General features: G+C 40.3%; 2 protein-coding genes and 2 pseudogenes across 5 annotated transcripts; all 4 read right to left on the bottom strand.

The window, feature by feature from the left end:
- Positions 1 to 9,015: 9,015 nt before the first annotated feature.
- On the bottom strand, positions 9,016 to 12,001 carry TCHHL1 (trichohyalin like 1). Its single transcript, XM_066364101.1, is given in 3 exon segments — positions 9,016 to 9,113; positions 9,116 to 11,408; positions 11,864 to 12,001. Coding segments are annotated over 3 exon segments (2,529 nt in total).
- A 24,583-nt stretch (positions 12,002 to 36,584) lies between these two features.
- TCHH (trichohyalin) lies at positions 36,585 to 45,330 on the bottom strand. Of its 4 annotated transcripts, none has more exons than XM_066362483.1 (5): positions 45,282 to 45,330; positions 43,805 to 43,970; positions 40,278 to 42,838; positions 39,040 to 40,241; positions 36,585 to 38,964 (listed from the first exon to the last, which is right to left on the bottom strand). In XM_066362483.1, exons 2-5 carry the CDS (start codon positions 43,940 to 43,942, stop codon positions 37,631 to 37,633), a joined length of 5,235 nt encoding a protein of 1,744 aa, XP_066218580.1. In that variant the 5' UTR covers positions 43,943 to 43,970; positions 45,282 to 45,330; the 3' UTR covers positions 36,585 to 37,630. The 4 variants fall into 4 exon arrangements, with proteins under 4 accessions (XP_066218580.1, XP_066218581.1, XP_066218579.1 ...); XM_066362484.1 differs by having other exon boundaries at positions 39,040 to 39,796; positions 40,835 to 42,838; XM_066362482.1 differs by having other exon boundaries at positions 39,040 to 40,852; positions 40,889 to 42,838.
- Positions 45,331 to 52,692: 7,362 nt separating this feature from the next.
- On the bottom strand, positions 52,693 to 56,270 carry LOC136392098 (charged multivesicular body protein 6 pseudogene; annotated as a pseudogene).
- Positions 56,271 to 68,291: 12,021 nt separating this feature from the next.
- LOC136392097 (Y-box-binding protein 1 pseudogene) lies at positions 68,292 to 69,157 on the bottom strand (annotated as a pseudogene).
- Positions 69,158 to 72,089: the final 2,932 nt, after the last annotated feature.

Here is a 72,089-nt window from a genome sequence, read left to right as displayed (position 1 = left end):
TGAATGCAGCGTGCACTTTCATGTGGATCATGGATATATAGATTTAAGTATGAAGTTATTCTGACTGGCTTTGGGAAACTGGCCTCTGCCTGCCCTATTTGAAGGCTTTGATCAGGGGCCACTATTTAGTACATTGGCATCTTCAATGGGTGTGCAACAATCCCTGGCAATACCCAGGGGCAGTCACTGACTCAGCATGGTGTCTGCTTGGGGAGTGGAGGAGGGTGGCGGGAAGCTGTGCTGGAAGGAAAAGGTGGCTTTTTTTTTTTTTTTTTTTGTATTTTTCCAAAGCTGGAAACGGGGAGGCAGTCAGACAGACTCCCGCATGCACCCAACTGGGATCCACCCGGCATGCCCACCAGGGGGCGATGCTCTGTCCATCTGGGGCGTCGCTCTGTTGGGACCAGAGCCAGTCTAGCACCTGAGGCAGAGGCCATGGAGCCATCCCCAGCGCCCGGGGCCACCCCTGCTCCAATGGAGCCTTGGCTGCTGGAGGGGAAGAGAGAGACAGAGAGGAAAGAGAGGGGGAGGGGTGGAGAAGCAGATGGGCGCTTCTCCTGTGTGCCCTGGCTGGGAATCGAACCCGGGACTTCTTCAGGCCAGGCCGACGCTCTACCACTGAGCCAAGTGGCCAGGGCGGAAAAGGTGGCTTTTGTGAAGCTGTTTTCTTTAGGCTACTCCATCTTTAGTTTGTATCCCATTTAGATTTATGGACCTCAATACTGAAAGTTCTCCTGGGGATCTCACAATGAAATAAACTAATGTATTTTATACCCAGAGGACCAACATTAGAGATCTGGAAGGAGCCAAGGTTGACACGAGGCCAGTGGCCTAGCCCTAGATCTTGCAGCTGACATAAGGTCATTGGCTTGCATGTACCTCTCTTGTGCCACAAAATGAAGGACCCTGTCCCTTCCCCACATAACACAGAATAGCAGTGGGCCAAGTATCATATGATGTATATGCTTAAGCAGAACAATGGAGTCCACACTGAATCTGAAACAGAGAAAGATATTCCCACACAAGCTGATAAGCCTGGCACAGACTGTGTGAGCTCTTTAACTCTTAGTAATAAAGTTTTTCTAGGCCCAAGGTCCATTCTATGTGGCTGATTATGTGTCAAAGACTATAGGCATTAAGTTGCCTTTCCCAACAAGCGCTAAGTGACCCTGGGCAAGTCACTTGCCTTTTCTGGATCTCACTCATCCTTTCTTCAGACTATGAGTTGGCATTCTCTTCTGAAGTGGTTTCTAACCTGTGTTCAGTACTAGTTGGTGAACTTTCTGAGATTTTTATACAACATTTCTTAGCAGATACACAAACTGAAGCACAGAGAGGTTAAGTAACTTGTCCAAGGATGCACTGTAAGTGAGTGGCAGACTTAGGATTGATTATAACCTGGGCCCAGTCTGACTTCTGGGTAACTACCACTCTATTCTGCCTTTATTCCTGGTTTCCTCACTTTTAAAATACTTTAATTCTGGCGTTTTGAGAACCAATCATGAAATTTTATTCATTATTGTTAAAATAACTGGTATGAGTGATGATTCTAGAATGATACAGACACGTGTTCAAGTGCTTTGCGGAGATTTGATCTCCAAGGGTTGATATCTCCCAACCTTGTTATCCTATTCAGGGATCAATCATGAAAACACACGACTTTCTCAGAGAGGTCTACAGCCCCTCAGTTTCACTTAGGTCTCCCTTTTGGTTTTCTCTCATAGCACTAATCATAGTTTGTTTGGGGGTTTTTTTGAGAAAGAAAGACAGACAACAGGAAGGGAGATGAGAAGCATCAATTCATAGTTGCGGCACTTTAGTTGTTCATTGATTGCTTCTCATTTGTGCCTTGATGAGGAGGCTCAAACTGAGCCAGTGACCCCTTGCTCAAGCCAGTGACCTTTACAATCAAGCCAGCAACCTTGAGATCATGTTGATGATCTCACGCTCAAGCTGGCGACCCTACGTTCACATTGGTGTGCCTGTGCTAAAGCCCGATTAGCCTGCACTCAAGTAGGTGACCTCAGGGTTTTGAACCTGAGACCTCAGCATCCCAGGTCAATGCTCTGTCTACTGCACCACCACTGGTCAAGCAATCATAGTTTTAATTATGTATTGTTTTTGTGTTAATTTTTTAAATGACTGTCTTCTTTCATCAGACTGTATGAAATCAAGAATTATGTCTGTTTTGTTCACCATTATATACTCTGTATACATAGTTCAGTAGCTGGTCAATTGTTGAATTAATAGATACACAAAGTGTCTCCAATGGATTTGGTATGACTTTAGGCCCAATAGCAAATAGTACATACATATGTATCGAGCACTTACTAACGCCAGGTTGTTTGTGGGCACTTTCATGTATATTATTCCATTTATTCTTATTTAAACAAACTTTCTTATTGAAGTATAATCTCCAAATCATAAGTGTACAATTTGATGAATGATCACATAAAACCACTACCTGAATTGAGAAATAAGACAATAATTTGTGTCCCAGAGTCCTCTCTTGCCCATACTCTCCCTCTTCTCTAGTGGTACCATTATTCTGATTCCTAATAACATAGATTAATTTTTGTTATCTGTTTGAATTTTATGTAAGTGCAATCATTCAGTATGAATTCTGTTGTGTATGGCTTTATTTTGCTCAACATCATGCTTATCAAGTTCTTCTATGTTGCTCTGTGCAACTGTAGTTCTCATTGCTATATATCAATAGTAGTCCATTATGTGACTATAATAAAAATTATTGGTTTATGTACCTACGGGTTATTTACCTTTGGATGCTTCTATGACTATTTTTTACCATGCCTTTTGGTGCATTTCTGTTGCATTATATACCTGAGGTGGAAACACTTGGTCATAGGGTTTGTATATGTTCAGCTTTGTAGATATTACCCTACAATTCTCCAAAATGATTAGTATATCAATTAATGCTCCTGCAATCAGTGTAAGAGTTCTACTTGCTCTCTCACTTTGCACACTTGATATTATCACCTTTTAAGTTCAGATATGTGGTAGGTTGAGTACCTTTTCATTGACTTTTTTGATGTCCTCTTTTCTGGAGTGCCTGTTCATGTCTTTCATTTTTTGAACAAATTTTAGAAAGTAGTTTTTTCTTTTACTCACTGACTTATAGGTATTCTTTGTATATTCTGGATACTAGTTCTATTTGTTTTTGATTCTTCATAATAGTCCTGTGTGTTATTGTAATGACATTTTACACAGACAAATGTTGAAGTCAGAGAGCTTAAATTGGAAAAATACCACTCAAAGAACAATTAGTGAGTTTTACCAGCCAGTAACCATAAATGTGTTAGTCTGGGTGGTGCAGGCTATGAATGTTATAGTAGTTAAAAGATCAGTGAGCTTCTGGGAAGAGGTAGGACTTAGTCTAAGACTTTAAGGACAAGTATGACTGAGGAAGTAGAAAGGGAATTGAAACATATTTCAGGAAAGGTGAATGAATCATACGTGCAGAGGCAGGGAAATGGAAACAATAATATAATGAACACCTTGCCCTTGAATAGTTCTTTGTAGTACTTTACAAGTGGTCTTATTTAAAACTGTATCCTTCATGAAGGTGGAGACATGCCTATTCCATACACCAGGACATGTGTAGTGTCCATCAGTGTCTGGCACAACAAGTGCTTAATAAATATGTTTAAATAAAATGATAGAATGAAATCGATTCCAACAATGGTCCTGTCAACTTAATAAGAATTTAAATGATCAAAGTGAGGGTTTAAAGACAATTAGATGGCCAATTCCATGTCATTAGTAAGAGCTCTACATTTCTAAATTTTAATTAAAGGAATATTATAAAGTGTTTGATCAGTTTAGACTCAATGTGGTATGTAAGAAAGTGGCAAGTGTCACCAAGAGGTCTTAAAAAGAGAGATAAAACAATGATTTGCAAAATTCTTGAGGGATTAAATGAGGAATGAACTGGAAGCAGGGGCACCAGCTAAGAGACCGTTATAATAATATTGGTATTTATTTACTTATTCAACAAATATTTATTGAAATTATTGTATACATCTGGTGCTAAACTCTATGCTTATGCAGAATGACAAGACGTGGAAGTGGTGAACCTTGCTATCAAGGAGTTTACAGTCTGATAAAAGAACTAAGACAAGCACTCAAATATCTGTAATTCAGGGAAGGAAATTATTTTAAAAAGAGGCATAAGTAAAAACTATGAAGGTAAGGGAGGGAAACATCTGTTTTGCTGGGGGCATTACAAAAGGTTAAAGTAGTATTCTATAGCAGCACTTCTGCCTGCCTCTGCCTTCCCGCTCCCTTGGCCTTCACTGTCATACTGGAATTATCTTGTTTATTGTTTGTTTCTTATTTATCTCTCTCTCCTTATTTACATAACAAACTTCAAAATAAAAAGTATTTGTTTTTTCACTGTTGCATCTCATGCTTTACCCAATATTTGGAACAAACATGGATTTTTTTTCAATAAAATCTTGGAATGAATGAATGAATGGAGTGTAATTGGAAGCCAGAAAGAAGTAGAAAATAAATTAAATGATTGCTAGAATTTGAAGAGATTGTTTATAGATAGATAGTTGATCCTTGAACAAAGCAGGGGTTAGGGAAAGGTGACCACCTCTACAGTCAAATATCCATGTATAACTTTTGGCTCCCCCAGAATTTAACTACTAATAATCTATTGTTGATTAGAAACCTTATCAAAAGCATAAACAGTCAGTTAACACATATTTTGTATGTTATATCTATTATGTTATATTATTATAATAAAGTAAAATAGAGAAAATAAAATATAATTGAGAAAATACATTTATGATACTATATGTGGTTATTAAAAAAAAGGATATTGGAAGGATGCTTGACTTGGGATGGGAACCCATAATATACAGATGATGTATTTTGGAATTGTGCATCTGAAACATATAATTTTTTTAAAACCTATATAATTTTATTTACCAATGTCACCCCAATAAATTCAATAATTTTTTTTTTTAAAAAAGAGAAAAAGTATGTGTATAAGTGAACCCATGCAATTCAAATCCAACTTATTCAAGGGCATATATATATATATATATATATATATATATACACATATATATATATATATATGGTTGATATCATGTTGTAAGCACAGAATGATAACATGCTTTTCCACATAAAGAGTTTCCATATAAATGCAGATTTTTCATAACTGCATATTTTTGAGACTGTATAATAACCATCAATGGGATAGTTGATAATTTTCATAACCTACTCCCCTATTAGAAATTTGATTTTCTGTACATTATATTATTATAAATAATGGTGTTGTGGACATCTTTGTGAAGCTTATCTTTCTATTTTAAATTATTTCTTGAGGCTAGACTTAAAATTAATTACAAGTTTTAAAACAGCATTTATTTTTCTGATTGCAAATCTATCACATTTTTATTATAAAAACTTGGAAAATGGTGCCTGACCTGTGGTGGCACAGTGGATAAAGCATTGACCTGGAATGCTGAGGTTGCCAGTTCAATACCCTGGGATTACCCAGTCAAGGCACGTATGGGAGCTCCTCCCCTCTTCTCTCTCTCTGTCTCTGTCTCTCTCTCTCCACTCCTTCTCTCCTCTCTAAAATGAGTAAAGTCTTTAAAAAAAACTTGGAAAATGAAGAAAATCTGGTGCTGGGAAAACTGGAAAGCCACATGCAAAAGAATGAAACTGGACTACAGTCTCTCCCCCTGTACAAAAATTAACTCAAAATGGATCAAAGATCTAAACATAAGACCTGAAACAATTAAGTATATAGAAGAAGACATAGGTACTCAACTCAGGGACCTGGGTTTTAAAGAGCATTTTATGAATTTGACTCCAATGGCAAGAGAAGTGAAGGCAAAAATTAATGAATGGGACTACATCAGACTAAGAAGTTTTTGCTCAGCAAGAGAAACTGATAACAAAATAAACAGAAAGCCAACTAAATGGGAAATGATTTTTTCAAACAACAGCTCAGATAAGGGCCTAATATCCAAAATATACAAAGAACTCATAAAACTCAACAACAAACAAACAAACAATCCAGTAAAAAAATGGGAAGAGGATATGAATAGACACTTCTCCCAGGAAGAAATACAAATGGCCAACAGATATATGAAAAGATGCTCATCTTCTTTAGCTATTAGAGAAATGCAAATCAAAACGGCAATGAGATACCACCTCACACCTGTTCGATTAGCTGTTATTAGCAAGTCAGGTAATAGCAAATGTTGGAGAGGCTGTGGAGAAAAAGGAACCCTCATACACTGTTGGTGGGAATGTAAAGTAGTACAACCATTATGGAAGAAAGTATGGTGGTTCCTCAAAAAACTGAAAATAGAACTACCTTATGACCCAGCAATCCCTCTACTGGGTATATATCCCCAAAACTCAGAAACATTGATACGTAAAGACACATGCAGCCCCATGTTTATTGCAGCATTGTTCACAGTGGCCAGGACATGGAAACAACCAAAAAGCCCATCAATAGATGACTGGATAAAGAAGATGTGGCACATATACACTATGGAATACTACTCAGCCATAAGAAATGATGACATCGGAACATTTACAGCAAAATGGTGTGATCTTGATAACATGATACGAAGCGAAATAAGTAAATCAGAAAAAAACAGGAACTGTATTATTCCATACGTAGGTGGGACATAATAGTGAAACTAAGAGACATTGATAAGAGTGTGGTGGTTACGGGGGGGAGGGGGGAATGGGAGAGGGATAGGGGGTGGGGAGGGGCACAAAGAAAACAAGATAGAAGGTGACAGAGGACAATCTGACTTTGGGTGGTGGGTATGCAACATAATTGAACGACAAGATAACCTGGACTTGTTATCTTTGAATATATGTATCCTGATTTATTGATGTCACCCCATTAAAAAAATAAAATTATTATAAAAAATAAATAAATAAATAAAATAAAGAAGAACTAAAAAAAAAAAAAGAAAATCTCAAAACAAGAAGTAAATATCATTTATAGTCACTCTACTTAATAACCGTTGTTAAGATTTTGATCTCATATCCCACCTGTTTATCTACCTATTAATCTTTAAATTGAATTATACTTTATCTACCATTTTATGTCACTCATAGCTTAGTATCTCATGAATCCTTTCTCATTAATTAAATGATATCTTTCCTCATAATTTCTAATGATTTTTGGCATTCCTCAGTATCTAGTAACCATAACTTGGATAAACATTTCTGTAATCATGGACAGGTTATTCTGTGGGTTTTTTGTTGTTGTTGTTGCTATCTTTAATATGTGATGACTAATATCTTTGTAGATGTGAATTGTCTCATGTCTCTTGCTCATTTAAAATAATTTTTTTAAAGATAGGAATATTCATTCATGTTTGTGGGTAGAATAAAAATATCTGAAAATGTTGAGGAGGAGGAAAAAAAGGAGATTTTAGATTCTGGAAGAGGAGTGAGTTGAAGTGAAAGAAAATTGAGCCTCAAAAGAAGACTGCAATGGGAGATGGGGCATTTGGCTTTAGGAAACATTATGTGATAACTATTTTATTTCTTTTCTGTGTCATTTCTAAGCTTCAAGAGCATCATCCTTTAATTATAATTTTTTTAAGAAAACAGAAATCACTAAGATTGTTTTTGTTTCTGATAAATATTTTTAAGCCTAGATAGAAAATCAAGGGAAAAAATGAACCAACAAAAGTTACTCATTTGTTAACTTCAATACAAAACCCTTAGCAAACCATATACGTAAACATTTTGGACACCTAGTGGATGTTTGATTATAAGAGCTTCTTAAAAAAATTTTTTTTTATTAATTGATTTTAGACAGAAAGAGAGAGAAAGATACAAGAACAATGATCTATTCCTGTATGTGCCCTGACTGGGGATCAAACTGGCAACCTCTGGGCTTTAGAATGATGCTCTAACCAACCAAGCTACCTGGGAAGGGCTTGGTTGTAAGAACTTCTTATGGAATCAAGCATACTTGAGATTTGTATTTTTTTTTCTTCTTTATAATTATTCTGATTGCTTATTTGAGCCAGACACTATGAAAGGGTTAGGTCAGGGGTCCCCAAACTACGGCCCGCGGGCCACATGCGGCCCCCTGAGGCCATTTATCCGGCCCTCGCAACACTTCCGGAAGGGGCACCTCTTTCATTGGTGGTCAGTGAGAGGAGCATAGTTCCCATTGAAATACTGGTCAGTTTGTTGATTTAAATTTACTTGTTCTTTATTTTAAATATTGTATTTGTTTCCGTTTTGTTTTTTCCTTTAAAATAAGATATGTGCAGTGTGCATAGGGATTTGTTCATAGGTTGTTTTTTTTTACAGTCCGGCCCTCCAATGGTCTGAGGGACAGTGAACTGGCCCCCTGTGTAAAAAGTTTGGGGACCCCTGGGTTAGGTAGGGAGTGAGATTTAATAAAAGTTTGTTGGATGAATAAATCAACTAATGAATACATGGCATAGATTTAGTTGCAACTGGACATGAGTAGAGAAATTCATGAATTACTTTAATTGGGTGGTAATATAATTGTTTTAAGTTATGGTGATGTCTGAGATTATTTTAAGGGATAAAACTTTAGGATAAACTTGAAATCTTTGTGGAAAATACCAAGAAGCAGAAACAGTATCATCTACAACTATGAATGAATGATCTTTTATGATTATAAGATAGCATTGTGAAGTCTCGTACTTCCCGTTGCCACATTATAAAAAGCCAGTGAATTGATTAAAGAAATTGGCATCTGTTAAAGATATGAAAGGGATTTTTCCATTTTTACTGACAGATAAATTGTGATAAATTGTCTCTTGAGAAAGTCCACTTTAACACTTGGCTGTAGCATTATATAGTAGGATGTTTGGTGTGACGTTTCTTTGGTAGTAGCTCCCACTGCTGAATGCTTTGTTATTTGCTCTTGTAAAAATTTAGGAAGGGGATTTAAAGGATTATTAATCTGTATCTGAATGTGTACATGTGAGAGTAGAGGGTGATCAAGAGGAAAGAAGTTTAGGATACATTGAGATGGACAGGATTGCTTGGAACTTCTCCTGGGATAACGATAAGGATACGTTGCTTTGTAGTGCTCACCTTTCTTTGTGGTCTGGCTTCTCTCTCTGAGGGTGACCTTGCTTAGCTTCCAAAACCCGTGGAGCTGATGTTTACTGTGCATCAGTAGAATCCTTACCAGGCAAAAGTTCCTTTGTGTACTATTGTAATGCTTAGCTGTCATTGAAAAAGACAGGACAACCTGATATCTCATTGCTGAGCTGGTCATTGCAGAGCTCTGTACCTGATACCCTGGTTGTCTGAGCTTGATTTTGATGCTCCTCTTTGGTTATGTCTGTTTGCTGCAATATCTTCTCCTGGCGGTACCTGTACAGTGGACTGGAACAGACTGTACCTCTCTCTGCAGAACAGGGCCCTTGGGTCCTCTGAGTCCTCTCTTCAAGGACTGACTGGGGGACTGAAGAATCATGTCCCTTCTCGACTGGATTTTGTTGGTCTTCACCTTCTCCTGCCAGACCTTGGGGGCTTGTATCCTCTTTCTCCAAAGTGACAAATTTCTCTGTTACAAGATGTGTTTGTGCCTCTGGGTGTTCATCAGACTCTACAGCTGGGCCTAGGCCTTTAGCTCCTGAGCCCTGAATCTTGTGCTCTTCTCCACTGGGCTGGTCCTGTTCCTCAGTGAGTTGCTCATTCTCTCCTCCCACTGCCTTCTGAGTTTTATTTTTCACACCCAACGCTACCTGTTTCTGGGTGTCTGGGTTATTGTTGTGACTTCCTTGCACAAACTTTCCAAGTGAGTCTACTTGACTCTGGGAATCCCCTTGCATGGGCAAATCACTTGTCTCAAAGCTGTTGTCACCATTTTCTGGAGACAAGCTGCTGGGGATTTCAGAAGACCCTTTATTATTCTGTGTGACTGCTGGCTCAGGGTCTTCCCCCTGATAATCATCATCTTCCCCGACTGGCTTGTCATGAGTCTTAGTGACACTTTTATTGTCTCCTCCAGACTTGTTCTCAGGTGGTGACAACTCCCATGTTCTTTCTCTTGCTCCTGATGTCCCTTCTGCTGCAGGGGTATCTTTGCTGCTCATAAGTGCTTGTGCTGTCCCTTCCTCAGTGTGTCTTGCTTCTTCTCTTTCAGTTTCAGGATGATTCAGATGTTTTCCTTCTGAGCTTAACTCTTGTGTCTCAGACCTTTCTTCAGCATCCTCTTCTTTTGATGATTCTTGGAGCTCCTGATACCTCCCATTCTGTGCTTCATCTTCCAGGGCTAGTGGCCGAGCCTTTCCCTCACTTTCTTCCTGTCCTACTGCTTCATGGGCCACAGGGCCTCTCTCCTCTTTCTTTTCAGTTTCAACATCAAGTATTTCTGTATCATTTCTGCTATCCCCTTGGACTGGCAGGTTGTCTGTTTCATGTTTTTTTTCTTGTGCAAGAGGTTCTCGGGTCTCAGGTGTTCTACCATCATCCTCAAGTTCAGTTGAGTTCTTTGTTCCAGGTCTTGTCCTACCAGCATCCTTTTCCAGTTCTTGAGCTGCAGCTGTTCTACTATCATCCTTAGGATCAGTTGATTTCTGCCTCTGAAACTGTTTCCAGGCAGCAGTTTTTTCTGGAGGGTCAGTACATGCTGAACTTGGTTTATCTTTTCCTTGTAGTGGCTGTTCTTGTGCATCAGGGTGTTCCTTAACACCCTTTTCTGCTGCAACTTCCTGATCTTCACGTGCTCTCTGTGTTGTTTCTTCTGATGGAGAACTCTGGGTTCCCAAGTTCCCTTCCTGTTCTCCAGTCTGATCTCTTGTCTTAGTGCCATTTTGCTCCCTGGCTGGATTATCTCCTTCCCTGGGAATCTCCTTATCCTGTCCTTCCTCCCCTTTTGTGGGACTGCCGGTCTGTTCTGATCCCGCTGTTGGTTTCTTTGTCTCAATTTGGGCCCCTTTGTCTCCTGTTGTTGGTATACCTTGGGTTATTTCCTGGCTCTGTTCATCTCCTTCCAGGTGTTGGTTCTCAGGGTCACGGTGCTGAGATTCTTCTCCTGGTAGATTGTGAGTCTTGGTGTTTCCCTGTGGGTCCACCACCCTCTTACACCCCCTCTCCTCAGGGCTGAGCTGAGCTGATGACTCAATTTCTGAAGAAAGCACTACTTTGTCTTGAGTTGGTGGAGTTCCCTCTGTCCTCCATCCAGTTCTACTGGTTGCCTGGAGATCCATATCTCCTGGCTTCTCTTCTGGTTTAGATACTTGTCTTGGTTCTGAATTTAGTAATGACTTCATGTCAAGATAATGGATGTTCAACAAGTTGAAGATTGTAAGAACAAATTCATCAAAATTGATGGTGCCATCACTGTCAACAGCCAGAAGATTCAAGTTTCTCTCCACAGCATGAATGGCACATGGCTGCATGAAAACACAGTAAGAAATCAGCTGCTTTACAAGGGGCCAAGTGTCATGAGAGTCTGCATGTCTCTTAAGAATACTCATTTCTTAACCATGTTCCTTAGGCACTGGTGAAGTTTCCCCAAACAGTAAGAATTTTTTGATTCTGGATGCCATTTTTCAATGGCTAAAAAAGGAGCATTTATATCACTTATGAGTTGCATTCAGGTACATACTGGCTCATGACTCCTCTCAAAAGCCTACTTTGCTGAAGCAATAGTCCCAGTTAGGAGAGCCTCATTTTTCTCCATAAGATTGGCTAAGCAATACATAGAGTAGGGAGTTGAGACTGAGAAAAGTTGTTCAAAAGACAGCGAATGCTGTAAAATGGGCAGGGATCACTTACACCTGCCCTCCTTGGATGATGGAGAAAGGGCATATGGAGAATGATTTGCACAGCTCTGTGAGCATCTCACCTGAAGAATGTCCCCAACCTCATCCTGGATGAGCTGTTTCAGCTGTCTGCAGGTCAACGTTGCCTCATCACCATCCTCCCTGGCATACTTATGGAATGTCTCGATTACACAGAGGACGTCTCTCAGGAGCCCAGGCATCTTGACAAACTCAGGAGACTGTGAGAAAGAATAAAGAAGACTTATTTTTCAGGATAGATCCTTCAGGAAAGAGATACGATCATCTTTTCTGACTCTCCCCCAGTTTCACTGGCATCATCTGTTCTATTCTGTATCTTAAAATATTATATTTGAATTTCAGGAGTGATTTAGTTTTGCACCAGGTAGTGTGGTGAGATCAGATCTAGCACAGAAAGTATTAGGAGAAATACTACACCCTATCCTTTGGAAAATAGCAACACTTGCATGTTTAGAGAAAGCTTTACAGCAAAACAAGGGTGGAAAAATAACTCAAATGGCAATACTGAAATGCACAAATAAAGCCAACAGACTAGGACAGAGCCTCCCAGTCTCATCTGACAGTGCTCACTTGTTTTGCTTCCACCTTGGCTCAGTCTAACTCTTTTGGTTAGGGATGTGTAACTTTTGAAGTTAGAAAACCTTGTAGGGAAAAGAGAAGTGAGGCCAAGAAAATCAACCGCTATGTATGCAGGCCAAATAATTTTTTTTTTAAACCAAGAAGACATGGCTCAGTTAACTTACTGGTAAAAAAAAAAAACCAAATAGAGTCCTAACCTCTCAGTCAATACCTCTAAAATAACTCTGTATTTTTAATTTAATATAGGTCTGAGTTCTGTGTCTTAAGTAGTGTTCATGGCTATGTCATAAAATTGTTTATATATTTTAAAAAAGAAAATCAAAGAAGCTCTGGAAGCAAAGAAAGCATTTGGGTGGCTGGAGCTCCCAGTTTATGCCATTAATAGTGGTTGACTTAGGCTGTTTTTCTTAAATCTTTATATAATCTCACATAGAAGGAAAGCGGCAGCGAAGATCCTAAGTATGCTCAAGCAGACACTAAGAGACTTACCTTGTTCACGAGTGAGAGCAAGTGGGATGCAGGACAGCTGGTTGTGAGCTGATGGCAGGCACCAACACCTTTTATCGAGTCTCTAATTGCGTAGTTAGGAAAGAGACACCCTCCGGGTCTAATACCCTGATTCATTACCACCAAACCCAGTCTCCCTTACTTCTCTGTTGCCAGTTTGTTTTACTTTTATTTCCTTCTTTAGGCAGTTTCCGTTAAGTCTTGGCTTTAAATTCATTCAAAGGAAGGGAAAGGTATCTTGGTCCATTTATTGAATTTTGAAGGTTAAAGTTTTGATGGCTGTTTGGAAATAGTGTTGGCTTTTTCTTTTTAACCTCGGACACAATTACATTTCTGTTTGACAAGTCATAGGGCTGGCAGGAACCTCAGAAGTCATCTGATTCCTCTCTCTAATCACAAGATGAACTGTATTTAACCCAGCCCAGATAGATGGATGTTAATCATGTGTTTAAAAATAGAGGCCCCATTTAGCCATGTGACAAAGGTGGAGACACCTGTTGATTCAGGTGTTTCAATGGTCTGCTCTTCTTGCTTAGAGGCAGAGTTAGAGAAATTAAAATCTCTTTCTTGGTGTACAGAACTTTGCTTACCTAAGATGTGCTATTTTTAACAATTGTGATTGATATCTGCTCTTTAAAGGTACTTTTATAATTCAAGGAGCTTAGAAATGAGCATTTATATTAATGTGTTCTTTCTTTAAAGGGGAAAGGGAGACAGAAACCATCAAGCTGAGGACAGATAGGAGTGAGCCTGAGATACTCAACTGGCAAATGTTTTATTTCCTCCTAAATGGGGGTCCCTCTTAGAGAATATTTAATTAATAGGAGAATTAGAATTAGTTTTTTAAAAGAATATTTAAAAAGAAAATAAATTGTGTTTTAAAACATTCTTACCAGCTTGTAAAAGGATGTAAGAAATAATCCATGAAAACAAATGTAAAAAAGACAAAGACCAAGATAATAGAAGGGTAGGGATGGAGGTAATTAGATGAGAAGACTGAGACTAAGGAAAACACTGATACTGATCAGCACCTTGTTTGACCTTGCTGATAATCAAGGCAAGTATAAGAAAACTGAAGGTTGGGGTGGTGGGAAGGAAACTACATTGATAGTTTCTGCCTTTAAAGAATTTCTTTTCCTGAAAATTTATATTGGCATGTGAAAGTCATTTTAATTTCATCATCAACATCCCCTCAGTACCAACTATTTCTCAGACACTCAATCAGGCACTAAAGCAGGCATGGCCAACATATGGCTCACGTAATGAGTTTATGCGGCCCGCGATTAAATTTTAATATTCTCTACTACTTTAAAATCTCAGCTACTCAGAGGCAAAAGCATCTTTGATTATTGGAAATTGAGATATTTAAGAAGATAGTCATATGTGGAAAAGAATTCTGCGTGTGACTAATCTAGGGTCAACTTCCAATAATTGGTTGAATGGATTTGTGATACTTCTTTATTTTTTAAAAAAATTCCATTATAAAGATTTACAACTTTTGTACTGTCTGTACTCGATATGAACTGTTTGATGTTTAGCGATGTAAAGCCAGTAGCCACGGCCACCATTACAGCCACCTGGCCCATGCAGGTTTGCATTAGATTCGGGCAGATGGTAATGAAACAATGGAACCAAGAACTGGTGGGCCATTAGCTTTAATCCTAGCTTGCACCCAGCGGGCAAGTAAAAACACACAATGGGCTCCAAAACCCACTCATTCAGTGCTCACAAAGCTACTGACTTATCCAAATTTCCTAGAATCAAAGGTTTCTAGCTCACCAGCCTTGTTCACCTCTGTTTCCCATCTCCTTCTCTCTGCACAAACTCTACACAAACTGGCTTCTCCTTCAGCACTCCGCCATCTTGGCTGCTTTTCCTCTCCTCCACATGGCCTTTCTCTGCTCTCCTATCTAATGCTAATCTCAGGAACTGAGAGAGAGCAAGCTCCCGGTCTGCCCCATTTTATAGTGTAGAAACTAAAACTTTTAATCCAATATACAAAAAAGGAAGTCTCTGATACAAAGTCACTTATCTGAGGCATAATGGGATTCCTCATGAGAGTGCACCACCCTCAACACATATTAATATAATCATGCCCATCCCAAGCAAGAAGGGCAACTAATATCATCACTTGGGCGATGGGCTTCCACGTGGGCAGCACCATTTTAAACAAAGTGAGCATAATATATTTTATCTTCCCAACAAGTGGCTATGTGAAACCCACATTTTTTTAGGCGGAGTTTGCCAGTGCACACCCAAGGTCAAACAATTTGTTATTTTTGTGGTCAAGTGTGCTGAATCAAGTGGCATTGTAGCATAGACAATAACTGCTGTTGATAACTGAAAACATGTCCAGGCTGTTTGTAAAACAAAATAATTGTTTTATTTGCAATATAACCCCTTCAAGTTCATTCTATTAATTAAATATTGTTTCAATTAATTGTGATACAGTTTGTATATTTATACAGTATATAATTATGTTTTTATTAAAATATATTTTTATTAAAACAATATTGTATATTAAAATTTTTCACTCACATTTATTCATAAACAAATTACATAATAAATTTGTTTACTTAAATGAATCATTTTTGTATTTAACATTTTTTAATTTAATATTTTTCTAGCCTGTGAAAAAAGTTTTCTTTCTAATCTGGTCCTGGGGGCAAAAACTGTTGGCCATGCCTGCACTAAAGTGTTTAAAGTTCAGTAAGTTATGTCTTCCTGACTACATTCACAGGCCAGTCTCTTGAGAAATGATTGAAAAAAACAGAATGTTCAAGGCTGACTTGAAAAGAAAGACTTAGGAAAGACATAATAGCTGGTTTCAAATATTTGAAGGGTTTTCATGGGGATGAGAAATGGGATAAGAAGGGAAAGAAATGAGTGTTCACACAACACTTAATGGCACATGAGGAGCTTAGTTGGGCCGTCTTACTTAAGCTCCATAGTCTCTTTCAGGTATTTATCCTCTTTCAACATATAAGGAAGCTACAACTCTTAGGTGTTATGTAGCTTACCTATCTATGGTCTTGTATCCAGTAAATGGCAAAACCAGTATTCAGAATTTAAATGTCTCAAGAATATATTTGTTTGAGCCCATGGTCTCTCCATTACCTTGAGTTCCTTATTCTGTGTAATGCCAGAGGACAAAGCTGGAATTAATGGTTGAAACTTTATAAAAAGGAAACTTTAGTTCTTATTAAGAACATTTTAAGGAATAGAGTTGTCTGACAATGGTGTACTTTGCTCCTACTATATGGAGACCCCTGTCACTAGCAATATTCAAAAAGAGGCTGAATCACATCCATTGGTTAGGAGGTTATATATAGGAAGAGTCTTGCCACAAGAAGAGGTGAGGCTGAAGTGGCTTACAGTGAAGAACACAACTCTTTCAACTCTTCTAAATGTCTATGGTTTTAGGTTATCTTTCCTATTTTATAGAGTTAAGGTTGAATCTTGTCTTGTCTTTGAACAATGTAAAGGCTGGCTTCTCACCCTCTTACAGGCATTCAAATTTGTTGAGTGCTTACTGAAGACCATTTAACTAATATCCATACTTCTGAGTGGACAATAACTCAAAGAGATGACAGAAGGAGGAAGAAGATGGCTTTCTATTTAGTGTTTAAAAATTTATTTAAACTACTGTACAATAAATCCCAAACAGTTCTGTTATTACCAAAGAAAAGACCCTGGTTGCTCTTTCTTCTAAAAATATCTCTCTTATGGTCCGTCTGTGATGTCCTCTCTCTCTAATATCATATAGTGAAGACAAAGAGTGGTAAAAATAATTTATATGGAACCATGTTTAAAAGCCTCTGTTTCTTCTTTTTTAAATTAAGTGAGATCAGGAGAGGCAGAGAGACAGACTCCTGCATGCTCCCAAGGTCACAGAGCCATCCTCAGTGCCTGGGGCCAACTTGCTTGAGCCAATCAAGCCATGTCTGCAAGAAGGGGAAGAGAAAGAGAGATAGTAAGGAATGGGGGAGGTGAGTGGAGAAGCAGATGATTGTTTCTCCTGTGTGCCCTGACCTGGAAACAAACTCAGGACATCCACATGCTGGGCCGATGTTCTACCACTGAGTCAATGAGCCAGCGCCACCTCTTTTTCTTCAAAGGTCAACTGAAGTCTTGAATGAAGTCTCCAAATAAAGCCAACATGATGGCTCCTTTGGAAAAGATGGTTAATAAAGCAAAATAATTTTTTAAATCATTTTCTATAATAGTGGAAAATTTGATAAGCCAAAAAACTTTCAGTTTATAGATATTATTTCATTATTCTTTTTACTTATTATAAAAGTAGTAAGATTTTATTTGAAATGATGATGGACTGAACAACTATATTTGTAATGTCCTTCCTGGAATCCTCTAAAATAAAAATATATCAAAAGAAAAACTACATTAGAATTATGAGCAAAACTGGAGAAGAATCACAATTGAGTTTCAATAAATTTATGGAAGTTGAAAAGTGAATGGTAGAATGTTTATAATAGAAGCTAGTGCTATGATAGAAAGGCACAGCCTGAAATGTATTATGAGGGAGTGACATAGGTGAAGACAGATCTGGCCATCAGAACCTGGAGAAGCTCTGGACTGAGAATTAGCAGGTATAACAGAGATGGGAGTGAGAAGTGGGGCTTTATACAAGGAAGTCAATTGAAAGTTTTTGTTTTGTAAGGAACTTCTGTCTCAGCAGTCATTCCCATCTCTCTCCTCCACTTAAGAGCACAGAGCATAGATGGACATCTGGGTACATATTGCCTAATCTTCCTAGTAAAACTTCAATAGCTTTTTCCTAAAGAAATTGAACAAACTTTCTAAAAATGCTAAATGTAGAGTCATTGAGGGCTGAACTCTATATCTTATTTTATCCTCAGAAGCTTTATGAGTGTATCTGGATTATAGTATAGTAGGTATATATGAATAAGTCAGCAGTATGAAAGAGAAAGAACAAGATAAACAGACAAAATAACCCCAGAAGAAATAGATATAACTCAGGAAGCAGAAGTTAAAAACTCTAATTAATATACTCCGAAACAAGGCAGGAGTACAGTTGTCCCTTGCCATATTGCGATTCACTTTTCGCAGTCTCACTGTATTGTGGACTTTAAAATTGTATATATCTAATTTTGTATTGCAGATTTTTCACTATATTGTGGGATTTTGTGGTATATAGTATTTTTATATATTTATTATCTTAATTATTTAGAAAGTATTTAAGAGCATAAAAGTATTTATAAGAGTGTGGGAAAGGTTAATAACAGTGTGGGAAAGGTTTATAAAAGTGTGGGGAGGGTTTATAAAGCCTTAAAATATATATGAATAATAAAATAAATATAAGGTCACTACTTCACAGATTTTTGCCTATCACAAGGGTTCTGGAACCTAACCCCCGCGATAAATGAGGGACCACTGTACTCTAAAGAGCAATCAGAGAATAAATAGTTTAGATTAAAAACCTCTAAGATTATGAAAAGCAATAGACTTAAAAAAAAAGTTGACAAAATCTACAAAGCCAATAAGGGGTAAACTCAGCTTTTGCTCTCATCAAAACTTTCTTTCATGTCTTTGTGCCTAACATAACAATATAGACATTTATTGGTTTCTAAGTTTTAAAATCTGTCCACATAAAAAGCATAGTATATTTGGTTGTGATTGGAAATGTAAAAGTATAAGGCAGTGGTCCCCAACCTTTTTTGGGCCATGGACCGGTTTAATGTCAGAAAATATTTTCACAGACCGGCCTTTAGGGTGGGACGGATAAATGCACAAAATAAAATTATGTGACTGGTGTAAAAACTGTGGTATTTTTAAATATAATTGTCGAACTTACGATATTTATTGGGCTAAAATAAAGGAGGAACGAGCATGTCCTCATTATTCAGGCTGTATTTAAATTTGTTATTCTGACAATGTTTTATGTCTGACATCAATATGTAATATGATAGGTTCAGGATTGCTACCAATCATAAACATAAGACAATAAAAATAAACATGAATCCACTGTGTACTCGTATGCAACTTTATTAGAAGCGTCCTCTTAATATCGCACCAACAACATAACATGAGTAACATCCTCTCTGCCTCCAAACACTTTTCAGTCACTATGGTAATGTTTAAACATGCCTTAAAAATAAGATACAACACAAAAACAAATATAAAGTGCATAAAAAATACAACTGACCATTGTTATGAATCTTATAAGTTAAGGGTTATTTATTATAATGTTTATATAGAATGAGAGCTACTAGCCTATCTCTCAACAACCATAACGCTAAATCAGTGGGAGCCCTGAGCTTGTATCTCTGCAACAAGATGGTCCCATCTAAGGGTAATGGGAGACAATGACACCCGAAGTGTGTTGCTTATGTCCAGTCTATTCCATAATTTTGTTTTGGTTGCTGTCACTGCAGAAAATCCCACTTCACACAAATAGGGTGTCGAAAATGGCAACTGGGTTTTTAGTGCTTTTGTGGTGATCTCGGGGTATTTTGCCATGACTTTAATCCAGAACACCAGCAGAGTTGTAGTCTCGAACATATTTTGTTTTAGTCTCTCTCTTTTTTTTTTTTGTATTTTTTTGAAGTTGGAAACGGGGAGGCAGTCAGACAGACTCCTACATGCGCCCCACCGGAATCCACCCAGCATGCCCACCAGGGGGTGATGTTCTGCTCATCTGAGGCATTGCTCTGCTGCAACCAGAGCCATTCCAGCACCTGAGGCAGAGGCCACAGAGCCATCCTCAGTGCCCGGGCCAACTTTCCTCCAATGGAGCCTTGGCTGTGGGAGGGGAAGAGAAAGACAGAGAGGAAGGAGAGGGGGAGGGGTGGAGAAGCAGATGAGCACTTCTCCTGTGTGCCCTGGCCGGGAATCAAATCCGGTACTCCCGCACGCCAGGCCGACGCTCTACCACTGAGCCAACCGGCCAGGGCCTAGAGCTATCATTTAAAATGTATGAATTTTACTATAAGAGTTACTAAAAAAATAAATTTTTTTAAAAATTTTATTTAGAAAATTAACTTTAACAGGGTGACATTGATCAACAGAGTACATAGGTTTCAGGTGAGCATTTCTATAGCATCTGAACTGTTGATTATGTTGTATACTCATCACCCAAAGTCAAATCATTTTCTGTCACCTTATATTTGTCCTTATTTACACCCTTCCCTCCACCTCTTCCCCAGTCCCTCAGCAAAATAATTTTTAAAAAATTTTAAAAAGAGATTTTTCTCTTAATACTAAGATTCAGGTTAAAAAGATGTGAGGCAGGACACTGGTTATTATTATTATTATTATTATTTAGGTGAGACTAGGGGTGATAATGAGGAAGACTCCTGTATGCCTTTTGACTAGATCCACCCAGCAACCCCATCTGGGGCTAATGCTAGAGTACCAAGCTATTTTTAGCACCTGAGACTGTCCTGCTCCAACAGAGCTATCCTTAACCACCCAGGGCCATGCTGAAACCAGTCGAGCCACTGACTATGGGAGGGGAAGAGGGAGCGAGGGAGCGAGGGAGGAGGGGATGGGGGAGAGAAGCCAACGGTAGCTTCTCCTGTGTGCACTGACCGGGTATTAAACAGGACATCTATACACCAGGCCGTCACTCTATACACTGAGCCAATGGCCAGGGCCTTGGTTATTTTTTTAAAAATTTATTTGTTTTAGAAGAGAGAGAGAAAAAGGTAGATGAGGATCATGAAACATCAATTCATAGTTGCTTCCAGTATGTGCCTTGACTGGTCAAGCCTTGGATCATGAACTGGCAACCTCAGTATTCCAGGCTAACTCTTCATTCACTGCACCACCACAGGTCAGGTGGTTATTTTAAAATTAAATTAATTGTAGTGACATTACAACTTACCATATTTCCCCTTGTATAAGATGCTCCCATGTATAAGATGCACCTTAATTTTGGGGTCCAAAATTTTTTTTTAAGGAACAAAGAGAGAGTCAGAGAGAGGGATAAATAAGGACAGACAGACAGGAACAGAGAGAGATGAGAAGCATCAATCATCAGTTTTTTGTTGCAACACCTTAGTTGTTCATTGATTGCTTTCTCATATGTGCCTTGACTGTGGGCCTTCAGCAGACCAAGTTACCCCTTACTCAAGCCAGCGACCTTGGGTCCAAGCTGGTGAGCTTTTTGCTCAAGCCAAATGAGCCCGCACTCAAGCTGGCGACCTCAACGTCTCAACATCCCAGTCTGATGCTCTATCCACTGCACCACCACCTGGTCAGGTAGGGGCCCGGAATTTGAAAAAAAAATGTATTACATAAAGTTATTGAACTCAAGTTTTATTCATTATAAAATTTATACAACTACTCGTCACTGTCAAAACTCCCAGCCATTAGTTTGTCCTCATCTGTGTCTGATGTTGAACGACTGTCTTTAACAATGAGCACAAAACAAATGCAAAAAAGCAGGAAATGCAAGTAAAGAATCTACAACCACTGTATAAGATGCACCCAGTTTTTAGACCCCACATTTTTTGAAAAAGGGTGTGTCTAATACGTGGGAAAATACGGTATATAAGTTTCATGTGTACAATTCTATAATACATCATTTGTAATTGCATTGTGTGCTTACTACCCATAGTCTAGTTTCACTCTGTCACTTTATACAGATATTTGACCACCTTTGCCTTCTTCATCCCTCTATCTCCCTTCCCTGTTGGTAACCTTCATACTGTTGTCTGTGTCTGTGAGTTTATTTGTTTATTTGTTACTTTTTATTTTATATCCCACATATGAATGAAATTATACGGCTCTTGTTTTTTTCCATCTGACTTTTTTTGCTTAGTATGATACTGTTAGGAACCATTCATACTGTTGCAAATGGCAATATTTTATATTTTCTTATAGCTGAGTAGTATTGCATTGTATATACGTACCACATCTTTATCCAATCATTTGTTGGAGGATGTTGAGGTTGTCTCCATGTCTTAGTTATCATGAATAATGCTCCAATGAACATAGGGGTACATATATCTTTATAAATAAATGTTTCAAAATTTTTTGGATGGATACTCAGAAGAGGGATTACTTTCATACTGTTTTCCTTCGTGGCTGTGCTAATTTACATACTCACCAACAGTATATGTGGGGGTTCCATTTCCTCCACATCTTCTCCAGATTTGTTATTTCTTGTTTTGGTAATAGTAGCTACTCTTACAAGTGTAAGGTGGTATCATATTGTGATTTTGATTTATATTTTTCTTGTAGCTAGTGAAATTGAGCATCTTTTCATATATGCATTGGCCATTTGTATGTCTTCTTGGGAGAAGTGTTTATTTAGGTCTTTTGATCATTTTTAAATTGAATTTTTTTTGTTGTTAAGTTGTATGAGTTCTTTATGTATTTTTTATATTAGCCCCTGATCAGAGATATTGTTTGCAAATATTTTCTTTCATTTGTTTGGTTGCCTTTTTATGATGTTGATTTTTTAAAAAAATTATGCTGTGAAGAAACTTTTCGGTTTGATGTATTCCCATTTATTTATTTTTGTTTTTACTTCCCTTGTTTTTGGGGTCAAGATCATAAAAGCTTCTCGGAGACCAAGGTCCATAAGTTTAGTGACTATGTTTTCTTCTGTGCACTTTTGTTTCAGGTATTATATTCAAGTCTTTAATCCATTTTGAGTTAATTTTTAATGTATAGTGTCAAATAGCAGTTTAGTTTTATTCTTTTGGCTTTCCAATTTTACCAACACCATTTATAGAAGAATCTTTTCTTTCTTTATTATATGTTTTAGGTTTCTTTGTCAAAAATTAGTTGTCCATATACATGTGGGTTTATTTTTGGGCTCTCAATTCCATTTCATTGGTCTCTGTGTCCATTTTTCTGCCAATACCATACTGTTTTAGTTAATGTAGCTTTGTACTATAATTTGAAGTCAGGGAGTGTGATGCCTCTGTTTTTTCTCAGGATTGCTTTGGCCATTAAATGTCTTTTGTGGTTCTATATGAATTTGGTAATTTTTTTGGTTCTATTTCTGTAAAAAATACTATTAGGATTTTGATAGGAATTGCATAAAATCTATATATTGCTTTAAGTAACATGGCCATTTAAAAAATTTATTGATTTTTAGAGAGAAAGAGAAATGGGATGGGGGGAGAAAGAGAGAATCATCCATTTCTTGTTCCACTTATTTATGCATTAATTTGTTGTTTTTTGTATGTACACTGACTGGGGATTGAACCCTCAACCTTGGTTTTTGGGACAACGCTCTAACCAACTGAGTTACTTGGATAAAGCTGCCATTTTTAACTATGTTGGTTCTTCCAGTTAATGAACATAGAATATTCTTCCATTTCTTTGTTTATTTTTCAATTTCTTTCAACAGTGTGTTGCAGTTTTCAGTGGATAGACCCTTTACTTCCTTTATAAGTTTATTCCTAGGTATTTTATTCTTTTCTTTGTTTTTTCCTTATATTTTGTTGTTAGTTTATATAAACACGATAGATTTTTTTAACATTGATTTTGCATCCTACAACTTCACTGTATTTGTTTATTGTGTCTAAATTTTTTTGTGTGTATGTGTGTAATCTTTAGGATTTTCTTTATATAGAATCATGTCATCTGCAAAAAATGACAATTTTAGCCTGACCAGGTGGTAACACAGTGGTTAGAGCATTGACCTGGGACAACAAGGACCCAGGTTTGAAACCCTGAGGTCACCAATTTGAGCATGGGCTTACCAACTTGAGCATAGGCTTACCAACTTGAGCATGGGTTCACCAGCTTGAGTATGAGGTTACTGGCTTGAGTTTGGGATCATAGACTGACCCCATGGATGCTGGTTTGAGCCCTAAGGTTGCTGACTTGAGCAAGGGATCACTGGCTCAGCTGGAGCCCCCAGTCAAGGCACGTATGAGAAAGCATTCAATGAACAACTAAAGTGCTGCAACAATGAGTTGATGAGTCTCATCTCTCTCCCTTCCTGTATGTCCCTGTCTCTCTCTGTCTTTTTTTTTTTTTTTTTTTAGAAAAAAACAATTTTACTTCTTTATTCTCAATTGGAATGCTTTTTTTTTTCTCTTGCACAATTGCTTTGGCTAGGACTTCCAGTACTATGTTCAATAATAGTGGTGAGAGTGGACATCCTTGTCTTGTTCCTGATCTTAGTGGAAAAGTTTTCAGTTTTTCAGCATTGGGTATGATATTAGCTGAGGGTTTGTATATATGATCTTTATTATGTTGAGGCACTTTTCTTCTATATCCATTTTATTGAGTGTTTTAATCATAAATGGATGTTGTATCTATTGATATGATCATATGATTTTTATCCTTTATTTTGTTAATATGGTATATCACATTGATTGATTTACATTTGTTGAATCATTCTTGAACCCCTGGTATGTATCCCATTTGATTATAATGTAATATTTTTAATGTATTGTAATATTTGATTTGATGTGTTTTGTTTAAGGTTTTGCGTCTATATTTATCAGAGGTATTGGTCTTTAATTTTCTTTTTTGTGTTTGCCTTGCCAGGTTTTGGTATCAGGGCAATGGTGGCTGCATAAATGAGTTAGAATGCATTGCCTTTTCTTCATTTTTTTTGGAAAAGTTTGAGAAGGCTAGGTATTAAATATTATTTGAGCTTTTGGTAGCATTCACTAGTGAAGCCATTTGATCCCAAACTTGTCTTTTTTGGGAAGGTATTCATGACTCTTTCACATTCCTTATTGTTAATTTATCTATTTAGATTTTCCAGTTATGTCTGATTTAATCTAGGAAGGTTCTACATTTCTAAGAACATATCATTTTTCTAGATTATCAAATTGGGTGGCATATAGCTATTCATAGTTATCTTGTGTAGTCCTTTGCATTTTTGTGGGGTTTATTGTACCTTCTCTTTCATTTTTGAGTTTGTTTGAGTCTTTTTTCCTTAGTGTATCTGGCAGAGGTTTGTCAATTTTATTTATATTTTCAAAAGACCAGATCTTTATTGAATTAATTTTTCTACTTTTTAAAATTCTGCTTTAGTTTTTATTATTTTCTTTCTTTTACTGATTTTGGGCTTCATTTGTTCTTCTTTTTCTTGTTCTTTAAGGTAAATGGTTATTAATTTGAGATTTTTTTTGTTGTTATTGTTGTTTTTGGAGGTGGGTCAGTGATGCTATAAACTTCTTTTTATTGCTTTTGCTGCATTCCCCAAATTTTTATATGAGTTCTCATTCTCATTTGTTTCTAGATATATTTTGATTTATTCTTTTATTTCTTCTTTGATCCAGTCATTATTCAGTAGCATGTTGTTTAATCTCCACATATTTGTGGCTTTTCCAGCTTTCTCTTTTTAGTTGATTTCCAGTATCAAAGTGTTGTGGTTGGAAAATATGCTTGATATGGTTTCAGTCTTCTTAAATTTGTTGAGACTAGTTTTGTGCTTTAATATATGGTTTACTTTGAGAATGTTCCATGTGCACCAGAAGAAAATGTATATTCTTGTTCTGAGGTGAAAAGCATTGTAAATGTTAATTAAATCTATTTGGACCAATGTGTCATTAAAGACTGATATTTCCTTACTGATTTTCTGATTGGATGAGCTATCCATTGCTGTCAATGGGGTATTTAGATCTCCTAATATAATTGTTAACAAAGAGCTCTCAAAGAAGCTAGGGAAGAGAAGATGTTAATCTATAAAGGAAACACCATTAGATTATTAACAGATTTTCAGCAGAAACCCTACAAGCCAGGAGAGAGTAGAAGCAAACATTCAAAAGATTGAAAGCGTGAAATCATCAACCAAGAATAATATAGCCGGCAAAGTTATCCATTATATATGAAGGAGAGATAAAGGTTTTTCCAGACAAACAGAAGCTGAATGAATTTACCACCACAAGATCTACATTACAAGAAATGCTTAAAGGTGCTATTCTACCTCAAAGAAAAATACGAAAATATACAATACTGTAAGTAAGTTGACTGACATACAGAAATAGGAAATTTCAACTCGTGTTCAGAATAAGATATTGAACACTTAAATACAACATAAATGTTGAAGGAGGTAAAGGCATAAAAAAATGAATACAATAGCTACTGCAATTTGAAAATAAATGCACAGCACAGCATTAAAAGGGATAATTTATCACAACAAAAACATGAAAGGGGAGGGTTTATAGAGCTGAACTTGCACAAGTAAGCGGAGATAAGATGCAATCAGAAGAAAAATGACTATTGTATATATGATTTTTTTTTTTTTGGCGTCAACCTAATGGTCACCACAAAATAAAAATCTAGAATTGAGACTCAAAACATTAAAAAAAGAGTAAATGGAGGAAAAATGAGAGAATACCACCAAACTAAAATAACAGATAGAAACACAAGGGAAAAGAAACAATGGAGATGCAGAACTACCAGAAAACAACTATTTTAAAATTAATCATAAGCTTTTCTGTACTATTGGATATTTTATCATTTACATTCTATTATTACTTTAATAAATTAATTTTTAATGCTATGTATTTTAATTATAGAATACAGAGTGGACCGAAAAGAAAATTATATGGAGCAACCATGACAGACCGAGCAAGTCAGTCTCATATTATTCATCACCAGAACGCTGCAGCCCGGTGTAAACAGTTTCAACTTTCTCGGGAAGCAGCATGGCAGATTGGGAAATCCTGTCCAAGGGGTCCTATACTGCCCCTTCATTTGGAGTTAACCCTCAAGGACCCCTACCAGGACAACTTTGGCAGATGGATGTTACTCATATACCTTCATTTGGCAAACAGTCGTATGTCCACATTACAGTGGATACATATTCCGGATCTATAGTAACCTCTGTCAGAACAGGAGAGGCTGCTAAGCATGTTATCTATAGCTCATTGTCTGTATGCATTGTTCTATTATTGGATTTCCTAAACTGGCTAAACTGAAAATGCTCCTGCATATGGAGCAAAAGCATTTACTGTATTTTGTCATGCTTACAATCTTTAAAGTTAAGGTATTATTAAAGTGTACTCAGCAAACATTTTAAGGTCAATTAAAAAAAAAATTTTAAAAGGGGGTAGTCATATCCTGGAACTCCTACGGGTCTACCATATCATGCTTCTTACTTAAAAAAAAAATTACATTTCTTTTGAATGCTGATGAACAGGAGACACCAAATCTTTTTCGCCTGCAAACTACTACCTTCTTTATTAGATCCAGCTAATAACACTGTTTTGTCTTTTTCCAAATAGCTCCAGATATATGGAAAAGATTTATATAGGCGGATGGAGATCCTCAAACCCCTCAGTGAGATCTTCTGAGCATGGCTTTTAAGATACCTAGAGGCAGAAAAAGCCCAATAGAGATCAGGGGAACTACCAGCTTTTAGGATACACCCTTAAAGGCTCCAATACCCCAAAGGGGTCTCATAGGATGCCATCTGGGTCCTGCTTCAATAGTGGAAAGGAAGGTCATTGAGCTAAAGCCTGCCAGGCTTACATGCCTCTGCTGTGAGGAAACAGGGACACTGGAAGGTAGGCTTCCCCCTCGCTCCTCTAAGGGAGGGTTCAGTCTCTTCCAGCCCTGCTCCAGCCACCTATGACCTAACCTTGCCCAGAATGCTGGGGTTAGCCACTGAAGGCTGAAGGTGCCCAGGGCCGTTGGTCCCATCTATGACACTGTGGACGAGCCTAGGGTATTTCTTCCAAGAAGCAGGTAAACTGATCTCATTTGCACAAGGGCCACTTAACTATGTTTTGCCTGAATAGTCAGGTTTTTTATTCTTCCCTCAAAGATCTCTGTTGTGGGTGTTGATAGTCCTATTTTCTGCTGCTTTGCTTAATATATCGTGTTTCCTTTATCCCTCCTACCTCAATGCCCCACTCATATTTCAGGGTGGGACCTACTCCTAATTTAGAGCTCTCTTTCCCCCTTTTGCCAACTTCTATTATGAATCTACCTTTGCCACCCAGCTTAGAGTATCCCAAGGTTCTCTTTACCATGCCACAGTCACAGAGCTCCAGGGAAAAGCAACCTGGTCTCATCTCTCCAGGAAAAGGAGAACAGAAGCTCCATATCCACGCATGCTGCAAATGGCTTTTTCCAATCTACCTGAATCATTACCAGCTAGAAGCAGTGGTCTTTGGGACTTGGACATGAGCTGCAAAGTATAGAATGGTGACAACAATTCCAGTGCCATGAGGACTTTTCCTGGATGTGGTCTTTTCCTGGACTCCTGCTCCCTGTGACAGCTCCTAACAGACTGAACTGTGGTTGGGTTGCATTTTTCAGGAATTTGGCATGGTGATGGGGCCAACTTGGACTTGGTGAACATGTTAAGGACACTACTCTTTTATGGATTCTTGCTGTATTGGTCAAGAGTTTGCTTAAAGGCTTTTAATCACTGTAAAAAAAAAAATAGAAGACTAGATAAAGAAGATGGGGCACATATACACCATGGTATACTATTCAGCTAGAAGAAATGATGACATCAGATCACTTACAGCAGAATGGTGGAATCTTGATAACATTATGCAGAGTGAAATAAGTGAATCAGAAAAAACCAAGAACTGCAGAATTCCATATATTGGTGGGACATAAAAACGAGAGACTAAGAGACATGGACAGGCGTGGGGTGGTTACGGGGGGTGGGGGGAGGGGAGGAAGGAGAGGGGAAGGGGGTGGGGGAGGGGTACAAAGAAAACTGGATAGGGGTGACGAAGGATGATCTCTCTTTGGGTGATGGGTATGCAGCAGAACTGAATGACAAGATAAACTGGAAATGTTTTCTTTGAATATATGTACCCTGATTTCTTGATGTCACCCCATTAAAATAAAAATTTATTTATAAAAAAAAAGAATACAGAGTGGGGCAAAAGTAGATTTATAGTTGTTCGTATGTAAAAATAATACAATAATTAAGAAATACTAATGCAGGAATAAACTGTGTTTCTCATACTCAAAAGTGTAAATCTATTTTTGCTCTACTCTGTATGTAAAGGAGACATTAACATTTGTTAATTGTTCTTACTTAGTAAGCTTTTTATGTGTACAAAACTTTTCCCAATAACATTTTAATTACCTAAAGGGAAAGACTGTGAATTATATATTCTTTAAGGTGAATAGCTTTTCTAAAAGAAATATAGTGAAAAAAATAACCACTTGGGTATACTTAGACAACCTGGATCTAAAACCCACTAGTGTTTAACTCATTTTTGTGTATATATGTTTTCTAATTTTTTCTTGTTTTTACCAAACTAAATCATTTAGTTTTGTAATTTGTTCTGTTATACTATATGATGTTTATTAGAACATTTTTTACACCTTGTATTGATATGTACATAACATTTTATTATATGAATGTATTATAGTTTATTTAACCACTCCTTTTTAATATTTTAATTGTTTATAGTTTTTTTATTACTATACGCTATGGCATGTATAGTGTGATGAATATCTTGTAGCTAAATTGTTGTGCACACTGTGGTTATACTTTTAGAGTCATATGCCCCTCCAAATGATCACTCAGATCTCTCATAACCAGCACAGTTTGATAAATGAAAGGGTTGATGTATTTTATAGGTAGCACATCATTTGTGTTTAAGTAGAAAAATATTTTTACATGTTGTGCATGCATATAATAATGCATTGAGGGCCTTGTGTAATCAACATGTATTTGTGCTCATGTTATAGGATTTTCTTTCAGTGCAATTAGATGACCAAGAAATAGCAGTTGAATAAACAAATGAGAAAAGTCATATGAGTTCAGCTCTGAACTTTAGTAGTCATTAGGCCTTAGACAAATTTAGAAACCTGTTTGATTTTTTTATTTGGAAATGAGAAGGAAAGAGTGATATTGTCTAGAAATTCCAGAACTATAGGTGATTAAATTTATAACATATGTAAAAACATTTAGCAAAAATGTTTGGCTTATATTGCAGTCTGTTGAATTAACAACTCTGAGAGGGCTGAGACTTTGTGTGCCTTGATCACTTAAATCACCAGCCCAGAACTGTGCCTGGAACACAGTAGGTACTCAAATATTTGTTAAGTGAAAAAAAATTGAGAGAAGTGTACTAAAATGAAAGAGTCCTGGACCAGAATTAAAAGAACTGGGCTGATTCCAGCCCTATCTCTAGCTCTATAACTTTGGTTCTTTTATTTTATTTCTATAGATTTAATATCCTCATGAAAACTGAAAGGTATGCAATAATCTTCATTTTTTGAGTACTCACCTTATATTTTACACGCATTATTTTTACCCTTCATAACAATTGTGAAAGGTAGGAACTGTCATCCCTGTTTTACAGCCAAAGATATTTAAGCTTGAAGAGATTATGTAACTTGCTCATGTTAGATTATTAGGCCTCAGACAAGTTTCTAAACCATGAAAACTTAGGTATTCATGATTTCAAAATCTGAATTCTTTAAAGTACATCAGGCTGTCTCCCTGCTAATGGCCAAGGCACTCTTCAAGCTCTAACAATTTATGAATCTGTTCTATTCTACGCTGGCCATAAATATATTTGGTGGATCAATGAGTATTTTAAATTTCTAGAAACAATGGTAGGAAAAAAATTGGTCTAATGATTTTATAGAGAAATATTTTTATTATACGTTAACTTGGAACTTATTATCACTTGGAACCATCCTAACTCTGGAATAATAAATTTCGTTTTCACAGTCCCTGTCCACTGCCTCTTTTCCTTATAGCTCTCCCATTTATCAATTCCCAATATATATTCCCAATATTTGAAACCTCAGTCCACAGACCTACATCTCTTAGTCCTTGCCTGTACGCACTAGCTTTCTTCTCCTGCTTAGCTTCTGTAACAGTTAATTTTATGTGCCAATTTTGCTGACTATGTGAAGGTGTTTTTGGATGAGATTAACATATAAATGGACAGACTTTGAGTAAAGCAGATTATCCTCTATCATGTGATTGGGCCTTATCTAATCAATTAAAAAAGGCCTTACAAAGACTAATCTCTCCTACACAAGAGGAAATTTGCCAGCAGCTGGCTTTCAGACTTGAATGCAACATTGGTTTTTCCTACAGCCTCCAGACTGCTGGACCACCCTGCAGATTTTGGACTTGCCAGCTTTAATTATCATGTGAGCTAATTCTTTAAAAAAAAATTTTTTTTTTATTATTGATTTTAGTGAGAGAGGAAGGGAGAGAGAGAGAGAGAGAGAGAGATAGAGAGAGAGAGAGAGAGAGAGGAACATCCATCTGTTCCTGTATGTGCCCTGACTAGGGATTGAATTGGCAACCTTTGCATTTCAGGACAAAGTTCTAACATGTGAGCCAATTCTTTAAACTCTCTCTCTTCTTTCTCTGTCTCTCTTATTTTATATAAACCTACCTTGTGCCCATAATCCCACCTAACCAATTCCCTCAACTTCATAGTTAGTATTCTTGAAAACCTTGTCTTAGTTTTTGTTTTTCTTACAGTCTTCAACCCATTCCAATGAGATATATATGAGATCATTACTGATTACTATGTCACTAAATCACTAGGCATTTTTTAGCACTTAACTTACTTGGTTTCTCTGAAATATGTGACGATAGCTCCTCTTTCTTGCAGCATGTTCTTCCCTAGTTTTTGTGATACCACATACTCCTGGTTTTCCTTTTGCCTCTGTTACAGCTTATTTTAATTCTCCTTTTTAGTTATTTTCTTTTGCCTTTCCTTTAAATGTTGCTATTTCTGAAAATTCTCTTAGCTCAGTTTTTCATCTTCTTATCTTCATGTCCTGAATAATCTTATCTACTCTCTAGGATTCTATTACTACTGATAGGCTGATATTCTCCTTTTATATAACAAATCCAAACCTCTTACTTGAGCTACAGACTCATATAACCAGCTGTCAACTAGTTAATGCTTCCTGAAAGTCTCAAATACATCCCTAACTCAATGTAAATAAACTAAACTTGTCATTTCTCATCACTACAAACCTGAAATCTCATTGTGCTTCCATTTCAATAATGGTACCATTATCCACCCAGTTTCTCCAGCTATAACTCTAATATTATTTTTTATTTCCTCTCCATCATCTCTTCAATATATCACTTACTCCTATTGATTCTATTCTCAAATATATCCACTTTTCTTTTACCACATACCATTATCCTAGTTCAGACTGTCATGTCTCTCACAGGAATTATTGTTATATCTTCTCAATATTCTCTCTACTTCTATTTCCTCTCCAACCCATCCTGCACATTGTAGCCACAGCAATCCTTATAAAATTTCAATCTGGTTAATTATTCCCCTGTCTAAAATGACAATAATTCTTTGTCATGGAGACTAGAGATAAAATAGTGGATTATTTCTGAAACGTGGAGGGCCTTAAATTTCAAACTGAGGAATTTAGACTTTATCTTGCAGAAAATAAACACAATTGTTTTTTTAAAAAAGGAGATGTGACAACAGAAATCAGATTTTAAAATGTTTTTGTAATTCGAGTGCCTGCCATGGATGTCCTGAGGGTTCAGAAAATGATAACCTATTCAAAAATCTACTTTTGTTTTGTTTCAGATTATTGCATGTGACTGTCAATTCTTTATTAACAAGGCAAATATGCTTATTACATGTTACATAGATTATAATCTTCAGCAAATTACAATCCCACTACACTTGCTGAACAAACTCATAATTACTATGACTGAATGAAAATATTAGTAATGTGTAATTAGTAAGGAAGATGGAGCAGAGACGGGTTCATACTTAACTAATGGCCACACTCAGTTCAAGAGGGACTGGGTTCTAGGACTTTGTTTTCTCCTCAGAAAAGAATGGGAGTAATTAAATGCATATGTGAGTTCATAGATCAGAGTCAATGATCTTTGATAGTAATAGGGTCACAGAAAATGAGTTATGTAGGGGCCTTCTCCTTCAATAAATAAACCAGGGATGATAGAAAGGTACTCTGGAGAGGAATTTGGGAGAGAAGTGGAAGAAGTTCAGGTCTGATTGGTTAGAAAGGGAAGATCTTTGAATCTGGAACTAAGCTCTGATGATCACCTTCATCAGTTAATTTCCCCCCATTTTGTGTTAGCTAAAGATAGAGTTGTGGTGAAGGATTATTTGCATTGATTTGCTAGAATTAATTGTTTTTCAATCTTGGTAATAACCTTGGTGATTGCTATTCTAGTCTCATAGTTTGATATGTGAAACAGTGGAGGCCCAGATATGTTAAGTGGCTTGCACAAGGCCATATACAGAGGCAGATTTAACAACAGGAGCAATGAGTGTGTGCCCTGGGTCCACAAAGCCCCAACTTCTGAAGGGGCCCACAAAGCTCCAACTTTACACTTTTTTCTAATGACACCAAGTTTGGTTTCATATGTGAATTTTTTAACATTAATAGTTCATAATATTTTTTATTTATTTTAAAAATATGATTAACATGTATTTTTATTTATTTATTTATTTATTTATTTATTTATTTATTTATTTGTATTTTTCCAAAGCTGGAAACGGGGAGGTAGTCAGACAGACTCCCGCATGCGCCCAACCGGGATCCACCCGGCATGCCCACCAGGGGGCGACGCTCTGCCCATCTGGGGCGTTGCTCTGTTGCAACCAGAGCCATTCTAGCACCTGAGGCAGAGGCCACAGAGCCATCCCCAATGCCTGGGCAAACTTTGCTCCAGTGGAGCCTTGGCTGTGGGAGGGGAAGAGAGAGACAGAGAGGAAGGAGAGGGGGAGGGGTGGAGAAGCAGATGGGTGCTTTTCCTGTGTGCCCTGGCCGGGAATCGAACCTGGGACTCCCACACGCCAGGCCGAGGCTCTACCACTGAGCCAACTGGCCAGGGCCAACATGTATTTTTATTTTTCTTGTCTCTCTCTTTTTAAAAATATTTTCTTGTGCACCCAGGGCCTTAACTAACCTTAATCCACCTCTGGCGGCCTGACCTGTGGTGGCGCAGTGGATGGAGCATTGACCTGGAAATGCTGAGGTTGCCGGTTCAAAACCCTGGGCTTGTCTGGTCAAGGCACATATGGGAGTTGATGCTTCCGGCTCCTCCCTCTTCTCTCTCTCTGTCTCTCTCTCCTCTCTAAAAATGAATAAATAAAAAAAAAATTTAAAAAAATCCACCTCTGGCCACATAGATAGTAAAGTGAAGAAATAGGTCAGAGTAACTATTTTACCACTATATGAAGATTGCCTAATTCTTATATTCTTAGTAGCATTCTTTGCACCGCACCATAGAAACCACGACAGATTTCTTTTTCTTTTCTCTCTTTTCTTTTCTTATTAAGTGAGAGGTGGGGAGGCAGAGAGACAGACTCCTGCATGCACCCTGACCAGGATCCACCCAGCAAGCCCCCTAGCTGGCAATGCTCCATCCATCTGAGACCGCTGCTTCATTGCTTGGCCACTGAGCTATTTTAGCACCTGAAGGGAGGCCATGAAGCAATCTTCAATGCCTGGAGCCAACTTTGCTCAAACCATTCAAGCCATGGCTGTTGGAGAAGAAGCAAGAGAGAGAGAGAGAGAGAGAGAGAGAGAGAGAGGAAGAGAAGTAGAAGGGGGAGAAGTGAAGAAGCAGATGGTTGCTTCTGTGTGTGACCTGACTGGGAATTGAACCTAGATGTCCATACACCAGGCTGACACTCTACCTTTGAGCCAACCGGCCAGGGTCGAAACTATGATAGATTTAATTAAAAAAATGAGTGTCTTTGAGCAACCAGAATAGGCTTGTGTAATGTCAAAGGATAAGGATCATTACAATACAAATAGATTGCTCTGACAACATAATCTCACCTTACATGATATATTAGTTTGCTAGACCTGTCATAACAAAGAGCCACAGATTGGGTGGCTTAACCAACAGAATTTTTTCTCATAATTTTTGAGGCCAGATGTCTAAGATCAAGGTGTCGGGAGGGTTGGTTTCTTCTGAAGGTTATGAAGGAAGGATCTATTCTAGGCCTCTATCCTTGACTTATTGATGGCCATCTTTTTCCTGTGACTTCACATTCATTGTCTTTGCTCCATCACATATGTTTAAATTTTCTCTTCTTATAAGGACACCATTCATTTTGGATTAGGGCCCACATAATGATTTCATTTCAATTAAATTATCTATTTAAATACTATATCTCCTATATTATACTGTATTCTAAGGTACTGAGGGTTAAGTGTCAACATATGAATCTTCAGGGGGACATATTTCAGTGCATAACATATAGAGACCAGCTTTGCCAGCACACCCCATTCCTCGGCAGCAGCCAAGGTAATGTTAATAGAACTCCCAGTTGTATTAATTGCCTAACAGCCTCAAGCTTCTGCCCATGCAAGGGCATTATCCAAGTGGAGCAGGAGGTTTGGCCTGCCAGCATGTTAAAAGAAGAGCCATAGGGCATGTGCTGGCTGACCCATTTTTTTTAAACTATGTTATAACTGTGATGAAACAATACTTTCTTTTTTGGAAATGGCTTTCTTCATCTTGTAAAGTACTGCAAGAAGTCTGAAGGGTTTTGATTATATTAGTCATAATTATTATTGTTGAACTGTAGCTTAGATGATGAGTGTATATTTCAGGAGTATCCTGAGGCTGGCATTTTAAAGGAGGCTTTCAAATGAGTGACATTGAGGGGATCCTGGGGAAAGCCAGTGAAGCTCTTCCATGGTTTCTGTGAAGATCCTTAAGTAAGGAAAGTATACATTTATCTTAGAATAGTTTTGTAGTCAGAAATCATTTGACAGTGGTGATGTCCCAAGGTAGTGTGTCAGGGAATTCCCCGATTCTGTGCTTGGTGAGCACCTGTTATTTGTGTTAAAGTGAGAGAGAGGCTGGTACTCCTTGCAGAAAATGCCATCTTATTGCATCAGAATGATACTCAGGAGCTTAGCTTTCTTGCCTCCACCACAGATCAAAATGTTGAATGTCTATAACTTACGACACTTTCTAATCTATGACTGTCATAATTGGAAATGATGCTATCCTGGATCAGGGCCTTCTTGAACTTATTCCTGGTACCTAGGTGTGAATACTTGGTAGACTCCAGCAGGTGACACAGGGGTGCTTGGATCACTAGATAATAATTTGATTTTTTGGCATTCACATTCTGACTAGGTTTCCAAATAGACTGTGGTGCTTAAAACAATAGCTCATCTACAATTTCTATAATGCTGAATTGAACTTTCAGGCCACTTTCTACTATTGGTCCATTAGACATCAGAGACAAAGAAGTTGCTCTATTCTTGAAAGAAAATATTAACAAACACTGGGAGCACCATCATTTGTCATGACCAGTGAGCTACTGTTAAAAAGAGCACAGAAAGCTGAGGATAATAAAAATGCCATATTTTTCACTCCATAAGATACACTCTCCCCCCCCCCCCAAATGTGGAGGGAAAAGTGCCCATGCGTCTTATGAAGCGAAAAAACTGGTATTTTATTAAATATTTTAACACACCATTTGGTTCAGAATATTTTTTTTTCTTATTTTCCTCCTTAAAACCCTAGGTATGTCTTATGGAGTGAAAAATATGGTACTTAGGCAGAGAATACTACTTGGGGATGGAAATAATATAGGGTTCACCCTAACAGGAAAAAATGGTTGGGGTAAACAAAGGTGTTGTTTTTCTTTCCCTTTTCATATTTAGACATAGATAATTGTAACCAAAAACCCTTAAGTGAACAGGAACTTCTTTCAGTTCTTAGACCACTAGATCTTGAGTTATGATTTGATGCATAGTTAAAACACACACAAAAAAATTGTTTGCCAAACATTTATTATTAATTTTTATACAGTCTAATTATTTCAACTAGAATGTCTCCAAGGTAGTATCAATGGGTCTTAAAGGATTGCAGGCTGATGGGTCTTCTGAAGGGCCTATAGAAACTTGCCCCCATTTACAAATTTTTCCTTTTCTCTCCTCCAAAACACAGTGATCTCTTATTGGCCCTAGAGCAAGAGAGGTGTTTACAGGATTCTGAGCAGATTCCCTTTCAGGTAAAATGAACAAATGTAGTTATATTCTAAAATTCATCAAAGACTGGGGTAAGAGAACTTCAGCACTAAGACTACAGCAGACACAGTTTTAAAATTTGAGCTCTGGACTTGTTTGAGAAACATCTTGCTTTGCTTTATGATAGTTTAAGTGTTTATGGGGTTAAGTGTAAAAAAAAATCCAATTCAAATTCTAAGACTTAAAAAGCTAAACTTTATTCTTAGCAGATATTTCTTCCAGTTATGGGCTGATAGCACATGGAGTTTTTCTGTAAAAGTCAGTTTCTCTGCACTCGTTATTCAACAGTTGTAAAAATTCAGTCTCCTTGCAGAATCTGTAGTAACTATGCCACAAAAAATGTGAGGCTATTTGGAGGTACTTATTAATGTAATTTAGGCCCAAGAAGAAATACCAGCCTGAACATTAAAAATATCTAAATTCTACACAAGATAGATCAACCACTAAAAAGAAATGACCCAATTCTTTTAAATCTCACATATTATTCTTGTTACTTTTTAAAGCAATAAACTTTGTCCTCCAAACAAAACTCCTTAAACAAATTAAATGTTTTAAAAAATGCACACTAAATCTGCATCAAAGAACAAAGACATCTTGCAGTAAAGAACTATTTGAAAAAAAATAAAAGATAAAAGTACAAGGTACATGAAATGAGTATAGTTTAAATCTCTGGAAAAAGAAAAAGACATTCTAACAAGAGAATTTTCCCACAACCAAAAACATTCGAGTCATTAGATATCCAGTGATTTCCATTTTCCTTTGCTGAAGCTTTGGCGAGCGTCGGGATATGGCAGCATCTCTTAAGGACGGTATTGGGATCTCTGCTCTTGGATGTACTCATAGAGAGGGCTGGAGCGCACTGGGACACTGGCAAACTGACGCTTACCAGGCTCCTCAATTTGCTGACCGCCCTTGTCTTTTTTCTCCCAGAGTTGGCCACGCCTCTGTGCCTCCTCTTGTTGGCGGCGGAGCTGCTCTTCTTCCCGGAATTTTCTTTCCTGTTCTTGGAGGCGTCTCTGCTCTTCTTTGCGCAGTTCCTGTTCCTGATCACGCTTCTTATTCTCCCGAGCAAACTGTTCCTTCTCCCGGTACTGCTGGTCTCGCTCCTGCCGGCGCCTCAATTCTTGCTCCTCCCGACGCCGCTGATCTTCTCGGCGACGTAGCTGCTCTTCTTCCCGTTCCTGAAGAAGCTGTTTTCCTTCACGGAACTTTCTCTCGCGCTCCTGGCGAAGCTGTTGCTCGCGATCCTGGTCGAGCAGTTGCTGTTCCTCCTCATGTAACTTTCCGTCACGCTCTTGGCGACGCAGCCGCTGTTCCCGTTCCTGGAGGAGCTGTTCCTCCTCGCGGAATTTTCTGTCGCGCGCCTGGCGGCGCAACTGTTCTTCCCTTTCCTGAAGGTACTGTTCCTCCTCACCAAACTTTCTGTCGCGACGCAGCTGCTGTTCTTCCCTTTCTTGGAGGAGCTGTTCCTCCGCACGGAATTTTCCGTCTCGTTCCTGGCGGCTCAGCTGTTCTCTTTCCTGGAGGAGCGGTTCCTCCTCACGGAACTCTCTGTAGTGACGCAGCTGCAGTTCTTCTCGTTCCTGGAGGAGCTGTTCCTCTTCACGGAACTTTCTGTCACGCGCCTGGCGGCGCAGCTGCTCTTCCCTTTCATGGAGGAGCGGTTCCTCTTCACGGAACTTTCTGTCGCGCGCCTGGCGGCGCAGTTGTTCTTCCCGTTCCTCGAGGAGCTGTTCCTCTTCACGGAACTTTCTGTCACGCGCCTGGCGGCGCAGCTGCTCTTCCCTTTCATGGAGGAGCTGTTCCTCTTCACGGAACTTTCTGTCGCGCGCCTGGCGGCGCAGTTGTTCTTCCCGTTCCTCAAGGAGCTGTTCCTCTTCACGGAACTTTCTGTCACGCGCCTGGCGGCACAGCTGCTCTTCCCTTTCTAGGAGGAGCTGTTCCTCTTCACGGAACTTTCTGTCGCGTGCCTGGCGGCGCAGTTGTTCTTCCCGTTCCTCGAGGAGCTGTTCCTCTTCACGGAACTTTCTGTCGCGCGCCTGGCGGCGCAGCTGCTCTTCCCTCTCCTGGAGGAGCTGTTCCTCCGCACGGAATTTTCTGTCTCGCTCCTGGCGACGCAGCTGCTGTTCCTCCTCGGGGAACTTTCTGTTTTCTTCCTGAAGACGTCTCTTCTCTACTCTTTCCTCTTTCAGCAGCTGCTCTTCCTCCTGATACTGCCTCTCCAGTTCCTGGAGCCTCTTCTCCTGCTGTTGCTGCTCGTGTTGAGTTGGCTTGGCATACAACGTGTATCGCCGGCGTCTCTGGTTTTCCTCCTCTAATTCCCCCCTCCATTTCTGGTCTCGGCGCAGCTCCTCGTAGCGCCGCTCCCTCTCATTAGGCTCTTGGAGGCGCTCTTCTTCCTCCCGGAACTGCTGCTCCTGCTCCCTCGCCAGTCGCTGTCGGCTCTGCTCTTCCTCACCGAGCAGTTGTCCTGGCTTCTGGCGATGATCTCCCCTCAGCTGCTGGTCCCGCTGCTCCTGCAACGCAAGTCTGGCCGACAGCCTCTGACGGCGCTGCTCACTTTCTTCCTCTGCCTGCCACTTGAGATCATAGCGCTGTTTTTCTTCCTCCTGGCGCAGCCTCCTGTCGCGCTCCTCTCGGAGTGGCTGGCTCTGCCACTGGGCATCCTCTTCCCGCTCTCGCAGCCGCTGCTCGCGCTCCTGGAGCCGCTTCTCCTCCTCTTCCTCTTGTTCCTGGCGGAGCCTCTGCAGTTCCTGCCTGCGTGCCTTCGAGTCAACTTTGCTCTGACGCGCGTCAGCCTCACTTTCCAGCTGCCTCTGCCACCTCAAAGTACGGCTCTCGCCCCGCTCACGGGCCTCTTCCCGCTGCACTTCCTCCTCAGCCAGCTCCTGCTTGCGCCTCCCCTCTTTCTCCCGCCTCAGCTCTTGCTCCAGCCTCTCCTGCTCCTGCCTCTGAAAGAGCGGCTCCTGCTCGCGCCTCAGCTGCTCCAAGAGCGGCTCCTGATCGCGCCTCAGCTCCTGCCCACGCCTCTCCTGCTCGCGCCTCAGCTCCTGCTCGCGCCTCAGCTGCTCCAAGAGCGGCTCCTGATCGCGCCTCAGCTCCTGCCCACGCCTCTCCTGCTCGCGCCTCAGCTGCTCCAAGAGCGGCTCCTGATCGCGCCTCAGCTCCTGCCCACGCCTCTCCTGCTCGCGCCTCAGCTCCTGCTCGCGCCTCAGCTGCTCCAAGAGCGGCTCCTGCTCGCGCCTCAGCTCCTGCTCGCGCCTCAGCTCCTGCTCGCGCCTCAGCTCCTGCTCACGACTCAGCGGCTCCTGCTCGCGCCTCAGCTTCTGCTCTCGTCTCTCCTCCTGCTCGCGCCTCAGCTGCTCCAAGAGCGGCTCCTGCTCGCGCCTCAGCTCCTGCTCACGCTCGCGCCTCAGCTCCTGCTCGCGCCTCAGCTCCTGCTCGCGCCTCAGCTCCTGCCCACGCTCGCGCCTCAGCTCCTGCTCGCGCCTCAGCTGCTCCAAGAGCGGCTCCTGTTCGCGCCTCAGCTCCCGCTCACGCCTCTCCTCCTGCTCGCGCCTCAGCTGCTCCAAGAGCGGCTCCTGCTCGCGCCTCAGCTCCTGCCCACGCCTCTCCTCCTGCTCGCGCCTCAGCTGCTCCAAGAGCGGCTCCTGCTCGCGCCTCAGCTCCTGCTCACGCCTCAGCTCCTGCCCACGCCTCAGCTGCTCCAAGAGCGGCTCCTGCTCGCGCCTCAGCTCCTGCTCACGCCTCTCCTCCTGCTCGCGCCTCAGCTCCTGCTCACGCCTCTCCTCCTGCTCGCGCCTCAGCTCCTGCTCACGCCTCTCGTCCTGCTCGCGCCTCAGCTGCTCCAAGAGCGGCTCCTGCTCGCGCCTCAGCTCCTGCTCCAAGCGCGGCGCCTGCTCGCGTCTCAGCTCCTGCTCGCGCCTCAGTTCCTGCTCCAAGCGCGGCACCTGCTCGCGCCTCAGCTCCTGCTCGCGCCTCAATTCCTGCTCCAAGCGCGGCACCTGCTCGCGCCTCAGCTCCTGCTCGCGCCTCAGCTCCTGCTCCAAGCGCGGCACCTGCTCGCGCCTCAATTCCTGCTCCAAGCGCGGCGCCTGCTCGCGTCTCAGCTCCTGCTCGCGCCTCAGTTCCTGCTCCAAGCGCGGCTCCTGCTCGCGCCTCAGCTCCTGCTCGCGCCTCAGCTCCTGCTCGCGCCTCAGCTCCTGCTCCAAGCGCGGAGCCTGCTCGCGCCTCAGCTCCTGCTCGCGCCTCAGTTCCTGCTCCAAGCGCGGCTCCTGCTCGCGCCTCAGCTCCTGCTCGCGCCTCAGTTCCTGCTCCAAGCGCGGCTCCTGCTCGCGCCTCAGCTCCTGCTCGCGCCTCAATTCCTGCTCCAAGCGCGGCTCCTGCTCGCGCCTCAGCTCCTGCTCGCGCCTCAATTCCTGCTCTAAGCGCGGCTCCTGCTCGCGCCTCAGCTCCTGCTCGCGCCTCAGCTCCTGCTCGCGCCTCAATTCCTGCTCCAAGCGTGGCTCCTGCTCGCGCCTCAGTCCCTGCTCCAAGCGCGGCTCCTGCTCGCGCCTCAGCTCCTGCTCGCGCCTCAGCTCCTGCTCGCGCCTCAGTTCCTGCTCCAAGCGCCGCTCCTGCTCGCGCCTCAGTCCCTGCTCCAAGCGCGGTTCCTTCTCGCGCCTCAGCTCCTGCTCGCGCCTCAGCTCCTGCTCGCGCCTCAATTCCTGCTCCAAGCGTGGCTCCTGCTCGCGCCTCAGTCCCTGCTCCAAGCGCGGCTCCTGCTCGCGCCTCAGCTCCTGCTCGCGCCTCAGCTCCTGCTCGCGCCTCAGTTCCTGCTCCAAGCGCCGCTCCTGCTCGCGCCTCAGTCCCTGCTCCAAGCGCGGCTCCTTCTCGCGCCTCAGCTCCTGCTCGCGCCTCAGCTCCTGCTCGCGCCTCAATTCCTGCTCCAAGCGTGGCTCCTGCTCGCGCCTCAGTCCCTGCTCCAAGCGCGGCTCCTGCTCGCGCCTCAGCTCCTGCTCGCGCCTCAGCTCCTGCTCGCGCCTCAGCTCCTGCTCCAAGCGCCGCTCCTGCTCGCGCCTCAGTCCCTGCTCCAAGCGCGGCTCCTGCTCGCGCCTCAGCTCCTGCTCGCGCCTCAGCTCCTGCTCGCGCCTCAGCTCCTGCTCCAAGCGCCGCTCCTGCTCGCGCCTCAGTCCCTGCTCCAAGCGCGGCTCCTTCTCGCGCCTCAGCTCCTGCTCGCGCCTCAGCTCCTGCTCCAAGCGCCGCTCCTGCTCGCGCCTCTCCCCCCGCTCTCGCCTTTCCCCCCGCTCGCGCCTCTCCCCCTGCTCGCGCCTCTCTTCCTGCTGGCGCTTCAGCTTCTGTTCCAAACGCGGTTCCTGCTCGAGCGAGAGGTCTTGCTCGCGCCTCAGCTGCTGCTGGCGCCTTTCCTGCTCCAAGCGCTCCAGACGCCCGCGCCTCAGCCTTTGCAGCTGCTCCTCCTCCAGGCGCCCGCTGCTCAGCTCCTGCCGTTCCCGCCGGGCTAGTTGCTCCTCTTCCTGGCGCTCGCGCTGCTGCTCGTCGAGGCGCTGGCCCTTTCGCTGCTCCTGCATTTCTCGCCTCCGCTCTGGGTCGGAAAACTCCTCAGGCGTCCGCCCCTGGCGCCTCAGCTGCTGCTCTTCCTCCTCACCGCGCGTTTCCCGTTCTCGCCTTTGCAGCCGTTGCTCACGTCTCTCTTGCTTCTCTCTTTGCTCCTCTTCCTCAGCGAGCTCCCTGTTTTGTTCCTGCCTCTTCTGCCTGCCGCCTTCTTCCAGCTCCCTGTCCCGGGGCTCAAATCTCCATTGGTCTTCTTTCCTGGAATCTTGTAACGGGTTCCCCTTTCCCTCACACTCGGCTTCCTTTTCCTCTAGCCCTGAGGCCTCAGCGAGAGCGTAATAACAAGCTTGGGCCATTTTGAAAATGAACAGAAGGAACTCATTGAAATCCACAAGCCCGTTACAGTCGCGATCCAGAAGTTCCAGGATCAGATCTACCGTGTCAGGATCATGTGGTCTCTATGAAAAAAGATGGGGAAAAAAAATTTTTTTTTTACAATGTACTATCTACAGGAAGTAAACTTTCATACATACAGTGTATATTTTATGATATGCTGATACTTAAAAGACATTAAGAGCTATTAGAAAAACCCCAGTGTGCATGGTAGAGTTTTGTTGTCCCCAGGTAAAATGTGAATACTTCATGTTATAGCATGCATTTGTTGGAAATGTTTGCATTTTGTAATTAAGGGCTGATTAAAGAAATACAAGTTCTTTTTTAACAGTTGCATGATTCTTTTAATACATATTAGAAAAAAATTACTAGAATATCAGTTTGTGATTTCACAGATAATACTGTTTAGACACTAAATGAAATAAATGAGCTGTTTTACAGAAACACCTGAAGTAAATAATAGTGGTTCATAGATATTCTAAAAATTGTGATGGTAGCGTTTGACTGCCCATGTTTAAGCACAGGTTCTCTTTAGCTGGTGAATAAGAATGAACTCATCCTCAAGAAAAAATAAAATAGAAATTTATGAAAATTTGCAGCAGCCATTTCTGTCTGAAAAAGCTAGTACCTCTGATTGGACTTTCATCCCATGTTTGAAAACAGAAGAAAATATTTATGGTAGCACCATTTTACCAGCGAGCAGTCTGATCATAATTATTGAAATTTGGAAATAAGTTTAAGTTCCTTCCAAGTCTAGTTTGATCTGATATCTTTGATGATAACTTCCCACGACCAGTTCATATATAATGACATTGCCATCAAGCACATGAAATAATTGCTAGTAACTTTTTTAGTACTTAGAGTAGAATGCTAGTTAAGTACCTTTGGGCTCAAATGACTGGGGATGTAGTGTAGTGTTGTCATGGTGTAAAATGAATATAAAATCGCTATTCCTTGCTCTGGACACTCCAGAGAAGAAATTTTGTAATCGCAAATCAATACAGAAATTTTCTTTTGTTCTTGTTTCTTACCTGAAGGACAGCTGTAAATTCTCTTTCAAGGAGGTTCTTCAGGTCTTTCTTGCATAGTGCTGCCCCATCACAATCATGTGAGGCATATTGGTTGAACACTTCAGTGATATCAAAGATGCTTCTCAGAAGTGGAGACATTTTTTTTCTTCTTTGAGTTCAAGTAAACCTAAAACAATAAAATGGGACCCAGAATCAAAACTTTGTTTCTGATCTTGATAAGGTATCAGTCACACTGTTTTGGGTAGATCCCTATATAATTTGACTCTACAAGAGTAGTTATTTTTAGTCTGGGCTCAGAACATTTTATCTTTGAATATTGTACTTATAAAGGGAAAGAGAGATCATGAAAAACTTCAAACTAGGGAATTATCTTTAGACTATCCTGTAGTCAGCTTTTAGATTGTTCACCCACTTTGGGTTATCCATCTCATTTTCTTCTCTCTTTTTATGCTCCCTAACATATTTTAGGTCAGACAGTGTAGAGAGAATTGTAGAAAATTTAACTGCATATGTTGCTATTCATAGCATCTTCCTCTAAAGTTGTACAAAAAGGATAGGTGAAAGCCAAAAGTGAAGAAAGATCTGATAGTATCTTAAAGTATGTAGAAGAAACCATTTACATCTAATTGTGATAGCAAAACATTTGATGGTAACTAGAACATTAGAAAAAGAATGTGGATTATTTCCCAACATTATAGTTTATAAGAGATCTAGGAGTATAATTAATTCATAAGACACCAGTTCTAAGATTAAACAGTACTTCTTCTTAGTCAAAGGTGGCATTGTAATATTCAGATATACCAGTGCAGAAAACAAAGACTGCATGTTATCTGCCTTAACTAAGATATGCTATAGATATTCAATTATTGAAAACTTCTGAGAGGTACTTTTGACTAGTCACCAGAGTCAATAGATCAAACTGAACCTTGACAACTTTGGATAATACTGCTCTCATGGTTGGCTTTTGTTAAACCCAAAGAAACCATTTGAATCTTGGTATTATAAAAGATGGGACTTAGCTAAAAGCAGATCACTGTTAAAGAAATACATGGAAAGTTTCACTGGTTGGGTGAGTATAGTAATTCATTTAGCTGGCTCCTTGAATTACTTTTCAACTCCAATCCCTCAGATGCCATAACTACATGAAGATGGCCCATATTGGGTAGAACCAATATAGAAAGAGAACCACAGTGAGATGGAAATTTTTGGAAAGATGAACCCCATCAGAGTCACACATAACTATCTTCCAACCCCTGATATGCAAAAACACAAAGTTCAAAGTCTTGGGAGAAAGGCCATGTCTCTATTTGAGTAATGGCTTCAATGATAAGAAGATGGCATGAAGTTAGAAATCCTTGTAAGATACTGATGTCTACTGGCACCATATACCCCCTTTACCTGCTTCCCACCAACACCTACAACAATTGAAAAATGAAGAATCATAGAGAAGAACATGATCCCACTGGAAAAGACTTACCCACTTCACCAGAGGGAGAAGTTGAGTGCTCGCTGACACCACTGGCAAGTGTACTGGGCAGCTGGGAACTGGGCCTTTTATATGGGTTTTAATTGTACCCTGAAGACCAACTTGGGAAGGAGACACCCACTCTGTGGGATGGCCTGATTCATTCCTAACCAAGCCCAGCTCCACCTCTGTCTCTACAAATGGTTTGTTTATCTCACTATTTGCTCACATAGCTATTTGGCATGAGGTTCATGGATTTTGCCTCCTGACAGGGTGCTGGCCCCACCTAACATGAAAGGATAGAATATTGAACAGAATCTCTAATTTTTTAATTGTTAAAATTAAGTAAAACAATAAAACAAAGAAATTAATGTTCAGAATCTTAATTATAATTTCATTACAAAATAGTAACCTCTAAGCCATTTACTTTATGACAAAATGTAATTCTAGATTGGAGTCAAACAGAAACTTTGACAAACTAATGAAAACTTACTAATTTCTTCCTGGGATGTAACAGTCCATGGGGAGCTGCTTAGAGCATTGCCTGAAGCAATTCTAGCACAATGAGAGGATGTAAGGGATTGATTTTAGTTTCTTTTCTAAAAATGTAGGTGGGAAAAAATTGCATTTGTATTCTTGGGTATTATGATGATTTTTGTATGGATTGTGAATTGCTTTCTTACTAAATAATTTTGGATAGTACTTTAAAAATGTTTTCTTAAATTGTTTATAAGAGAACTTGAAATCTGTCAAATTTCATTCTTATTCATTTAAATGAAGTTTGCTCTGTAATTTTTCATTAATGTATTGATGCCCCTGGAGGGGGAAAAAAAAACTGTTGTAATCTGTTTTTGTAGATACAATCATCCTGCTCAGTCCAAGTCACTGATAATTATGACACCGAAACACTTGACTCTGCTTTTCCTAGAAGTGCATTAAGGTACTCAGTCATTCTAGCCCATTATATTTGTCAGGGCTTTCTCAACCCGGTGATCATCTGCAAATCACAGTGCTGTTTTATTGTAAGAGACTGGATTTTATCCCTGATTGTCAGTTACTCCCACTCTTAATTTTGGACTCTGTGAAACTTTGGTTCACAATAGGTTTGTGGAGACTATTAAATGATTCAGTGGATTTTGACATTTTGGTCTTCTCCTTTGTCCAATAGAGTTTGGATTTTTTTTTTTACTTTAAAATTTTTTCTTTTATTTTATGGATTTTTTTAGAGAGAGGGGAAAGTAGGAAACATCAACTTTTAGTAGTTGCTTCCTGTATGTGCTTTGACCCAGCAAGACCAGGGATTTGAACCTGCGACTTCAGCATTCTAGGTCAACACTTTATCCAGTGTGCCACCAGAGGTCAGGTGGTTTTCTAAAATTTGAGGAGACCCTGAAGGATCCTTCAATGGAATGTAATTTGGAAACTAAATCTTGATGGTTATTCCCTTATGGCAGATTGTCCAAATGATGGTGGAGTTGAATCTCTTTGACCCCTTGTTTGCTGCCGTCCCAGAGCTAGGGTGAGAAGAAGGTGGAGATGATAGGTAATGGGAAGGCAACTGTAAAACCTGGTTCAGTCTGTGATCTAGGGTTTTTCCTAGAACTGTCACCGTTTCTTGGGAGCAGTTAGCAAACTTGATATAGCTGCTCCTTAGTGAAAAGTAAAGATTTCTTTTTTCTCTCTTCTATTTAGGGTTTTATTCAGTTATTTTAATCTTTGAATTCTAGGATAGAACCATCATGATCACTGAAACCACAAATTATGAAACCTCTATTGCTCACAGAGGATACTAGTTTTTTTTTATGAGTGTCCTTCAAGAAATTCTATGGGTAAACCTTGCCTTATGTCTGATTCTGTTTTTATCCATCTGTATGCGGTCTGTAGGGGACCTCAGCCCAGGTGGTGAGATGCATTTGTGTGATTCCATTACCTTTCTATAGTCAATACACTCAAAAGGGGACTGGACATTTATTAGCTTCAATAAGAATAAAGGGAGTGCTCACTTTGGCAACATATATACTACTAAAATTGGAACAATGTAGAGAAGAAGAATAAAGGGAAAATATTAATCATTCTAAAGTCATGTTTGACCAAACAAAACAAATATAGAGGCAAATCCAAAAAGAAAATGCTTCTAAACAGCTTTGAGAATATGGCTGACATTGCAGTTATGGTAACAGAAGAACTCCTTCCCCACTCTGAATGAAGTTAGATCTTAAATCTGATAATGGCTCTCTTACCCACTTTCATTTAAAGTCAGTACAGCATAAGAAAAAGTATTTAAAAGCCTGAACAAAACTAAGAGAACTAGCCTGTCTTTCTTGCTGCTCTTGGTCCATCATAAGAAAGTAAGGAGCTTCAAATAGTAAATTATAAAATCATTTTTGATAGTCTCCTAATGAAGTTTGATAGTCTCCTAATGAAGTGACCTTTGTTGCTCTATAATGTTCTTTTATTTAACTCAGTATCATTATTTTAAAATATCATTTTAAAAAGAGCTCCTGACATAATATTTGAACAGTGAAATAATTTTCATTGCTTTCTAGTTCCTTAACAGGTTGATAAATGCCAGAGAATGTAGAAAATCATCAAATACTGGCATATTGGGTTAGTCTATTTTTTTTAAGACCAATTGAGAATCCCTGAAATGTGGCAGTGTCCGCTCATTGTGGTTCATTAAAAAAGAATGGTGTTTTTTGATGGTTTGTTTTTGTTTTTTGTATTTTTCCAAAGTTAGAAGTGGGGAGGCAGTCAGACCCTGCATGTGCCCAATCAGGATCCACTTGGCATGCCCACCAGGGGGCAATGTTCTCTGCCCATCTGGGGCATTGCTCCGTTGTGGCCGGAGCCACTCTAGTGCCTGAAGCGGAGGCCATGGAGCCATCCTCAACGCCTGGGCCAGCTTTGCTCCAATGGAGCCTTGACTGTGGGAGGGGAAGAGAGAGACAGAGAAGAAAGAGAGAGAGAAGTGTGGAGAAGCAGATGAGCGTTTCTCCTGTGTGCCCTGACTGGGAATCAAACCCGAGACTTCCACACGCTGAACCAATGCTCTATGGCTGAGCCAACCGGCCAGGGCCAAGAATGGAGTTTTTATAATCTGAGGATCTCCATCTTCTTTATAGACAGAAAGTTTCATTATCTTTCTTTCATTTGATGGAGGCACTGAGAGGTTGGAGAACATTCCTGATTGGCTCAAGAGTGACCCAAGTACTCCTGCTCCATCTGTTAAAAATGTCCTTCCTTTTTAATTAATTATTATTATTATTTTTTATTTTGAGAGTAAGCTTATTAAACCTTAGGACAGTAAAATAAGGAGGGCTTAAAAGAGAAGAAGCAACAGGACACCCTAGTTGAGGCTGCTTTGGCTAACTGGGAAGTCAGAGAAAAGGGTGCCTTGAAGACAGGTTCAGAGAATTTAGCCCAGGATGAGCTACTGCTACTCATTGCTCACCTGGTTACAAGTCTCATGGGGACCCTTAGAGTTTAGGAGATGCATGAATGTGGGAGGAAAGAGGGAAAAGAGAAAGGAACAGGCATGCTCCCCAGGAGGGAGAAAGCACACCAAGAATATTCTTTATCAAGGATTAATGCCAGTGGGTTCAGAGCAGAGCTACAGTGTTGTACTGTTACTTGGCTTTGAGATATGAGCTCTTTATTACAGCAGAATTGAAAAGAGAAAATAAAATTTATATTATTCAGAAGCTTTAATATTATGTCAATCATGAAGCCTCATCATGTTGAAATCTTTGGAGTTGGAGCTCTTCTGGGTTAACAAACAGAGAACTAAGAAAGTACTAAGTTTTTCTTATCTTTCTCTCATTCAAAGTCTTTTTCTCCATTTTCTCCCGTCAGAACCCAGAAAAAGTAAACAATATATTTGACATTATGTGGTATTCACCAGGACCAAATCTTATTTTGGCCTTATTGTGAAAATTTAGATAAAGCAAAGAAGGTACTAGTGTCATTCTCAGCCTAATGGGCTTTTCCAGAACCCACTCTAAGCCATGGGATGGGTGACTTTATTTTTATTTTTTATTTTTTGATGAAAGAGAGAGGAGAGATGAGAAACATTAACTTGTAGTTGCATCATTGCATCATTTTAGTTGTTCATTAATTGCTTCTCATATGTGCATTAACCGGGTTTTTAAACCTGGGACCTACGTGTCCTGTTGACGCTCTATCCACTGTGCCACAGATGGTTAGGCCCAAGTAAGGTGACTTTAACGTGGCTTTTAAAAAAGTAAAATTCTTTGGTAAGCCCTCTAAACAAAACCAATGAAAATGTTTTCTTTAAAATTATGTGTTAAAAAAAATTATATGTTAAACCTTTCAAGTTTTTCTATTGTTTCTTCTTATACATTGACCCATGTGCTAGGACACCACCTCTTCTAGTCCAAACCCCAATATATTTTCTCTGAGGCCCTGCACAAATTCCATCTCCTTCCAGAACCTTCCTTGACCTCTAAGTATAACAATCTTCCAATTAAAAAAATTTCTTTCCACAGCATGCATAGTCAGCATGACATAACCTAGTACTAGGTAATGTGTAATTTTCATATTTTCCTTTAATTTAATAGATACTTGTTTTGTCTTCCTGATTAAGTTTTAAGTTCCTTGAGGCAATGCTATATCTTTTATTCCTATCAGGTATTTAGTAAAATCCTTGCTGATATGATGTAATTTTATTGCACTGCAGCAGTTTAAATGGCCAAGTCTGGATGAGCTGAGTTGCTTGATCTGAGATGGCGTTCCATGGGTTTGGGTGATGGCCTGGGAATAAGGGCCATCATGGGAGTTATCCCTTCTCGAGCTTCTTTCTAGTTTTGTTACTTACAGGACAGATGACAGAGGAAGATTACTCCACCCCTTTGTCTCCCCCATGCCCATCACTTCATCCCTTTGTTGAGTGAGGAGCTGTAAGATATGAATCCCTTCCTCAGAGGGAACTGTGATAATTATAGCTTGTAAAGCATTTTGTGACTCTTATATATAAAAGGGCTAATTATAATGATCATTAATAATTCTTAATTTTTATCTTCTTCAAGGTAAATTATCCTTACTTTAATTACACCCCCACCCTGGTGATAATTATAGCTCTGAGAGTCAGCAGATGCTTTTTCATCTTACATCATGTCATACAGGGTGACTGGGCACAAGTGAGCACAGGAGAGCACTTCCACTTCTGCCCACCCCAGCTGTCACCGAGACTAGCAGAGAACTCCTGGCTTTCTATGCCATTAAAGCGGTTGTTGATTTCAAGTGAGTTGTTTTCTCTGTTCTGTAACTGTATTTTTACCACAACCAGCAGCTCCTCAGTTTCACAGAGCTTTGGTTTTCATTTGTCAAGACACACTGAATAGGAAAAATGAATTTAATTTTTTTTTATTTTGGTGAATACTCTGAATAAAGAAAGTAGACATTTTTGATTGGGCTGTGGAGATTTTGTGCTATCTTTGATAAAAAGGTTCACAGCTGTTATATGGAAGAAGGACCATAGCTCCCCAAGGGGTGCTGTGTGACATTTTCTATTCTTCAAGGATTTAGATTTGTTTCTAGTAGAATGGTAAGTCACTCTTTGGGATAAGATATGAGGATTTGTATCTAAAGAACCCGCCCCCCTCCTCACTTTTTTGAGAGAGAGGTTTTGCTTCTGGTAATAAGGAATAACATAAAGGAGGTTGGAAGCTGAGACTTCACACTCAATAGATGCTTTAGGTTGTACAAGTAAAGGTCATGGCCACCCACATATGGAAGGAACATGTTAGGCACAAGCAGACATGTACCAGTCTGGCTTGGAATGTTTTCTTTAGGCCTAGATGTTCAATAGTCATGTGTTATGGTATAGTTATTGAGTACTAATCTTGAGTATTTCAGCACCTTGCATCCCACCCTGTGCCTGAAGTAAGTATGGAAGTGGAACAAGGGTGTGTGTGTAAATGTCCAGAATTTTCAGTGGTTTTCATTCTGAGCCTTCCTTTTTAGACAGGCAAATGTTTCTCTGGGGTCCTCGCCCCTTCCTCTGCACAGCATCTTTCTTTCAGTTGCCTCCTGTCTTCGTTTCCTCTTCTCTTCTACTTAAAAAAATTCCTTTTTCCAACCCATTCTCAAAACCACTTGAGATAGGATAGGATTAAATGGACGTTGAAGGGCAAGTTAAGGTCTTTGTCTTTTTGCTTAAAGGAGAATCTGACCAAGTTCACAGTATTAGCGACCAAGCAGAAGACAGGCTGTGCATTTCTCCATTTCCCCACAGTGGTCCCTTTTGGTTCACAAGCATTTACTGAGTCCCTCATTCTACAACAGGCATGGTGCAAAGCACTGGACCCTTATCAGAAGGCACTCCTGCCTACCCCTGATGATTTGGAGTGAGAGGTATTGGGATAAGAGAGATTTAATTCCAAAAATAAGGCTATAAATTATTAGTATCTGCTTGCATATGCCATGACATTTTACTAATGACTCAAAAACCAAACAATGGTTACCTGTTGGGAGAGGGATGGGAAAGTGCCTTTTAACCATATACAGTATATTTTTTGTATGTGTGGTATCAACTTTAATGGGGGCTGAGGGGGTCTGGGAAGGTCTCCTTTTTGTTCCTGTTGGGAATGAAACCCTAGTGAGACTGTCTGATTCCAGAATGAACTGTGAATCAGGGAAGCGACTTCTACCTCCACAGCCTGTGCTTGGCAGTTGACAGCTGGTTGCTGGCAGGTCTGCCTGTGTGGGGGCTGTGTATCTGCAGGTTCTCCAGCCCCAGTCACAGGGACAGACAGGTCCGGCCAGCACCTTCAGGAACCCCGCAGGACCGGCTGGCTGTTCTGTGTTTTCCTTTCTCAGCAGGACCCACAAGTGATGAGGGGTGATCAGGCTCCTAGAGTCATCAGTCCATCTGGGACGTGCCCCTCCTGGCCCCTACTCCCAAATGCAGACACGGAAACATGGAGAGACTTCTGCCCCAAATCCACCTGGGAACTGGGCGTGTGGGGAAGCCTGGCCAAGAAAGGTGCCTCTTTGCTGAAGCCCCTGCCGACAAATGGGAGTGGCAGGAAGTGAAAGGGAAGGGCAGGGTTAGGTTTGATGCCCCTTCTGATGGAAGAAAGGGGCCTGAGGAGACTCATGGGGCCAGGGAATGTGATCAGCACCAGGCATGTGGGCTGGCCACGGCCCTGGGGGAACCACATCCTCAGAAGTTGTGTTTGGTTGGAGGTTTTGAGTGTTGCTATTTAATCCAGAAATGAGAGCAAGGCAGCAGCCCCTGACCTGGGGAAAGGCTCCATGGAGTCACCCTGACAGCAAGCCCTGTGTGTGTTGCACCATCTGCACTGGCCTCCTGAGAGCCCCGGCAGGGCTGACGATGCACCTCAGCTCTCTGTGGGCCCCAGGCCCTGGGGAGTCCCTGCCAGTTCCACGCGAGGAGGCCGAGTTAGGCAGCTGCCACCAGAACTGCCTGTCTGGGCCTGGCCTTAATGAGGACTTTCTCCGGTTTGTTTTTGGGAAAGAGCTCTGAAGGAGCTTCTGGGAGCTCGATTTGTTCCTGAGTGGTTGTGTTTAACTCCTTCAAGATGGCAACTTCATCCTCTTAAATGAAGCTTCCTGCCAACAATTTACCTATTGCCCGCTGGTATTCCATGGTCTTCCGGGTCTCATCCAGTATCTGCTCCACTTCTTCTATATAAGATGCATCACCTGGTGCATCTTATTCAGACACTCATTTCCAAACTGCAGCCCATCCATCACCTACATTTCAATCTGGGTGAACTCAGTGCTCTCTGGACCATGGGCTCCAGGCTGGTGGTCTGGTTTTCTGTCTTGTCCAGCAGCTACTCCCAGTATCACTTCTTCTCGAGCAGCAGCTTGGCCTGCTCCTTCCTCCCAGCCTGCAGGAGCTGCCAGGTGACCTTCACTCACCCTCCAGTTGCTGTGTGACCTCTTCTGGTACTGCTTCATCTTGTTTCACTGCTGCTTCAGTTACAGGATGACCTTGTCCTGCTCGGTGGCACTGTTAATGTAGGGAGGTGGCTAGATATTGATGGAGAAAGCGAGCACAGGGAGTTGGACATTATGTTTTATAAAAATTGGAAAGCCTGATTCAGTAAAAAACTTCAGTATTTTGTTTAGTTTAATTTACTAAAGGGCTATATAGCATTCAAAGGCTAATTGGTTCATTGTGCCATCAGCCCTCTGGACTAAATTTCTAGCGTTTGGAAAGAATCTCCCAAAGCACTGATGGTGCTGCGGAAAGGTCCTTCTGTGTTTCCACTTTAAGGCAGGTGCAGTGAAAGCCAGAATGGTGACCACAGAGGTTTGTCAGTCTAGCCTGGCAGAAGAATCTAACTGGTTAGTGGGAAGAACCAACACAAGCCTGTGAAATTTTAAAGGAACTGATTGCTTGGTTTAAGGAAAGTTAGTCCTTATGAGCCCCAAAATATAAACATGGACTTAAGAGAAATTGGGCCGCTTTGGCCCTTTTTGCCCTTCTCTCTCTGTCTTCCTGCTTGGGGATGTGCTTGCCTCATTTGTGTCCGTGCTGCAGGGGTTGGCAGCCCTACAGTCTCTCAAGTACAGGCTTTGAGCAATGCCTGGACTGGACTAAGCTTGCTGCAGAATATCTGGATTTTGGTTTTTATACTGAGTTTAATGAAGATAAGACTAGACTTTTTCTTCGGGAGGATAGACTGAGATGAGACTCTGAAAACCTGTAAGCAACCTTCTATTTGAACTCCAAATAAATCTTACTATAACAGCCTAAGTTTCTACAAATGTGGGTCATATAAAATGCCTTTTATGTGACACCATACTTTTTTTTTTTTTTTTTTTTTACAGAGACAGAGAGAGGGATAGATAGGGACAGACAGACAGGAATGGAGAAAAATGAGAAGCATCAATCATCAGTTTTTCTTTGCGACACCTTAGTTGTTCATTGATTGCTTTCTCATAGGTGCCTTGACCATGGGGCTACAGCAGACCGAGTAACCCCTTGCTCAAGCCAGTGACCTTGGGACCAAGCTGGTGAGCTTTGCTCAAACCAGATGAGCCTCGGGGTCTTGAACCTGGGTCCTCCGCATCCCAGTCCGACGCAATATCCACTGCGCCATCGCCTGGCATGACACCTTACTAAACCACATTTCTACCAGCATCAGAACTGGCATCAACACCGCTCTCTTTCTTGTGGCCAAAAAGGTTGCCTATGGTGCCCAACCCATATCTCTGCCCATGACAAACCCCTTCACTATTCTACTTTCTAATAGGTTTTGATATTTGAACCATGTGAATGTGTTACCTATTCAAATATTAAATACATTAAATTCTTAAAATAAAAGTTTAATTCCAAGAGAAATGATATGAAACAAGTAGAAGATAATAATCAGACTATCATCAGGAATTGAAAATTTCATTTTAAGATATAAAAGAGCGGAAACAGAAGCATTTATAGGGATCAATGCTTCTAGAAGACAAGAATGCATTTTACTTTCCTTATGTTGCACCTGGCAGGGTGCTTTATAAGTGTGATAAAGTTAAATAGCCCTTAAAACTTTAAACCTTAAAATTCACTAAAGAGGTTACACAATAAACATTTATTTTAGCTTTTTAGCTATTCTGTCAGACGTGTAATTGGAGCTTTTCAGATATACATTTTTGATGCTTTTCCTTATCTGCAGATGAAGAGTGCTGTGAATGCAGCTTCTCTGGGTGTCTGACCTAGCTCTGGGCTCTGAGCTGGCTTGCTGTCATCTAGAACCACTTGAAAGCATTTCCCAAATTACATGAGCAAGTGCTGTCAGCAGCACAAATTGGGTCTTTGAAGTGAACCAATCTTCTATAGGTGTTACAAATGGGGAATGATTACAACTTCTTACAGGGCAAAAAAGTCATATTTTCTGACAATGTGATCCCTTCTTTTAGTGCCAATATTCAAGATGGGGCAAAAGTAGGTCTTTACTCTTTGACAAAAGGTTGTATCTCCTTCTTCCTTTCAAAGGTTGACTGTATGAAGAGACATTGGTTTCAACCATCCATCTATTCATTTAGAAAGGAAATGTGTACAATAAGAGGTAGGTTCCATGAAAGGAGGCAACGTATTTGTTTTGTTTGCTACAGTGTTCCCACTGTTTGTCATGAAGCAGGCACTCAGCAGAACTTGTTGGTTCAAAGAGGGAATGAATTGTGTCATATATGTGAATATATGTGTGTCATATATACAAGACACTGTGTAAGTGCCATGATCTGAAAGTAGCCTTATACGAGTTCAGACAGTTTCTGATGGGGAAATTAGGATGAAGAGAAGGGGTAGAAAAGGAACATGTGAGAGAAGTCACAATGAATCATAAGATAGGAGAGAGGGCACAATTTAATTTTTAAAAATCTTACTTGGAGTATGAAATGGATGGTAGAATTTGTGGCTGGAATGGTGGTCAGGATGCAAGGGAGGGGAAGGGCAAGAGTAATGATATTAAAACTAATATCTTAGTTCTCTCTACACTGGCTTGGTGGTTGCTTTCTTTTGGAGTTTAAAAATGAAGGTTGGGGAAAAGAAATTATTTTCACGAAAGGACTAGTTACGTATTTGTATCTTAAAAGCAATTCCAAGAGTGTCACCTGAACCAGCCTGACCTTCTGTTATTATTATTCAAATGAGGCCTTGAATAAGCAGAATTTGTGTCACTGAGAAAAACTGCTTGGGCACCAGCTTAAGTGAGTCTAAGTGGACTGGTTTTGCCCATATTTAAACAATGGCTCATGAAAGAGACCTCACCTTTCTAATTCAAGCATCTGCCATATCTCAGCCTAATCCTCTGCACTCAGCATCATATAATAAAGTTAGTCTAATCAAACTTACTGAGCACTGGCCCAGGTAATGAAAATACACAGATGGACAAGAGATATCTCTGTCCAGTTTAGTGGTGAGAGTTTTGGCCTATATGACATGGTGGTGGGGAGTTTATTTTTTATTTTTGTGATCATCATTATCATCACCATCATCTCCATCATTACCATCATCATCATCACTATCACTCTAAGCCAGAAATGATAGTAACTGTCATCTCATTTAATTCTTAACCAATTTTGTATAGTATGCATGTTCATTCTCATTTTGTAGATGGAGGTATTAAATGACTTACTTAAGGTCAAAGATGTTGGCAAATGGCAGAGCTGGTAGCTGAATCCAGACCTGACTTTAAAACCCAAATTCCTGTCATTCAATACACTTCTTAAGTTTGTTGCCTGTGTGGACATGACAATACTTTGATATGAAAAGTCTCAGTTAAAAGACCTTATCCCTCTCCTCCATCATAGTTCAGGAAATGCTTTTGCCCCCTCTGATGTGTTTAGAACAAACACATGCTTTGTCATGGGTGGCCCTCTGAAGCAGGTGTCAGTTTTATGAAGGTGGTCCCCTTAACCAGCCACAAGTATATAGAAGTTCATGATTTTTGTTAGGAGGCTAGGAGGATCTTGTCTCCCATGAGACATGGTGATAATTAGATTAAGATGACTTGACTTCAGTGATGTTTTCCCCTAACAACTTTGTGTGAAGAAACCAGACGTGACCAAGACCAGTTTGTGCAGCTCCTGGAAACACTGGGGCTGAGAACCTCCTGTTATCAGATCAGTGACTGCTGAATGTCATGTGCAGACCTGGCAGACTTCTAGCCCCAGCTTGATTATAATCATTAAGGTTTTACAGGACACTAAAGGTATCGTAAAGGATTTTACAATCTTCTTCTGCCATCCTGCCTAGCCTGACGAAAGGGCTACTGCCTCTGCTTTCTAGATATGGAAACAGAGCCACTATGAGATTAAATTCTATGCCAGAGGTCACCCAGTGGCTGAGCCAGGTTTCTAACTTTCTGGATTGGTCAGATGTGGTCTTCTCTTCTGGCCAATCTGTTTATGTGGGAGCCATGGAAATTTAAAGCTAATGAAATAATATGCTGGCAGTCTGGAAGGTAGTAGAACATGTAGTTTGAAATTTGTGTTTTGTCTTCCACTGAGAATATTGTTTTTGATTCATCAGAATTTGGTAAAACAAAAATGAAAGAACTCAGTCATACCTGATCCCTTTCTGTTGTTTTCCTTTACTTTTAAATTAATATTTAAGAAAGATTACAGTTTTTTGACATACAATGTTATATGATTTCAGGTGTATAACATAGTTAATATATTTTGGATATTAATGCCTATTGGTACATAATTTGTGAGTATCTTTTCCTACTTAGTGAGTTGCCTCTTCATTTGGTTGATGGTTTTCTTTGCTGTGCAAAAGCTTTAAAAAAATTTTTTTTGTCCTGGCTGGTTGGCTCAGTGGTAGAGCGTCGGCCTGGCGTGCAGAAGTCCCGGGTTCGATTCCCGGCCAGGGCACACAGGAGAAGCGTCCATCTGCTTCTCCACCCCTCCCCCTCTCCTTCCTCTCTGTCTCTCTCTTCCCCTCCCGCAGCAGAGGCTCCATTGGAGCAAAGATGGCCTGGGCGCTGGGGATGGCTCCTTGGCCTCTGCCCCAGGCGCTAGAGTGGCTCTGGTCGCAACAGAGCGACGCCCCGGAGGGGAAGAGCATCGCCCCTTGGTGGGCGTGCTGGGTGGATCCCGGTCGGGCGCATGCGGAAGTCTGTCTGACTGTCTCTCCCTGTTTCCAGCTTCAGAAAAATACAAAAAAAAAAAAAAATTTTTTTTTATTTTTCCAAAGTGAGAAGCGGGGGGGATAGCAGACAGACAGACTCCCGCATGTGCCCAACCGGGATCCATCTGGCATGCCCACCAGGGGGCGATGCTCTGCCCATCTGAGCCATTGCTCCACTGCAACTGGAGCTATTCTAGCGCCTGAAGTGGAGGTCATGAAGCTATCCTCAGCGCCTGGGCCAGCTTTGCTCCAGTGGAGCCTTGGCTACGGGAGGGGAAGAGAGAGACAGAGAGGAAGGAGAGGGGGAGGGGTGGAGAAGCAGATGGGCGCTTCTCCTGTGTTCCCTGGCCAGGAATCGAACCCAGGACTTCCACAAGCTGGGCCGATGCTCTACCACTGAGCCAACCAGCCAGGGCCTGTGAAAAAGCTTTCTAGCTGATGTATTCACATTATTTTTGCTTTTGTTGCTCTTGCCTCAGGAGACGTAATCAAAAATATATTTCCTAGACGAATGTCACACAGTTTTCTGCCTATGTTTTTTCCTAAGAGTTTTATGGTTTCTGGTCTTACATTGAAGTCTGTAACCCATTTTGAGTTTATTTTTGCATATGGTGTAAGAAAGTGGTTCAGATCCATTTTCTTTTGCATGCAGCTACCCAGTTTCTTCAACACCATTTACTGAAGAGACTACTCTTTCCCCTATTGTATAGTCTTGCTTCCCTTGTCATAGATTAATTGATTATATAAGTGTGGTTTTATTTCTGGAATCTCTATTCTGTTCCATTGATCTTTGTGTTTGTTTTTGTGCCAGTATTTTGCTGTTTGGATTACTATAGCTCTGTAATATAGTTTGAAATCAAGACATGTGATAGCTCCAATTTTGTTTTCCTTTGATTCTCCCTTTTCTTACATGCCATCTATTCCTCAACTCTCCAGAAGAAGTTGGTCTTGAATGAATGATTCCAAGTTCCAGGCATTTAGAGAAGGACCCAGGTGGTAAGTGGTTCTCACAATGCTGATTGCAGACCACATGTGAAGCTTAAGATAGTTCTGTTTTGTTTGGAGATGGCATTATGATGAATCTCTTATTCTCCCAATAGTGTTTATAGTTAAAGTTCTAGTTTCATGGGGTTTTCCTAGGTATTCAGGTACATCATGCTTTCAATTAACTAATTTGGGAACTCAGGGTTAAGCAAATTGAAATGTTATTTATTTATTTGTTTGTTTGTTTAATTGTTCTTGTACAGCAGGACTTCTCAAAGCCTCATATGTACTGTGAGTTTCCAAAGAAGAACTCTAGCCAGAGGCAGATTAAGGTCGGTTGAGGCCCCAAGTACAGAAAAAAAATATTGGGCCCCTTAAAAAATAAGAGACAGGGAAAATAAAAATTCATATTAACCATGTTTTTAAATAAATAAAAATATTATGTACATTAATGTTAAAATTGCACATATGAAATCAAACTTGGTGTTATTAGAAAACAGTGTAAAGTTGGGGTTTGTGTGGCCCTTCAAAAGTCGGGGCCCAGGGCGCATGTCTGGTGTGCCCACAGTTAAATCTGCCTCTGACTCTAGTCTAAATTGTATCTGAAACTTATAGACCAGCAACTCTATTTTTCACCCTTGTGCTGTCTTCTGACAATCACATTCCATAGAATGCCGCTGAGAACATTCAAGCTGAGAAATTCTCAGGCAGGTCTCCTTCCAACAGGCAGCGCTCGATTTCCTTTCTTCTTTCTGTGGCTTCTTTGCCCTGTGAAGTCATATCAATAGGAGGGGAGAAATACCCCCTGAAAATCTCCATGGGGCCCTGGCCGGTTGGCTCAGTGGTAGAGTGTCGGCTTGGTGTGCAGGAGTCCCGGGTTCGATTCCCAGCCAGGGCACACAGGAGAAGCGCCCATCTGCTTCTCCACCCCTCCCCCTCTCCTTCCTCTTTGTCTCTCTCTTCCCCTCCCGCAGCCAAGGCTCCACTGGAGCAAAGTTTGCCCGGGCGCTGAGGATGGCTCTGTGGCCTCTGCCTCAGGCGCTAGAATGGCTCTGATTGCAAAAGAGAGAGGCCCCAAGATGGGCAGAGCGTCACCCCCTGGTGGGCATGCCGGGTGGACCCTGGCCGGGCGTATGCAGGAGTCTGTCTGACTGCCTCCCCGTTTCTGGCTTAGGAAAAATTAAAAAAAAAATCTCCATGGGAAGCAAATTTGGGGTGAAATATCTTTATTGCACAAACCTACGAGGTGTGGGCTTATACCTAAGGCCAGGACGTGAGCCAGACATCTTTTGAACTGAACTTTTCTTTTTGCCCTGCCCAATTATGCCAACTGTAATATAATAAGTAAGTTTTGATTATAGGGTGTGTGTTGAGACATAAGTTACTATAGAGGTCTTTGGAGTACAGCTCCAGTAGATTATATTATGAACAATATCTTGAAATCATTTGTACCAATAATTTTTCAAGATAATTAGAATGGCCTTAAGGTAGCCCCACCAAATTTCCTCCCAGAATTGTACAAATGGATCTTTTTTATACACAGTAGTGTCAGGGGATAAGAATGTATCCTCTTCAAGAATTGTTCATTTTTAAACAGATTCTGGCTGGTCATGTGATAAACTGAGAAGTAGGGGAGTCCCTGCTGTGGGCCCAGCTCACACTGGCATTCTCTGTGACCCCAGGTGAGTCACTTAAAATCTCTGGGCCCCAGTGTCTACCTGTGAAACTAGGATAATGACTCCTGCTTCCTCCCTCCCTTCTGGGGGTGGGGGGAAAATAAGATCATAAATTATAAAGTGCTTTGAGCTTATAGGGAAAAAAAAGCAAGAAGAGAATTTTTAAGATTCCTCATGTTCTTTTCCTTTTCTTGTCATCTAACTGCAGAATCCTGGGGGGAAATCCATGAAGAAAGAAGAGAGGGTCTAGACAAGATTCCTGTGTGTGGAACTGCCCAGAGACCTTCATGAGACTGTAGCTTTCACAAGTGTGAAATACGACCTTCCTTGAAAATACTGTGAATGTTGTGGAATTTGTGCTCTCTGTCCTTTATCTATCAGTAGATAATCAGCCTCCATTATTATGGGATATTCGGTCTCATTGTTTTATGTTTCTATTGTACATTGAATCTTATTCCTACTACATGTCAGAATTCAGGCAGTTTCTTCATCAAACCTTGCCAAACACCCAGTTGCTGAAATTCAGACATGTTTGTTGTTCCATTGGCCTTTTCTTACCATGTGCTCGGGAAATCCAGGACTGGTGTTGTAAACTAGTTCTTTATCTCAGATTATCAGGATCTGTCATCTCAGTGGCTTTTTGCTGTCAGGATCCCAAACATTTCAGTTTTTTTGCTGTGCTAACATGATGCTCATTTTCTTAAGGACGAGATGGAGGCAGAGGTTGGGGAACTTGCCTATGGCCACAGGGTGACTCATGAGCACAAGGGAGAGAGAGATGTGAGTGAGGGATTCTTCTTCCCTGACCTCACTCTCAGACCCTACGCCATCTAGCCCATTTCCTCTCTTGGACTTGCCTGCTTAGAAATCAGGTTTCAAAGCTATTTTGTTGCCTCCTCCCATCCATTATTAATCTTTGACGCAATTCATTTATCTAAAGCATCATTAAACCCATTATGTCCTTGTGGTTCTCACTTGGTTGCAAAGAGTTTGCTACCTCTCGTTCTGCTAAGTACTGGTACAAGGCTCCGTAGGCGTAGCTCTCCACTTACCCTCCTTTTCTCCAGACTCTAGACCTTATCAGAGGCTTGGGATTAAAAACTCACAGGTATAAGTGCAGAGTAGTTGCTCAGGAGGGAAGGGAAACTATAATTTATTGAATGCCTTCCATTTGTCATGCTCTATACTAGATACAAAAATAACACAATAGACCTATGAGTGTGGTATTCATATTTTGCAGATAAGGAGAATGAAGCATAGAGACCAAGTGACCTGCTCAATGTCACATGACGGTAAAAGGCTCTTTCCAACATGCCAAAGCAGCTCTTTGGTAGCTACGTTTCTTGTTATTCACATAATTATAGTTTCTTACATTAGTAAGAATTATGATTTATGGTTTCAGAAAATTTTCATAAATTTTATTTTATTTTATGCCTGCAACAGCCTTATGAAATAGGCAGTATGGGCAAAAAATGTTCCAATTTTTTTTAGATGAAGAAGCTGATGCTTAAGAGGTTTAGTGATTTGTCCAATGTCCCACTATCTGCTGACCAATATATACCATAATCTATTATCAAAATAGTCTTCCTCAAGTACTATTATCATTATGCTACTTTTCTGATGAAGTGAAAACCTATTTTTACATATACAATTGTTAGTTGATTTTTCAATTCTCTTTGCCTGCTGTCCTCTCCCATCCATTCATTTATTCATTTACTCAATGAACCTTAATTAACACTTGTGATGTGTGAAGAACTGGGGATACAGAAAGAAATGATACATGGTCCTAGCCCTTGAGGAGATTACAGTGTGGTCAGGGAGTCATGCAGGTCAACCCATTATTTTAATCCAGGATAATAAGGACTCTGATAAAGGGTGTCATGAGAGCACACGGAAGGGGCACCTCACCCAGACAGTGGGCTCAGGGAGGGCAGCTTAGAGAAGGTGGTGCTTGTGTCGAATCCTGTGGGACAAGTTGGTTGTAGGGTGTGAGATGGGGAGGGTTAGGGGTGGGGTGGGAAAGCTAAGCAGGGGAGATCATGGAGGACTTTGTGGGCAAAAGAAATTTAGATTTTATCCCATAGACTATGGAGAGTCATTATAGAATTTTTAGTAGATGACACAATGACATAAGCAGATTTACATTTTAAAGAGGTCACTAAGGAAGGAGTGAAACCTCCCTCTACATAATCTTCAGTCACTTCCTAAAATGACCCTTTCCTTTAGGCACCTAATATATGTACTGTTCCCTGCATTTAACTTGGTAGATACCCATCAGTGTGTCTACACAGACTATTCCCATGCCCGGAATCCCTGCCTTTTCTCATTTGCCAATCCACATCCTTTTCACATTTAAGACTTGCCTCAAAGCTCTACTCCAAAGAATATTTGGTTAATTTTACCAGATTCTGATTACCTCTATTTATGTAGTTCCTTATGCACTTAGCTGCTTGTTAAAGGGGACCCTGATGTGGAGTAGTGCCAAGGGTCCAGGAGTTAGACTCTGAAAATCTGGGTTCAAATCCTGACTCTGTACAAGTTAATTAGCTGGACCCTGTTGAGGAAGTCATTCAAGCTCATCAGTTTCTTTACCTGTAAGGTATTTTTAACTATATGTAACTACTTTGAAAGGTTGATATAAGATTTGCATGTGAAAATGTAAAAAAGCCATGTGTAGTATAGTATAGGATGGTATTATTAAATTTTACACTTGTCCATAGGTTGCTTTGCAATCATCCCAAAGTGTGTGTGTGTGTGTGTGTGTGTGTGTGTGTGTGTGTGTGTGTGTGTGTGTATGCACACACCAGCACTTGATTTTTAACTGGATCATAAACTCCTTGTTTTGTTTTATGGGCTATGGTGATTCTTAGGCAGCCACACATTTTTGGGCATGTGGGGTAAACCAAATGCAGCATCCTTGAGAATGTTGCTCCCAAGAGACAGGACTTCTGTAGCTTTGAACAGGATCAAGAGTCAGATGACAGCCTGCATGGCCATTTCATTTGAGTATCATCTAGTCCGGATCTGTAGGCTGCAAACACATAAGGGGAAAAAATCTTAGGTGTGATCAAGAAATAGAAAAGGATTGAGGTTAAATAGTCTGATGGCTCTTCAGTTTGCTTTGGGGAAATTCCCAGATCCTAAAGGCTACTAGGCCTTGCATGATTGTGGATGTGCAGGGTGGCCTCTATGACCTCATCTTCTGTGACTCACCCCCTTGCTCATTTGTATCCACTCGTTTCTTTACAATTTCCTGAATGTACCTGGCATGCCACTGCCTTAGAACCTTTGCAGCTGCTGTTCCCTCTTCTTGGAATTCTCTTCTTTAGATATTCATTGGTTTCTTTCCCTTACCTTCTTCAGGTCTTTGCTCCAATGTTACTTTCTCAGGATACCCACCTTGACAACCTTATTTTGTTTTTGTAACCCTCAGTATTTATCTTCCTTCATTCCTTATTTTTTTCTGTAGCACTGGACATTATCTGATATATATAAAATATTTTACTTATTTATTTCCTCTTATCTCTTAGGATGTAAACTACAAGGACCATGATTTCTGTCTATGTTTTGAAATGAATGCATCCCTGGTTCCTAGATGGTTCTTGAAACATACTAGGCATTCAGTATTTGTTGATAAATGAATAAATATGTAAATGAAGGGATGAATAAAATTTCATTGGTCAAAGTATTTTTAACTGGTAAATACTCAGTAAGTCTAGGAATCTGACTCCTTTTCTCATTCTAGTTTCCTTATCAGGTGTCATTTAATCAAATTATCGTGTAAACTCATATTACTGTCTGTGGGGCAATGACTCTTTAGCTTCCTAGCATTTTTGGATTTCTCTCAAAAGGAATAAATTCTAAAGAGTAGAGGGCTCTTGTAGTTTAAGGGATCATTCTTTAAGCTCTCCTCATATCTCCTGAAGGTAGCTTCTAGTCTTCTGGAAATTTCTACTTTTCTTTGGAGAGAATTTTCTAAAACTAAGAAATTCTTTCTTTGAATTTCAAAGACAAATGGAGAGAAGAATTAGGACATTTTTGTTTGTAAATATGTGGGATTATCCCTGATAAGGTTGGTAGTGTTGGAAGTGCTGGTATTTTCAAAAGAGGTTGAATGTTTTGTAGTAGCTAAACCACAAGGGGCTGCTTGTGCAGGGGCATCTTAATGTGTGTGGACACCACTCTTGTCCTCTGCTTTTTTCAGATGGAGATACAAACAATGGCTGCATGGACCATTGGTCCTACCCAGGGACGCAATTGTGGTGATTCACATACCCTTCAGTCTCCGGCTCACACATGAAGAGAGTAGATGTGAAATATGGCTTCTTTTATTTCTCATCTGACTCACCACAACTCATCTGGCTAGAGACCATAGGTGAGAAGAAGGCACATGAGTGAAAACATCCTAGGGCATTATTGTTTTAAACCAGATTTTGACAGGAACTGGGAACTACTTGGCAAGGATACCAAGGCAGAGATTTCTGGGTAATGTGGGTGTCTGCACTAGGTGACCCTTTTAAATCATAGAATCATAGAATAGGATTATCTAGTTCAACTTAGAAACCATCTAATCAAGTTCCTTCCACTGTCAAAGTCCCTCTACAGTGATCCTGACTGTTGGGCAATAGTCTCTTCTTAGACAGGGTGAGTGATGAGAGAATAACGACTTCCAAAAAACATAGCCTCAGTTTGGGGAATGTTATAAATATAAAAACATTTCTTCTTAAATTGGGCAAAATCACCTTACCTTTAACTTGAATCTGTTGGCTGTAGTCTTAGTCTTTCAAGTAAGGTAAGATTGCTCCTTGTTCTGTGTGACAGTCTTCAGATACTTGCAAATGCCTCTAACATCCTTTAAATCTTTTTGAGGAGAGAAGTCCTCATCACATTCTTCTGGAAAAACTCCATGTTGTAAAGACTCTCAGAGTCATTTTGCGATTGTCTGGATTGAGCAGTGCAAGGCAGAGTTCTATTTTCTTCTTACCTGGACACTACTTCTATTAATTTAACTTAAGATTACTGTAGCCTTATTTTTAACTGAAAAAATTTAAAAATTTAATTGTGATGAAATATACATTGCATATTCAAAAGCAAACTCGGTATCCATTAACAATAATTTCTGATTCTTCTCTTCCCTGACCCTTGGCAACCACCATTCTACATTTTGTATAAATTAATTTTACTTTTTTAGGTACTTCATATAAGTGCAGTCACACAGTATTTGTTTTTTTATGATTGGCTTATTTCACTGAGCATAATTACTTCAAGGTTCATCCATGTTGTAGCATGTATCAGAATTTTTTTTTAAGGCTGAATAATATTCCACTATATGTATATATTTCATTTTGTTTATCCATTCATCCATCAGTGGATATCTTGATTGTTTTCATATTTTGGGTATTGTGCATAATGTTGCTATAACATGAGTGAACAATTATTTCTTAAAGACTCTGTTTTCAAGTCTTTTGATTATATAACCAGAGGAGCAATTGCTGGATCCTATGGTAATTTTATTTTTAATTTTTTGAGGACCTACCATATTGTTTTCCATAACAGCTGCATAATTTTACCTACTCACCAACAGTACACAAGGATTCCAATTTCTTCACATTTTTTTCTTGACAAGACTTATTATTTTCTATTTTTAATTAAAATTAAAATTATTATTTTATTATTTAAGACATTTATTAACAAGTGTTTGCATTTTGTTGACTTTTTTGTAAAAAATGTTGTAAACTTTTATTATGAATTAAAAATGAGGTTCTTAAAAATCTCAACTTGTGCCTGACCAGGCAGTGGTGCAGTGGATAGAGCATTGAACTGGGACACAGAGAACCCAGGTTCGAAGTCCTGAGGTCACTGGCTTGAACTTGGGTTCATCTGGCTTGAGTGTGGGCTTATCGGCTTGAGCACAGGGTCACTGGCTTGAGCCCAAAAAGTAGTTCCCAATCAAGGCACAGATGAGAAAGCAATCAATGAACAACTAAGGAGCCGCAACTGTCGTGAACCAGCATGACTCGTAATTGTGCAGGTCTCGAGTAGGGATGGTGGAGGATTAGAAAATAAACACAGAGAGAAAAAGGATGGGATCGAGAGGTCTAATTGCCAAGACTGATGGTCTGCAAGAGTGGCCTGCACTCCCAAAACTTACTTACAGTGCAGAGAGCAAAGCCATTTGCAAAACAAAGAGAGTTCAGATACAAAGACACATTTCTGAGGCGAACCAAGAATTCTCCCAAGTGCAGAAACCCCCCTACCATGCTTAATATTTTAACTTCACAAAACAAAAAGGTAAAAAGAAAACTGCCTCCAGTCTCTTTGAGGGACACAGGGGATGTGACAAGTAGAAACAGTCAGCATCACAGCTAACATGGAGGTGTGGGGAAGGGCATATAAATTGTCTTTACCAACTTAATCAAACAATCAGAGGTTGTGGGGAAGAGCTTTGCCCTTTGGCTTAAGCCTTAAACTGTTAGGACTTGGTCAACTTGCAGTCTTCCACACGCAATGAAGAATTGATGCTTCTCAACTCTCTCCCTTCCTGCCTATCTGTCCCTATCTGTCCCTCTCTCTGTCTCTGTCATACACACACAAAAAATCTCAACCAGATATGAAACAATTTAAAAACCTTTAAAGGTATATTGAGAAAAACAATAGGCTTTATTTATTTACTTATTTTGAGAGAGAGAGAGAGAGAGAGTAAGGGAGAGATGAGAAGCATCAACTCATAGTTGTGGCACTTTAGTTGTTCATTGATTGTCTTTCACATATGCCTTGATGGAGGGAGTGCTTCAGCAAAGCCAGTGACCCCTTGTTCAAGCGGTGACCTTGGGCTCAAACCAGCAACCTAAGGCTTCAAGTCAGCAATCTTTGGGACCATAGGGTCATGTTGATGATCTCACACTCAAGTCGCAATCCCTGCTCTCAAGCTGGTGACCTCAGGGCTTTGAACCTGGGACATCAGTATCCCAGGTTGATGCTCTATCCACTGCACCACCACTGGGCAGGTCAGGCTTTTTTTTTTTTTTTAAACACATTTGTCTACCAAAAAGAGATTTCTTTAGGTGAAAATAATAAAAACCTCATGCCGCATAGATAGTCCTAGTTATCTGGTCAACAGGTAAAAAGCAAACACTTAAGGTCTTCAGCTCCAATCTTTTGTTCATTTCTTATTGCTGGAATTTCATATTTGTTTCTTCTTGTTGGGTGGCTAAATCAATGATGGTAGAGATGGTAAGCTGGTATTTACTCAGCCCTGCCCTGCTTAACCTTGGGAGCAGATAAATTCTCAGCTGATGGATAGACTCAGTGATTGGATTCAAATAATTTAACAACCAGTTCTCTGCCCTAATGACCGTTTTAAGTATAAAAAAATACACTGAAAGATAGTTTATTATTTCATGCATTTAATACTTAAATCAGAACAATAAAAGAGGTAGGCACAACTAGATTATGTTATAAGAAAGAGTTTTAAAATAATGAAAAAATATTAAAGAATACCTGGAAAAAACAATAAAACTGTTATTTAAGATATTTCCATATTGCTTCTTGATTGGCATCCTCAGTTGCAATCTTTTTCACGTATGGACAGAATGACCATTACTATGGTGCTTAGAATATGCTGTTGCACAGATTAATGTTAAAAAAGAGTAAGGAATGTAAATTTATGATTTCCACATTGGGTGGCTGCCCACCTTGGAGAGAACCCTGATTACAAGTGCTATTTTAACAACCAATTTGCCGAACTCAACAAAAAATTAACAACATGTTAATGATGTTCTGCCGAACCGGTGCAAACTGGCTAAATCTCACCACTGGACAGACTGCTTTTATCTCTTTGCCATCTTGTGGTTTAGGGTTTTCTGGGTGACTGTGTTGGTAATTGAAGTTACAATTACTGACATTGAGGTGGCTGCTGACTTTAGGTCACATCTTGATTTTCCTTATCTTCCTCATTGATGTCCTTTCTTGGATGTCTCTGGTGAGGAGGGCCCCTACTAAATTGTGGTCTGTAGCTCCCATACACATTCTGTCTCACTGGTCTACCTTGTTCTCCCACGCCCTGGTTGTCAGCAGCATCCGCCATCACTTCTCCCTGCACAGGAGGGTTGGGAATACTGTGGTCTGTGCCCATAGGGTCTTGCATGTAGTGAGGTGGGAACTGTCACCTGCAGGAGGGCTGGTACCGTTAAGCCTGGCCTTCAGGAGCATTCTCCATCCCTCATTCTTTTCCCCATTCTCACTATTCTGGTAATTCTGCTAGTAATTGCACGGAGGACCCCTGCGACATGGATAATGTCTATAATGGGTATGATCTGCTGCATATTTACTGCCTTGCACTGGAACTCCACCAGGGCCTGTAACATTTGCTGCCTCTGTGACCCCTTTCTTCTTCAACAACACCAAACTCCACAGTCTCTCCATCTCCTACACTGTGAAGGTACTTCCCAGGTTATTTCTATGGCAGTCAGGTGCACAAATACGTCTTCTGTGGTGTCATGCCTATTAATGAAACTACACTATTTTACTGTTCCCAAAACCTTCCTTGTGATGACCTTTCTGTTCCAGGCAGCGGGTGCTGCCAGGGGCTGCTGCTCCCTAGCTGCTGCCATGGTGCCAGGCCTGATGTCAGCAGTGCTGAGGGTGGGGCCTTCGCTGCTCATGGTTGCGATGATGGTGATTGGGGTGACTGGCAGCTGCAGCTCCTCCTGGGTTCTAATGGTAACTAGTCTGGGCTCTCTGGGTTCTGTTCTCTGCTTCTGCTATGATGGAACTCAAAATTTTATTCTTTGATAGTAGCCACTCTAATGAGTTGCAGTGGTATTTTTCATTGTGCTTTTGATTTACATTTCCCTAATGACTAGTGATGTTGAACCTGTTTTCATATACTTATTGGATTATTCATATACCTTCTTTGGAAAAAATGTCTTTTTGAGTCCTTTGCACACTTTTTAATGGGACTGTTTGTGTTTTTGTTGTTGAGTTTGAGGAGTTATTTTTATACATTCTAGATATTAATCCCTTATCAGATACATAATTTTCAAAAATTTTCTTCCATTCCATGGGGGTTGTCTTTTCACTCTGTTGACTATCTTTGATGCACAAAGGTTTTTAATTTTGATGTAGTCCAGTTTATCTATTTTTACTTTTATTGCCTTTGCTTTTGATATCATGCTTTAGGCTGTTTTTATTTATTCTTAAAGCAATCAGTTTGTTGTGCTCCTATTATGATTACAATAAACTCAAAGCCCCAGTCAGATCTGCCACGCCTAATGCTGTTAAGTCTGGTGACTGTCATCCTATCTCCGTCCCCAGATTTGCTTCTCTAAAGCCTACTCATACTTAAAGGCCCAGACCAAATGCTTTTTCTAGCAAGAATTCCACTAGTATTTCCCAATTAGATTTTTTTTCTTCTCCTCGTTCTTGTGCTTGCTTGATTGTAAGCCTTCATATCATGTTTTTAATTAAATGTATTGATTTTTATGTACTGCATTGCTCAGTAGACTGTGAGCACCTTGATGGCAGGGATAGTTTGGTTCATGTTTGTGCCCTCCACAGTACCTAGCATGTGTCTTATGTGTATCTGCTCTAGTAAAGACCAGTTGATTTGACAGTTACATACTGGATTCTTCTCCATAAATTATAATACTTATTGAATAGACCCTTTTCATTGGCTTGGGAGCCAATAAATTCATTTAAAAACATAGATCCTAAGAAGTCAGACCTGGATTTGAAATGTATTATTGCCACTTCTAATATATATATAACTTTGGTAAATTATTTAATCTCTTGATTCTTCTTCTTTCTTGTCTCTAAAATGGAGATGATAAAAAGCACATAACAGCGTAGGATTCATGAGAGGATTCCATAGAATAAGGCATGGAGCACTCAGCATTATGCTTGACAAACACTAAGTGCTCAAGGAAGATTAGTAATGGTTATATTTTACTTGTATTTGCTTGTTCTTTTGTACCCATCACATGGAATTGTAATTGTTTTTTGTCCCATAGGTTGTAAATTTTTCATGGCAAGCACCCTGCCTATTAGCCCATCTAGAACATCCAACAAATTGTAGTCATCAGTGTTTGTTGGGTGAATGAATGAATGAACCTGAGACTTTAGAATATTATACACATGTAAGATGCTTTTGTTATTAGTAGGTGTTGCGCATGGTTTTATATATGAATAAGATTAATGATTTACCTGGCTTTAGAGACATGTGCGAAAGATAGATGTGCAAATTGAGGACTTTAAAATAAGCAGAATGAATTAGAATGTCACAATAGAGAATTGAGAATAATAGGAGCAGACAGGTGAAGTAGAAAAATTAAAGACTAAGATAAGGATAAGAGATGGCTTTATGGAGATGAAATTTGAAGTGAGACTTTAATGTGTACAATATTAATTGAAGAAATTCACCTGGCTATATAAAACTTAGTTGTTAATTAAAGTCTGGGACAGATGCTTTCTTTACTATGAAGACATTTGTCTTGCCCCTCCTGCATATAGCCTGTCCTTCATTTGAGCCTCCATGTTGCTTTCTTTCTTACTGTCCTACCACCTTGTTACAGTCTTTAGTGTGCATAAGATGATCAACAGATGTTGTATATTGAATCATAATTACTTATATAAATAGCTTAGCACTTGCCTCTACCCTTGACTTTGTAAGCGCTTCTAAGGCATGAGTAATGTCTTTACAATTCTCTAGTGCCTAGAATGTGCCAAGGACCATGCCAAACACTCCACAGATTCTTACAAACACCTTATAAAGATATTATCTGAATTTTAAAATGAGAAAACTGAGGCTCAAGTTACACAGGCAGTGGCTGAGCCAAGACAGAAACTCATTTCTACTCGAGTCCCAAACTGCTGTTCCTAATTCCATAGTATACCACACAATGTATATACACTGCACATTTAGGGATGATAGCTGCTGTAGTAGAAACTTGTGACCAGTTCATATGACAAAATCTCACTTGTTCACTGGGCAGAGAGCACAATACTATAACCTGGTCCCTTCTCAACAGCTTTTGTCATTTTCTAGAATCTAAAGACAGAAGGAACCCAGTGATCAATAGGTGGCGCTAGAACTCCATATGACCATTTTCTTCAGTTGGTTTTCAAGGTGTTCTTTAGCCTCTGGAAAATTGACTGTACTTAATCGTCCTGGCTGATTCATCTAGACCAGTGGTAGTCAACCTGGTCCCTACCGCCCACTAGTGGGCGTTCCAGCTTTCATGGTGGGCAGTAGCGAAGCAACCAAAGTATAAATAAAAAGATAGATTTAACTATAGTAAGTTGTTTTATAAAGATTTATTCTGCCAAATTTAGCAAAAATTCAACATAAAGTACTTGGTAAATAATTATTATTATATGCTTTAATTTGCTGTAACTCTGCTTTATAAATTTTATAAAGTAAAGTTACTTCTCTACTTTATAAATCACCATTACTGTGGAACCAGTGGGTGGTTAGAAAATTTTACTACTAACAGAGATACAAAAGTGGGCCGTAGGTATAAAAAGGTTGACTACCCCTGATCTAGA

Source organism: Saccopteryx leptura, chromosome 2 (genome assembly GCF_036850995.1).
Source record: "Saccopteryx leptura isolate mSacLep1 chromosome 2, mSacLep1_pri_phased_curated, whole genome shotgun sequence".
NCBI lineage: Eukaryota > Metazoa > Chordata > Mammalia > Chiroptera > Emballonuridae > Saccopteryx > Saccopteryx leptura.
Note: the sequence above shows the minus strand (reverse complement) of the source record. Positions and strands in the feature narration are given on the sequence as shown.

Coding starts and splice junctions, on each gene's coding strand:
- TCHH (XM_066362481.1), bottom strand. CDS start 43,942: ATGTCTCCACTTCTGAGAAGCATCTTTGATATCACTGAAGTGTTCAAC. Junction 42,839..43,804: donor AATTTACAGCTGTCCTTCAG/GTAAGAAACAAG, acceptor CTTTTTTCATAG/AGACCACATGATCCTGACAC. Junction 38,965..39,039: donor GGAACTGGAGAGGCAGTATC/AGGAGGAAGAGC, acceptor GAAAGTTCCCCG/AGGAGGAACAGCAGCTGCGT.